The sequence below is a fragment of the Protopterus annectens genome, chromosome 3.part1, assembly GCF_019279795.1.
Source record: "Protopterus annectens isolate FY-2018-M chromosome 3.part1, PAN1.0, whole genome shotgun sequence".
NCBI classification, from domain to species: Eukaryota; Metazoa; Chordata; order Ceratodontiformes; family Protopteridae; genus Protopterus; species Protopterus annectens.
In genome coordinates, this window is record NC_056732.1 from 1,057,300,010 (window position 1) to 1,057,372,098 (window position 72,089).

A 72,089-nucleotide genomic window follows, 5' to 3' on the forward strand; every position below is an offset into this window, starting at 1 on the left:
TGTTGGTGAGGTCAGTCCACACTTCCTTTCTTCAAACTGTATTCCCTGCACGCCAAGGAGTTTCCATCCATGTTATCAGAGAATATCTAGTATGATGTCATTTTCCCTAGGAGAGAAATTGTCACCCCTAGGATGGTTGTCCATCTGAAAGGCATTGATATGCACATTATTATATTCATGTGAGAGCCCAGTTATACATATGATTATGTGGACATCATATGTCACCACAGACACTATGCATTCATGTGCAGTGCAAATGTCTGTAAAACACTGTCTGTGACAAATACTAATGTAACACATAAAAAGTAACAACAATGCTTGCATACAAAAAAGCTGTAAAATCAATATGACTTGTAATATCTCTAGAGGCTGTCTGTTGAATTAGAACCCCTTATAGTCCACATCTGTTGAATGGAAATCCAAAGACAATAGCATCATGCCACCTAAGTCTGCAAGCATTTTACATTAAATCACTACCCAGACTAACAGCTGAAGAACTTAAAGTGTCAGAAAACTTCAGGATCTATAAGCAGACCACAGACAGTACAGCTCTTGTGCATACTGAGCCAGTAGTTGTAAGACTTTTGCTAAGAACCATCAATGATGAAATATCCGTAACAGCAAAAGAACATAGAATTTAGACTTTTGTGAAGAAACAGTTGAACAACTTATGGAAAGGATTAGAAAACCTCAGGATCTGTAGGCAGGCCGCAGACAGTATGGATCCTTTTATAGCCTGAGACAGTAGTTATATAAGACCTTTGTTAAGAAATATCAATGAATCATCAATGAAGAAATATCCATAACAAGAAAAGAACATAATACATACAAATAGTGTGAGAGTACATGGGATTCTGTATGTATACCTCAGAGTATATTGAATTACCAGTAAGTAATATGGATGATCATTAAATCTGTCTTTATGTATTGTTCACATTTGCAATATAAATCTGGCTCTACACCTGCATTTGGGAATGGAAATGGTAAACCTGTAAGCATAAAGGTCAATCAAACATCAGTCCAGTAACTTAAAAAAATTTCTATTAAGGCACACATTTTCAAAAAAATATCTTAAAAAAACATGTACCTTTGAGAATGAGTAGTTTTAACAAATGTAATATTCCCCAAAACAGAAATGATAGCAGGTGCCAATTTACCTCTGATTCAGAATCACTGTGTAAGAGCACCTAATGGGTGTCAAACTTTAAGTACAATTTTCACCATAAATAATTAATGAGGTTCATTAAAATTCTAGGTTTAGGAATCCCATCCGTGCACATCTATGTAAATGGGTTACATGCGGCTTACCACCCAGGTGCACTGTGCAAGTACCTAATAGGTATCAATAAACAGTACCATGTGTGGCACATGCCTCTTTTCTTCCACTGATCTGATATCATGATATAAGTACCACTTTTAAATATTGATTTTGCTACATTTACAAATCAGACAATTGCTACCTGTGAACTAAATGGGATTTGAATGACCATTTTTCAAATTTTGCATTCCTCATACATTTTCCATTGGAAGATCAAGATGGCTACTACCACGAGATGGTGACATCTTTGCACCCAGCTGGTCTGAGGAGGAGACCACCCAGATGCTGACTGTCTACACTTCAGTGGAACATCGGATGACAGCCAGGCCAATGAACTTCATGACTGACATCTGGCACCGTATTGCAAGGGAGCATCAAAGATGTGTGGGGATCTACTGGTCTAGATTGCAGGTTCATCACTGCTATGATGACCTGCATCAGAATGACACACAGAAGCTTCATTGAAGGGTCACTGAGATGCAGAGACAGCCCGTGGGTCCCTGCTGTAAGTGTGACTAATCTACATATACTTGAGCATTCCTACAGAATTTAGATATCTCTGCCCCATATATATCATATAGTTTTTTTTTATAACTATTAAGTAGCCATTGTGACAATTAGCTTATCAAGATAATTATGTAGATATGGTAACTGCTCTGTGTATAAGTATGGGTTTGATTCCCATACTGTTAATTTATTTAATAATTCTTATAATATACATAATTATGATCTTTCTAGATGTACATCTGTTTTCTGATATATAATGACATCTCTTCACATATCCACTGTCTGCGTGCATCACTGATGCCTAGAGTGCCTAGGCCACTGATGACTATGCATTCTGTATTCATCCATTATATAAAAATAAAAAAGAAAGTACCCGAAGCACCTGTAGCACACACACTGTTTATTTCTAATTTAGTGCTTTCGTCCAAGAAGTATATAGACTTCTTCAGAATCTGCCTATTATTTATCCATTATAGTATGCCAGTATTGCCTAATATAGCAATATATGTTTGAATAAAACCTCATACATACCTTCTATAATTCATTCCTTCTAATAAAGTGAACATTCTTACTACAGTCCTGTTTTTTTAAGCCAGAAGTAATGCCTGTCCAGCTGCCTACATGTTTTCAGTTATATGTTAATGACTGTTATTTCTTTAGAGTATAGTGAGCAATAAGTGTTAGAAGTTTCCATATTTATATGCCCTCCATAGGAATATGAATAAACACAAGCAGTACCTGTTTGCTATGACAAAGCACGTGTTTCCTCTTAGCTTGGCCTGTAAGACAACCACCCATCATGGTTATATTCTGGCATGCTGTGGGTTCCAATCCACACAGGGGAAACATAGCATTAAATGGTTCTATTTGTTTGCTTCACCCATAGCAGTTATATAAAGAAGCATATTGCACTTATTGATTTTAGTGTTCATTTTGCGCTTGGTTACAAATAACTCAGTTATTCATTGAATAACTATGAATATGACCATAATCCATAACATGCACCTCTTTAATTGAAGGGTTATTAAAGTAGTACCTGTTTGATAAGAAAACACACATGCTACCTGTAAGTAAACCAGCTAAAATACCTAAATCTTGGTGTGTTGTGGGTTCCAATCCAGATAGGGGAACATGTTATTAAATTGTTCTCTTGGTTTACTTTGCCCATAGTAGTTAAGCATGGAAGCATATTGCACTTACTGATTTTAACGTTTATTTTGTGCATGGTTATGAATAACTCAGTTATTCAACAAATTCCTATGAATATGTGTATAATCCATAATACTCTGTAAATGCAGGGTTAGTAAATCTTGCTACAGACTTACGTTTGACAAATGTTTTCGTCAATATGGCATTATAAAAGTGCTATCAGGTTGTGTTTTATCATTAATAATTACATTCAGTTCAACAGCCACACCATTCTTATTTTTGAGGGAGTGAGGTGTGCAGACTTACATTGGAAATGCAGAACAGGGAAGATGTATGTGTGATGATATGGGATGTGCACTTTGCCAAAGAATATCTTAGTCCTCTGACATAGCTTACTGTGTCCCTCACATATAGCAACTTGTATGGTTCTGTTAACAGAAGCTCTGTGATAATTGACCCTGTCCCACTGTCTGAGGAATGAATGTTTTCCATTAATGTTAATGTTTCTGACCACAGTGCTGACATGAATTAATTTTTGCTAAATATTTACCTACATGCCCAGCACTTGTTGATTCTTTGAAATCTTAAATCAAGGATTCATATTATAGAACAACTTCCATCTAGGTGATGTTGTAACACCAAGTTTCTTCACTACATTCACAACGTCCCTTTTTAGTCAAGGTGGATCAGCTAGACCATGTAGGTATCAATATTAGAGCTGGGATATCCATTATAGCTGCAGGTTTTAATCTCATGTTTAGAGATGTAAACACCTACATGTAACCTTAAAAATGTGTATAGTGATTATCTACTGTTCTTCAGAAGTACATTTTCTAAACTGTTCTGAGAAATGTTTGTTTATCACTGTTATTTGAAGAATACATCATCCATAATTGTTCTTTTCTTTTTTCATGCAGTGAAGGCATAACCAAAAAGCATGCTGTGCATGGAGTGGATGCACAGGCTTGAGGAACAGTGGAGGGAGAGAGGTGTATTGATTACTTTTCCTGTTTTGTAAAATTAAATGCATCTGATCCTTGTTACAGGCCTGTATTTTATTGCTTAGAATGAATGAATATCCATCATGTATCAGAAAGGTAACTGCAATAATCACACTACACCTATGGTTAAAACTGTGATTTAAATACAAAAATGTGGAAATATGTAGAATTAAGCCATTGTTTCAGCACACAGTTTTTGAAATGTATTCCACAACCTAAATGACAGTTGGATTGCTATATCTGTCACACGTAGTTTGGGATTGATGTTTGGTATACAGTTGTTGGTGTTCTGGCTGTTGATTTTAATGCATGGTTTAGTATATTTGCATGAGTTTCACACTGACTGACCTATTATGTATAATCTGCTTATATCCTGTTTCAGTAGGTATCTGCTGTGTCAGTGTTTGCACTGTCATTTTGCAGACTGTGGCAATCCCTTCAGTTCAACAATGTTATTGCATCTACATACAACAGCATGGGTATTTTTGTTACAACACCCTTGTATTTTATGTTTGCTGACAAGTGTGCAGATAGACACTTCTTTGCAACATGTCATACCCAGTAAGCCCTTCATTTCAACATTGGTATTGCATCTACATACAACACCTTGGGTGTTTTATTATAACACACTTGTATCCTAGGTTTACTGGCACTTGTACAGGTAGATATTCCTTTGAAACATTTCATAACCAGCAAGCATCATCAGGATATTTTCATTTTGCAGGCTACTGATTGGTACTAATTGTAGGCAGTTAATACATGCATTTGCGCACATACAATACTGTTAATACAACGGGTCTATATTAGAACATCAAAGTTTCAAAACTTTGGATGTTCTAATATCGACCCCTATTCAGCGAAAGCTGAAAACATCAAACATGCAGAACAGCGAATGTTTTCCTAGGGAAAAAATTTGCTGTTCCAAAACACATACACACAACACAAGCACACCAAACAAACAGCAATCCACACACATACACCTAAATCTTATACCTAACCCTACACTAAACTACATACACCACTAACTATCCACTTACCTTAACCCAAACCCTAACCCTAAGGTCCGTCACTATTGCACACTCACCTCACCCGCACCCAAATCCTAACTCACCTACCCTGCCCTAACCCTCACGTCCACACAATTGCACACTTACCTGACTTGCGCCCTAACCTTAACTCACCTAACCCGCCCTAACCCTCATGTCCACACAGTCGCACACATACCTAACCCGCGCCCTAACCTTCACGTCCACACAATTGCACATATACGTAACCCGCACCCTAACCCTAACTAACCTAACCCATGTTCAATCTCACATTTACCTGAACCCGACCCGTAACTTTCCACCACAGCACTGAAAATACTGAAGCAACAGAAACGGGCAACCAAATTCTTTCCCTAGGAAAAAATTTGGTTTTCTGTAGCTTTGATATTTTTAGCTTTCGCTGAAGAGAGGTCGATATTAGAACATTCGAAGTTTTGAAACTTCGGTGTTCTAATATAGACCCAATACAACGTATATTAGATTTTCATATGCCACAGGCTTTGGTAATTGAACATATAAAATATTTGTCACTGTTGTATTCATTATATTGATGTGTGTTCGGCCAATTGTCATGCTGCCTGATGTTATATGGCTTGGCTAGTTTCCACAATATTCTCAACTCACTTTCTCCACATTTTAACAATGACACTTGGGGGCTGCTTATATGAATCATTACATGCAAACACTACAATTTATAGATTCCTACATTCATAGAATTTTACTACACTAATGATCCAGGTGTGCATTTCTAAGCTTAGCCAAGTTTTCACAAATTAATAATGATGTCCTGTATACAAACAGGGCACTGAGGGGCAGGCATTTATAAGGTTGCCCTGTCCATAATGGACATGGGTGAGACTCCTGGTATAAATTTACAAATCCTCATGCATTGGTGCAGGTTGTGCTTAAATCGTATAATAGGCAAAATCAGCTTAACATGCATTTGAAGCCTGTTCATAGGAAGTGCAGTCTGTGGGAAAATATATCTGTCTCAACAGCAAATTCTTTTTAAGTCACAAGCAAAACTCTGGTCCTTAGACCTTGCATTTCGGTACTGTTTAACTTATGAATATGCAGGAAATTCATAACTGTGGTGTTTGGATGCTTTTTAAGCCAGTCATAAGATCACCCCTCCAAAATATATATCAGGCTGAGTAGAGGGAAAGATCTTTAAGGCCCTTTGCATAAGTCATTTTTTTGTTTTTTTATGCCCTGTATTCTTTGTTTATTTAAAGTCTGAGGTAGCTGTAGTTTCTGCATATGCCTGGTCAGGTACATACTGAAGGGAGCATTGCACTCTATGATTGCTATGATGTGGGCAGACTGCAGTGGGGATAATGACCTCTTTGGACCTAGCTGTCATGCCCTTACTTATAACTTGTGTAACACAAATGGATTTCTTCACCACTGTGGCCATGTGGTGGTGGAAGGTAAGGCTACTGTCTACATGCATACCCAGATTTCTGACCACTAATTTGACTTTTGGGGTCAAATTATCAACATGTTAATTATCTATGATGGTTGACTTTCCAAAGGATACAATTATACAATTCTTCCAATCGATTTTAATGGCATGGCTTTGCTACCATTTTTTAGCCATAGATAGGCCTTTTTGAAGAATGCTTATGTCTGCATGAGAGTCAGTTGTAACCTCTAGCTTGCAATCATCTGCAAAGCTAGCCCTACACCTTCACCATTTGCTTCCACTTCACAGAAACATATACCAACAAGGAGTGACCCCAGAATTAAGCCATTGTGGACTCTGCAACTGACTCAGCTCTTGGTGGAGGTGGACTCACCTATTTTGATCTCCTATGTCCTATAAGTGAGCTATTTGGCTATCCAGCAAGGGATAAAAGGGTTTATACTTAATTTACTGAGATTTTCTATAATGTCTGAGTTAGCTGTTGTATCAAAAGCCTTAACCAGGTCAAGATAAGCTGTGTGCACAGTCTTGCCCACATTCATTGTTTTGGTGACTCTCTCAATGAAGTCCACCAGATTTAATAGGCATAACCTTCCTTTAACAAAGCTGAACTGTGAAGGGTCCAGCATTTACATATTACCTATGCCCTCATTTGTCATGTCCATGATGATTCTTTCCATGACCTTACATATGAGGCTGGTCATACTTAAGGACCTATATTTACCCTAATCAGTAGTTGGACCTCTTTTGTGCAGGGGAATGACTGCAGCTATCTTCCATTATTTGGGCACAAAATCTGACCGTAGGCTGCAGTTGAAAAGTGATTCAAGTCGACCAGAGAGGTCATGTTTCATGTTATTTAGTAATCATCCCAGGAAGTTATTGGGGCCCATGAATGCAGTATATTTTGCCTTAGGAGGTGCATAGAATACCTGTTCCCTAGTCATGTTTGTGTGTAATATGGTATATGGTAATTCTTTTGGATTATCAGGTGGGGAGAGGGGGAGAAATTTCAGCTGAACCACACATTTGCATTCACACACAGACATGATTGCTTAGGGAACACATGCAAGGGAAAAAGAAAGAGAATAATAACCTATTGCCATACACTCAGATGAACAGTTTACTGAAGCAGACAACATTATTAAACAGTGCAGGTCATAATAATAATAATGTTGTGTTGATGTTTACAAGTTTTTTTTTCAAAGTTCATTTATGTTAATGTGACATGAAACAGTGTTGGGCATGCTTCCGTTCAAATGTCACGATGTGTTACATGCTGGCAAGTATTCAAATGATCAGGTGATGTCCTGATTCCCACTGGTAAGCTGTTATGCATGCCATTGCGTGACCTTGAATTTTTTGTGTCTTTCAGCTTTTAGGGGTCGCCACAGCGGAACTCTGGTCCGCTAATGATTGGCAGTAGATTTTTATGTGCCGAGATGCCAGCCCTGATGCACAACCTTCAACGAAGGTACGCCCATTCATGCATGTCTTCACACAGAAGACGCTCTAGCCGAGAATTGAACAGGATAACATCTTACTGTGAGGCGACAACGCTACAGCAGCACCACCACCTCAGTCTATATTGCGTGACCTTGAATAAACTGCTCAAATTGGTGATGGATACATTCTCCCTGACATGTTCGGTTGTTGGTCATGTCTATAACTATAGACGAAGTGACATAAGGAATGTGTTATGTGTATTAGGAGCCATTTACTATCAGCAATTGTGTTGACTATAATTCTACTACTTGCTAATGTTTGCATAATTTAAAATTAAGCTATGTTGTGTACACTAGTACACCTTCAGTCTCATATTTGTATTTTCAGAAGTCACCTTTGGATGGTATGTTAATTAAGTATTTCCACAAACAGGCAAAATAAGTGCTTTTGTCTTGAGCACAAGACTTCATCAGATCTGAAAGTGCTTATTTTGCCTGTTTGTGGAATTATTAAATACTCTTTTCTACACCATGGAAAGATTGGACTTTTTTCTGGTTTGTCTTTGGTCAGAAATATACTTTTGGAATTTTTTGAGTAGATGTTAATTAAGTATATTATATTGCAGATATGCACATCAGTTTTATGTTAAGGTCAGCTATGATCTTCATGGGAATGTGTTAGATGACAGACATTTGTTTTTCATTTATGTTGTGTTTTGCAGTTCATCTTGACAGAGCATGAGACCCATGGATGTTCATCTATCAGATGCAGATGATGAGCACATGCCAGGCCTCTGTCAGAGTTCTCAAGTGATGACAATGATGATGACTACGATGATGAGGAGGAAGCTAGACTTGCACCTGCCCAAGCCATCATGCCTGGGGCGGCAAAGACGATTATCAGGAGGATATCCAGGAGTTTGTGCCTGACATGTTTCAAACACAGCTGAGGAACATGATGAGAACATTTTTCCAGCATATGGCATGGGCTATGCATGATTCATTCAGGAAGCTAGCCCATGAGGTCATCTGTGAGGCTCAGCCCCATCAGCTTGGTCCCTCCTGTCCATAAGCATAGCCTGGGTGCTCCAATTATGTTACACTGCCAATATGCTGATTGCCATATAATTGATTGAACAATGTATGCACTCTAGTGCATGCATACCATGCAGATGACATGCTTATATATTATCATCATGTGGCATTAATTATGTTTAAATGTGTGCATGACAGACATTAACACATTACACTTTCATCCAACATTCAGCTGTCCATTCATTGTGGCACTTAACCTGCAGCTAGTACTGCATCATTTAGCCCATAAACATGTGTTTTACTGAGGGCAACTGACAGGCAACAGATGTTGTTTATAGCCCAGTGCTGCCACTGTGGTATGGTTTGGATTTGTGTATTGCCATATCATTTATGTGCAACGGAAGGACATGTTATTTCCCATGTATTTTGGATGGCAGTTGTCATGCTATCCCACTGGCATGGTGTGGGGCTGTGTGCCATGTTTTGGCAATGCTGATTTCATGTGGAGGTCATATACAGGTATATCACAGCTATGGCCAGTCGTACTTTTCTGACTGTATCAAACATGTATGTACCATTAATGTATACACAATGTTACAGATAAATTATTCTGTAAAAGTACATTAAGCTGTGTTTGCTGTATCTTACATTTCCACGTCTGTTACTTATTTACATACGTTCACACCTTCTGTAAATAGTTCTACACATTAACTGATTGCCCATGTCTCTGTACATAGTCAGATCCCTAGTGGCACACAATTGCACCTTTGACATGTGAGTATTCACTGATTTACAGTCAAAGTGCTGTAATGATGCTCACAGGAGTGTCCTCTGCTCAGTAATGAGCAGGGTGGGTGACATACACCTGTAGTTGTTTATTCAACATTTGCATAACAGTATATGTGTATGTGCTTAGAATTCTTAGCTTGCTTACCTATGCATGTTGGTTACATGATTGTACATTAGTGTGTGTGTGTGTGTGTGTGTGTGTGTGTGTGTGTGTGTGTGTGTGTGTGTGTGTGTGTGTGTGTGTGTGTGTGTGTATGTGATTTATACATGGCCATTTCTGTGGACATCAGAAATCATTCTGGCCATTTGACATACATTGGCAATTCACTTAAATGTATTTTGAGTTGGCTTCTACAGCACCCTGTGTGTTGTACACATGAATTTGCAGTATGTCAACTCACCTTATCCTGCTTCTCCCTGATGTGGGTCAGGTTATCCACCTAACTTCCACTTCCAAATTATAATTTGCATATATGTTTACCTTTGCAGCAAGTATTGACCATTGCCATGTTGTTGACATGGTGAACATATGCCAAATGCATGGCTATTTTACAGATACAGGACATCTGCATACAGGTCGCTGGCTACTGCTTGCATTACATCCTTGTTCTCATTATACGTGTGTGTTAACCAGGGTACATTGTTAAAATCCATTAGCACAACCTGACATGCTTATTAAGCTGTAGTGTTTTACTTTTGTAAATATTCTTACATGTTATTGGTGTGTATATGTGTATCAAGATTGCTTTCATGTATGTTCCAACTAGGCCACTGACAGTCATACATATATGCCTATGCTTGTGTGTTGCCTTTGACATGGCACGTGTGTGACATATATGCATTTCATTACACATTTGAGTTGTGTACATCTACTTGTGTATTTAGTGGCCATTTTGCTGTTTTTCTGCAGTATTGCTGTTTGGCACTGTGCTTGGTTGTTTGCCTTTCACCTGCATGATCATAGGTCCAGTTTTCTCCTCTGCTGGAATTATCTAGCATTGCTAGATCTGCATTTGCTCATCTGTGATGTTGCTTGCAGTGCTGATAGACTACTTGGATAGGAGTTTATTTATCCAAGTTGTACTATGATGCTTATTTATTACCCTATAACACACATCTACCATTGGTCACACACATCCAAGTATGACTGCCACACAGTTTGCGACATGTCATAATCTGATAGTGCATAGGTAGATATGTTTTCTGCATTTCACCATGGCTAGTATACATTTCCACCCTGTCTGATAACTTTCCATTGCAAATGTTGTACAGTCTGCATCTGTGTAACTTACCTGTCCTTACTGGGTTTTTTTTCCCAACCTTTGTCCATAATGTTTTGTGATATTTGATCTATGGGTATACCTGTTGTGATGGCATTCTCCTCTTCTTTACTATCTTTACCTTTCCTTCTATTCTTAAATAATGAGGCCTATTCCCACAAAAAAATAAATAAATAACTGCCCATGTCCCTTTGATTTTCCCTGAGATTTTCCTATGGCAACATCCCTTTACCCTAGGATTGCCCCATACTACAAATGGACAGAAGCAGCTCCTAAATGCTTTACCCCTTCCCTGGGTCCCCTCAAATTATCAATGGTTTGATCCCAGTTATTCTCATTAGAGATAATTTAAATGTATCAACCATGGGACGAGTAAGGCCAATCTCTAACCAAATGGGATTGGTTATTTTGAGCACAAAAAGGGAAACTGGTTTGGCTTAAAATGGCCCACAAGAACAGCTAGCCTAGTACTTACCATGAACCTATTGACCTTTAAGATAGATTATACTGATAATTTTGAAAGACAAACTAGCAACATTTATTATATATATATTCTTTATATTACATAAATATGTTATATAAATAAGATTGGTTTATATAATTTGCCTTTGTAGGCACTTTGACATAGATAGGCAAGATTGTTTAATCTCAAGAAAGGATTAAAAGGAAGGTTTCAGAAGGCTGAATATGAGGAAGTGAATGTGTTCTTTATCTCAGTATTTAAAAGGAAACAAAGAGAACAGGATATTATACTGGAAAGCAGAGCTAGTGATACAGATAAAATCAAATGGACAGGATAATGACAAAAAGCAGAAACAGATAAAATCACAGTGGACTAAATGAAGATAATAGAGAGGGATAGTTGTCTCAATAGTGTTAACATTTTTAGTTCCAATAATTAGAAGTCCTTTAACTAAACTTGCACAATGTTTGGTTTCAAACCCATATGCTGCTACGGGCCTGGGGAATACCAGACATGGATTTGGTAGGTATCTGAGTCTAAGAAGGAAAAGCCAGATGTTGATCTGCTAGTCTAGCCTCCATGCTGAGGAAGTTTATTGGAAAAAAAAATCTGTGAGGCAGGCTTGTAATGTTCTAGAACATTAAATGTCTTACAAACAAGAATTGACATGAGTGGGGGTTGACATGATGGTTAAGGTTTTTACCTTATGGACACAAGGTGCAGAATTTGATTCTCACATGGGTTAATTGGTAGGCTTAAAATCATCCATGAGGGCAGTTAGCCTAATACTAATCTATGAACCTGTTATATATTATTTATTCCAATATTAAGGTGCCTAACCACAGCCAATACACAGAAAAAGCATCAAGCAGATATGTTGATAGCAAAAATAATATTTGGTGGGAAGAACAACAAGAACAAGTTGCACTAGTCATGAGTGTTCAGAATGGAGTCTCTGTGAAGATTCAAAAATGCAAAAATGCTCCAATCCTGACTAATCCTTTCTCCAATTTGTATAGATCTTCTCCCATATGTATCCCCCCCTTATTTACTTTTCTTCCATCTCCTCTTAACTAAAGAAGTTAAGTGCTCAATAGGAGAGTTAGCACACTGGAATCTGTGTTAAATCTTTTGTATACTCTTTATCGTATAATACTTTTACAATCTAATGGTTATTTTTTTTAGTATAATTAACACCTTACTGTATCTCTTCTGTTGCATGAGTGAAATTCTGTTTTTTTTTTCTATTTTTTCTTTGTATGATCTTTATGTATTAATTACTGTCACTGAGGAGCTTTTCTCCCCGGACCTCCACTGAAAATGGACATGTAATCCAGACGGACTATCCCAGTCAACAAATGTAAAATAAATAAATAAAATAAATAAATAAATAAAATAGAATTTAAGTGACCATTGAGGACAGGCCACACTACTGGATACCTGCATCAGTAAAGGTAATTGTTTCCACAGATTAGAGGCAGGCAAGCAATAGAATACTTACAGAAGTCTCTAAAATGGTTCTGGGAACAACTGGCAGCCCTTAATCTGATGATCTGCAGGTCCTTAGGTAGCCTGGGTCTTCAGAGCCCAACTCAGTGTGGTATATTGTGCCTTGCATTGACTGCTTAGGAAAATAACAAGAGGATCGCTTGGAACTTTAGATAGTGTGGGATGAAGGAAACATACTAAGTAAGTGGTCAGAGGACAAGTAAAAGAACTGAACTTTTATTACAGGACCATGGAGCAGGAGAGTAAGAATAATTTACCTACCAGTAACACCAATACCATACCTCTCAACCTTTAAGTGCAAGAAATCTGGACAAAGTTAAAAAATAATTGCTCTTATAAACTTAGAACATAGCTAGAATAACAGTGTCTGCAGTATCATGCATTTTTTGAAGGGTATTATACCTGAAACTCAAATGCATGTCATTACTTAGTCAGTTTAATTCTCAATTATTTGCCAGAAAACTGCATTTTATGTAAGGAACAGACCAAAAATGAAAGGCATAAATCTGAAAGGTATGACCGATATAAATATGTTGGTTGTAAATGCAGATGACAAGTTTCTAGACTCTTTATACTTCCCGTAGCATGGACAGATAACTGATAGTTATAGCTAAATGAAAAGAAAAAAAATGCAAAATATTATGCATACTAGTGGACTAAATGCAGAGAAAGCATAGATATTAGTGGGGATCGCCCAAGAGTTAACAGAGTAAGAAGATGAACTTGTGGTTATTAAAACCATCAATAGGCTGGCTGAAACAGTATGTGAAAAAAGGGCAGTGGCAGGATTCTGCAAGATACTGAAATGTGTAACTAAGAGAATAGAGCTTGGGGATACCATATACCACTTCCTGTTCTATAGGACATTGGTAACATTATTCTTGGTATACTCTGGCTACTTATGATGGTAATACCAAAACAAATAAATTAGACTAGTGTAGTACACAAGAGATGGGTAACAAATAGTGCTGGGAATGGGAGGGACAGATATGTGAGTAAATACAGAGAGTGTTTGGCATGTACATATTGAAAGACAGAAGAAAAATAAATAATATACATGGATACACTCATACTCTCAGCTGTCCAGATTTTCACAGAATGTCCAGGATTTTGCCTTTTATTTTTGGTCTGTTCCTCAATAAATTAGCAGTTCACTGGTAAATCATTGAGGATTAATTTCATTAAATAATAACAGAAATTTGAGTTTCAAAATTCATATCCTTCAAACAAATGCTTTCTAATGTAAAATCTTTGTGTATATCAGTTGTCTATCTTTATAAGAGCAACATTTAAAAAACTGTCCCTAATTTTAGGCCTTTGTCCCCTTGTTATTTTCTTGTGCTTTCAGGTTGAGAGGTATAGAAATATTGCATTGTTAGTATGCACCTCAGTGGGGTGGAATTGAAGAGAAGTGACAAAGAGCGAAGAGGCAAGAAATAGCACCTGAAGGAAGAATGTATTAAGACTTGCTTGTTGAAAAACTGTTTTGGATAGATGTTAGTGAGACTCCATGGTGAACTCTCAGAGGGCTTGATGGAAGAGAATGTATCACAGGGCTTCAAGGAAGCTGATTCAGATGAAAGAATTCATAGGACAAAGGATGGACAGTGGCAGCAACATATGAGCTGGTGACATGATTCGCCAGACATTGTGGCACAATGAGTCATCTGTCAGCATCTTCTATGGGCATAGATTCATATGGTTTGATTTTTGTATGGCAGTTCAATTACCCTCTTCTGATTTTAATTTTGTGATGGAGATTCTGTATATTGTCTTGACATTGATTTTTCCTTCCTAAGGATGAGGTAGATAATTCAGACTCATGCAGGGATTATGCTCGCTTTCTAAAGTGAAAATCCGCAACAAGTACTTCCTAGCCATATAACAACAACTGTACCTCCTCCCTTTCTTTGACACCTTCCAAAAGAATATTGTACTACTAACTGTTAGAATGCTTCTGTTGTATAATGTGAAGGCCCATGCGACTGAAATATGTCAGTGCAATAGGAAACCAGTCTGTTGTTTGATTATATTTTGTGTCAGATTACCTTTTAGTACTGTAGCACTTGGCAATGTCAGTTGTCAGAAGCAAAAATGTACTATATTAGCAATGTAAAGTGAATTAAATAAAGTACATGTTGCAGAAACTTTTCACCTTGACACTGTTGTAGCTTGGAGAAAACAGCAATTAGGTTTTTACATGCATTTCCAACAAAATGCAGCACTGGTACATTAAAGAGATTTGTTTGCCCAAGTCTGCAAATTTTCCTGAAGGCAAACCACATGATGAAAGAAAATTTATTTTGAATTAATGCAATAAATCAGTACTTTCTTAAATAAAACTAGAAATGTCAGCAGTTCTATTATGAATTACCTCTTTCAGAGGGCATATCAGAAGTTCAGGAGGTAAATACAGTTATTAAATAAACTGAAAAGGTGAGGAATGCATCAATGCCTTTGAAGTAAGAATGGAAATGTAATACCATCTAACATTTTATTTGCAGGTCTAATTTTTTCTTACACCAAAAGGAATATTTTTTATGGCAGGAAGGGCATTGTACCATGACTGAAATGGCTTCTACCTTTCAAAAAGTGCTGTACATTGGAATGTGATAAAAGGGGATTCAAATCAGCATAAAGAGTTTAGAAATCTGAGCTTAAGTAATTATATAGCTATATCCATAAAACCAAATGTTTTAGAAATTTGAGATTCAGCAATTACAGTTATACCTAAACACATATTCGCGCAGAAACACATACACACATGCACACACTCATGCATGTTCACACACACACACACACACACACACACACACACACACACACACACACACACACACACACACATGCACACAAGCCTACCTTTCTAATGAAATATAGTACCTATGTAAGCCAAAAGCTAAAATATATATAGAGTACAGCTTACCTGAAACATGAATTCTGCACTGGTAAGTTATAGAGCCTAAAACAGAAAGTGAAGAAGAAGCACAAGGAATGCAATATAATGTTTTACTTTCTTTAAAGGTTGTTACCTTTTTAATCTAGCCAACATTTTTAACAAAAGAATCAAAATTAATAGCTTTCATGTCATACTTGTCCTTCTAAGAGATTACCTCAATATTTTTTATTAAAAAGAGACACAATAAATAGTGTTAAGCTGCGGTGGTGCAGTGGTTAGTGTTGCCGCTTCACAGCAAGAGGTTCTCTGGTTTGATCCTTGGCTAGGGTGCTTTCTGTGTGGAGTCTGTATGTCCTCCCTGTGGTCGTGTGGGTTTGCTCCAGTTTCCTCCCAAAGACCTGCTGTAGGTGGATTGGATACTCTAAATTGGCCCTAGGCATGAGTGCATATGTATGTGTGCCTTCTGTGGAAGGTTGGGCACTGGTCTTGCAATGCAACACTGTAGAATTCCACTGCCAGTCATGAGCAGACAAGTGATCCACTGTGGCAACCCCTAACTGGAAGAAAAAGACTGTCATATTCTTCCCCTAACAGAACTATAGCGTAAATTAGCACCCTTGGATGAATTGGACAATCATAAAAGCACTGTCAGCAGGCTAATAAAAGTAAATGATTACTAAAACAACTCTGAAACAGCCAGGGACACTAGTGGATCTGAAGTGAGTGTTTAATTAGTTTGGGTCATTTGGGTGACAGACAACGATGGTGTGTAACATGCTGTCTTTGACACTAAGACAAGAACATGCCAGTTAATTGACTTCTTCAATACGGGAGGCATTTACATGAAAAGCCCTAATTTCAGCTGCCTATTTAAAGATGCTGGTAGCTTTTAAACTTATTTTTCATTTTCTGAATGTATTTGTTTTCAGTGTCACTATCTACAATATATGTGCAATATTGTGGATCCCCTGAGTGGGGAAGTATTTTCTTTTTTTTTTTTTTGCTTTCTTTAATTTGCCCGATGACACATCACTATAAGTACTTTAATCTGCAGCTGTAATCCAACTTTTTTATTAGATAGATTCGTATGTACTCACCAGGCTATTGATATATGAAAATTTTAAGAAGGTAAGCCTTGTCTTTCTCTAGTAGTTTTTAACCCTTATATTTTGCATACTGATAACTCAGAGATAGGCTGAACAAGGATATATTATAAGGCATTTACATATATCTTTGAGCAAGAAAGGTGCTACACTGAGGATGAATTTGAAGCACTTTGCTTTATGTGGAGTGGAAGCCAGTTCCATACAAGCAATATTCTCTGCGATACAGACCTATCCTTCCAATATGTTCTATTTATTTTGCAAAAAGATTGAGATCCCTTGAACAGTTGTTTATGATACCATTGAACTTGTGAATGGGTAATAGGTCTGACAGAATAGGGGCTGTTGAAAATCTATATGCAAGATAGCGGTCGCCTCTCAGTAGTCAGTATGATACTGAGAAAAGACATAAGGCTTTCAGATAGTCTGCAAAGTGTTTGCAATTTAGGTCCTGATTATTTTAGTGAGAAAGCATTGTGGTCATTCCAAATGTGGCAAGTGTTTTTGGACAGGGCCATACTGAAAGGGGCATTATACTTAATGATTGGCCTAATGAGTGCTGAGTGCTAAGTACAGTAGAACAATTATATCCGGGGATCTGGCTGCAATATCTTTAGATATAAACTGTACAATGAAAAAGGACTTCCTGGCAACAGCAGATACATGGTGATCAAAAGACAGTTCATTGCCAACATAGATTTCTAGATCTCTTACTATGCAATTAATTTTCAGGGATGTGTTGTCAAAGTGGTTGTTACAAGGGTAGTTATACTAGTCAAAGGTTATGATTATACACTTCTTGGCATTTAGTTTTAGTTTATGGTTTTGACTCCAGCTATTTATTTGGAACAGGCCATCTCAGTGGATCTTGGTGTCCTCTGTAGAGTTTATAAGGGTATTAAGTTTGCAGTTATCTGCAAACTTGTTTATCCACAAATCATTAATATTAGCTTTGATCTCTGATAAGTAAACCTCAAAGAGGAGTGGCCCCAGGGCTGAACCCTGGGGTACACCGCTACTAAAACATCTTTTGCCTTAACTTTTGGATTGCATTTGTGAGTCAGTTTTTTATCCAACAAGTTACATATTGATTGACATTAAGATGGGAGAGTTTCTGTATGATACCTGAGGGTTGGGATGGTGTCAAACATCTTTTAAAGGTCTGGATATGTGATTTACACTGTTTGCCCTCATCTATTATTTCAGTAACCTTTTCAAAGAACTTGACAGGGTTAAGTATGCAGGGCCTGCCCTTGATGAATATTCATTGGGTTGTGCTGACAGACTGTACTTTACTTATATCCTTATATGTTAATTTCATAATGATGCTTTCCATAGCCTTGCAGATGAACTGGTCAGGCATATGGGTCTGTAATTACTAATGTCCATTGAACAGACATCTTTGTACAAGGGAATGGCCATTGCTGTCCTCCATTCATCTGGCATGAAGTCTATTTGAGGCTTGACATTAAATAGTTTCTGTACAGTATCAGTTGTCATGTTTCAGGCAAACCAGTAAACAGCCTGGCATGTTATCTGGACAGATGTATTGTTTTTGGCCTTCACAAGCACCTTGAGAACTTCCTCTTGAGTGATTTGAGTGGGGGTGTATGTATGGATATGTAACCTGAGAATATTGTAGGGAAGAGGGGGATGAAGTTTGATTTAAATTTTTATGATAGTGGATTGGTTATCTCCTCAGGGTCTGAGAATATGATATTGTTTGCTCTTGGGTCTGCACAGGACTGGGCATTGTTTATGACATTTTTAACATAATTAAAGAAGGTGTTGTGGTTACCCTTTGCCTGAGTGGCTATTTTTACCTCATATGTGGCTTTGCTTAATTTGATCAGGCCCAGAGTTCATTGTTCAGGATAGCAAAACCATTTTTGCCATCTTGAAAATTAGATTTACTATTGTGTGCAATACATGTTTTTACTTTTATCACAGAGCCTGTTTATATTCAGGTTCCACCACAGGGGTTTATTTTTGACTTTGGTATTGTATTAATTTATTTCTGAAGGGATCAGATGGATTTATGCAGATATTTACAGGTGCATAAAATCTGTAAGTGAAAAATTCTGCCAGCTTTACTGTTACCAAAATGTTGCTTGCAAGATACAGGAAGCACCCCTCATTCCAGTACACAAGATTGTCCCTCTGTAAATATTTTTGTTTGTTTGTTTTCTTTTCTGTAGCATAGTATTTGTATATTAACAATGTTCTCTCTTTCAGTTTTAGTTTTCATGATGTTGATGCTATAAGTATACTAACATAAATCCAGCCAAACTGCTTTGTAAAGGCCATGGTGTGATGTTGTAGCCACAGTGCACAACTGATGTCCCACCTGACTACAGAAAATATTGAGCAAAAGATTCCCTTATGCATTCCTTTCGCAATGATCCTTATGAACAAAAACAATGACTGAGAAGGTCACTGAAAAACCAATCACTAAAAACTCCAGCAAAGCTAAAACTTCCACTGAGTGACCTCCCAAACCTCTTGTATCAGAGGCACGTGGGATATATGCGAATGATCCTTATGAACATCAGGTGTTTCAGCTAATTGGCGATTCTGAATGCCCATGACTTGTTTCGTCATTTTAATGGACAATTTCAGGCCCTTAAAGCCAAATCCCACTAGCTGTGGATATGCATATTTTGGCCTTGTTATGACCTCATCAGCACAACACAAGTAGAGTATTTGACTAAGTATTAGAAACACAGGGCTGTTATACCCAGCTGATGTCCATTATCATTAGGGTCACTGCAAAAATATCCCGAACAATAAACTAGTGAGGTTTAACACTAGTGGGGTAAAACACTCTGCTTGTGCTGTGCTGATGAGGCCATAACTACGCCAAAATATGCATAGCCACACCTAGTGGGGATTTGCTCTATTGGCCTGAAATTGTCCATTAAAATGATGAAACAAGTCATGGGCATTCAGAATCGCCAAAAAGCTGAACACCTGATGTTCATAAGGATCATTTGCATATATCCCACATGCCTCTGATACAATAGGTTTGGGAGGACACTCAGTGGAAGTTCTAGCTTTGCTGGAGTTTTCATTTTGTTTTTACTGATTGGTTTTTCAGTGACCTTCTCACTCATTGTTTTAGTTTGTTGCTTGGGATATTTTTACAGTGACCCTAATGATAATGGCATGTTGCTCTGATCGTAGTGCACAGCATCTTGGGTTCAAACCTTGGCAGTGAAATGCATGGTAGTAACACAGCATTTTGTTCTAGCAACTTTCCAGGATTATGCAAGCAATGTTTAAAATGTGTCCCTAGTTTTTGGCTTTTGTCCCCCCCCCCCCAATAAATTTTGGCTTTTTCCAGATTTCTTGTGCTTCAAAGTTGAGAGATACAGCTGAGTGTTAAGTGCATTTTATAAGGAGCTGAGAGCTTGAAGAGAATTGTAGTGCTGCTTATGCTGCATCTGCTTTTGTTGTTAATAGCGCAACAGATAGTGTACTTGTTTTTGATGCAGAAGACTGTGGGTTCTACTCCCACAGTATGTAAATGCATTACTGATACTGTACTGTGTTGTACTTTTAAAGGGGGTGGATGCTGCAGTCCTGAGTAAGCCCAGTAAGGAAACCTCCATAAAAAACTTCTCCAAAGCCAACTTCATGCTACTCAAGTCAGAAGTGACAAACGTCATGACACATATGCAGACAGGAACTGAAAGTTCAACTGCTGAATCCTACACTAAAGCACTGTATGAGCACATCCACTCATGCATGAATCGTGCCATCCCAAATAAAACCAAGATGCACTACTCCAAAAAAGGAAGCCAGTCTGGTGGTCCCCTGCCATAAACAAACTTTACAACAAAAGGAAGAAATTGTTGCAGAAAAGAGGAAAATCCCAGGATGCAAAAAACTCCCTTACCAGTCTCAGTAAGAAGCTGAGATCCCTCATAAAATCCTCCAAAGCTAGTTATGAAAATAAAATTGCCAAAGATTCCAAAGACAACCATAAGGCATTCTATAACTATGTCAAGAATCTAAATGGCAATGCTCAGATCTGCTCTGAGCTACAACAGAACGGCATTACATATACTGATCCCAAGGATATTTCCAATATCCTGGCAGATCAATTCAGTGCCAACTTTACCCCCTCTCCCCCCCTAAATGGCCCATCTCAATACTGGAAGACTGCCAAATTCTGATAATAACGGCCACACAGGTAAAAAATGCACTTTCCAAAGTTAAGAATATAGCATTCATGGGACCAGATGACATCCTGGGCTGTGTATTACATGAACTACAAAATTAACTGGCACCTCACCTAAGTGTCATGTTTAATCATAGCCTCACCTCAGGCTTTGTGCCCACTGAGCTAAAGTTATCCCACTCCACAAGGAGGGATCCACCTTGGATCCCAAGAACTATCACCCCATCAGTCTGACCAGCCTGATCTGCAAGGCCATGGAACGTATTATCATGGAACTTATAAACAAAGACATTGGCAACCTTCAAACACTGGACCCACACAGTTTGGGTTCATGAAGGGCCGATCTTGTCTCCTGAACCTGATTGACTTCTTTGAATCGGTCTCCAGAGCCATGGACAAAGGTAAAGCAGTCCACACAGCCTATAAGGACCTCACCAAGGCCTTTGACACCATCCCCCATAATCATAGCTAGACTTACTAAGCTGGGCATTAATCCCTACGTCACTTGATGTGTTTTACTTGCATTCTGCTTTAACAGTATATTAAAACTTGAAAAGAGACCACAGCTCTGTCTCTTCTGAGTCAGGCAGAAATTAGAACTGAGTCAGGCAGAAATTAGAACTAACCAATTAAGGACTCATTCATAAGATAGAAGAGGTCACTTAAGGTTAATCATTTGTGAACTGAGGGAGAGGAGCTAGGAACTAAACCTCCTATTTAAGGGGTAAAATAAAACATTTCAGAGCTTTACCAGAAAGGCTCATTCAGACTCTGCTACACTTTGCTGTGAAGGAAAGGTTAGTTTGCTTTTATTTTTTGTATTTTGTATTACTTTATTGCCTTTTTATATTTTGAATACTGTGGTTTGTTTTCTTTACCTTGTGTTTTACTTGCATTCTGCTTTAACAGCATATTAAAACTTCAAAAGAGACCACAGCTCTGTCTCTTCTTAGGCAGAAATTAGAACTGAGTCAGGCAGAAATTAGAACTGATCAATTAAGGACTCATTCATAAGATAAAAGGCAATAAAGTAATACAAAATACAAAAAATAAAAGCAAGCTTAATCATTTGTGAACTGAGGGGGTGGAGCTATGAACTAAACCTTCTATTTAAGAGGTAAAATAAAACATTTCAGAGCTTTACCAGAAAGGCTCATCCAGACTCTGCTACACTTTGTTGTGAAGAAAAGGTTTGTTTGCTTTTATTTTTTGTATTTTTAATTACTTTATAGACTTTTTATATTTTGAATACTGTGGTTTGTTTTCTTTACCTTGTGTTTTACTTGCATTCTGCTTTAACAGCATATTAAAACTTCAAAAGAGACCACAGCTCTGTCTCTTCTGAGTCAGGCAGAAATTAGAACTGAGTCAGTCAAAAATTAGAACTGATCAATTAAGGACTCATTCATAAGATAGAAGAGGTCACATAAGGTTAATCATTTGTGAACTGAGGTGGTGGAGCTAGGAACTAAACCTTCTATTTAAGGGGTAAAAATAAACATTTCAGAGCTTTACCAGAAAGGCTCATCCAGACTTTGCTACACTTTGCTGTGAAGGAAAGGTTAGTTTGCTTTTATTTTTTTGTATTTTGTATTACTTTATTGCCTTTTTTATATTTTGAATCCTGTGGTTTGTTTTCTTTACCTTGTGTTTTACTTGCATTCTGCTTTAACAGCATATTAAAACTTGAAACGTGACCACAGCTCTGTCTCTTCTTAGTCAGGCAGAATTATTTTCCCGCCGTCCCACCCAGTTACAGTTGTCTTGTTAAATACCAATGTCTTTCTAGTTGCCTGCCTCTTATGTTAATCTGACCATATATCTCATTTCCTCTCTACTTTCACTGGCTTGTGTGAGTAATCACAAAATCATTTTTAAAATCCCCCCCCCCTTCAACTATTTAAATTTATTGGCCATCATACTGTATTCCATAGTACCAGAATACAAAAGTGACCACCCCTTTCAATCCATCTTGCTGTTTTAAAAATAGTAACTCTCCACTAAACCTTAAATTTTTAAACAGGTAAAACTTAAGTTACCTACTTTCACATCTAACTTCTCTAGTGCACACTGCAGTGTGCATTTTTTTTAATCTTACCTTTAAGCATCCCTGTGACTAGCACTTGCTCTAATACCTGCTGGAAAACACTAGAAAGCCTTAAACTGATACAAGCACTCAACTCTCCTTGTTAATAAGGAGAAATTAATAGTAGGCACTAAACAATCTATAATTGCAAAGTACCTTGCTAAGGTAAGGGAAAACAGCTCCTGTACTTTACAAAAAAAAAAGAAAAGCACCAAACCAGGCATGTCCAGGGGTCAGCTTCTGGTGATTTCTCCTGTCCACCTGGTGAATCTGGTCATACTGGGGCAATGCAGCAATTGCCTCATGTACACAGACAACCCTCTCCTCCTACCAGCCAACACTACAACCTGTGAGAGATGCACTTATATAGCCAAAATGGAAGCAAAGCTCTCTCCACCCAAGATTGCGCTAGACAGTCAAGAGGAGAAGATTAACACCCACACTACACCTCAAGTAACACATAGCCCTTCTAAGCCCACACCACCAGCACCCACATATAGCAACACTAAATCCACATATGCAGAGGCCCTTAACAGTAACCTGCCCAAGCAACAAGGACCTCTGAAGCTGAAACACAAACACCAATCACAACCAAAATGTCACATAGTTCACAACACCAGTGTGCCACCCAGCAACAGCCCCTAAGGCAAGACAACATACCTAACACTTTAGTCATAGGTGACTCTATAGTCGGCACACTGATGTCCCACTCACCAGGTTGAACAAGGAGAAAATTACAGTCAGCTGCCTGTCGGGTGCCAGGATCTGCCACATAACGCATGCACTCAAGTCATTCCACAGCAAGTACAAATATGACTCTGTCATTGTCCATGTTGGAGTGAATGACTTGAGACGTACCTTCCTGGACTACAAGAAAAGAGACATGGAAGAGCTCTCGGATCATGTGGCTCAGACAGGTATGACCCTAGCTCTAAGTAGCATCCTGCCTTCGCCCAGAATGATACCACAATATAAGGACCAAATGATTGACTTCAACATTTGGCTAAGCTTCTGGTGTCATTCAAAGGGGATCCAGTATATGTCTGCTTGGGACGACATGATCGACTGACCATGATGCTTTGCCAGAGATGGTCTGCACCTGTCGCCCCTGGGATTCAGGTTACTGGTGAAGGCTCTTGCCACCCCTATAGTGCCTTTTTTAGGCAAAGTTCAAAGGACAAAACCACCACCGTAACAGGTACAAGCATGCAAAATCTGAAGGTAATGCTACTCAATGCTAGAAGTTTAAACCTCAAAATGCACTCTCTTGAGGCACTCCTAAAAATGGAGAACATCAGTATCTGTGCAGTAACGGAGACCTGGTTCAAGGCTCCTCCAGAGACCACCCCTGCAATACCAAACTACAACTCTTACCACACTTTTTAGCCACCAAACCAGGACCGAAACACTAAAGGTGGAGGAGTGTCAATATTCACCAAGGATATTCACACCACCAGGCTAGTTGCCCAACACAATGCGTCTGAAATTCTTCAGGTGCAACTAACACTAGGTAATACTGCAATCCAAATTGTAGCTTGCTACAGATCCCCCACCATGCCCCAAGATTCTCACTACACCTTTCTAAACATACTGGAAAATATTACAATAGAACAAAACACCCTAATACTGGATGATTTTAACTACCCTGCCATTAACTGGGGAAACTACTCATGTACCAACACCTTTGCCCAACGGCTCTTGGAAATCATAAATTCCAATGCCCTGGATCAACTAATCCATAGTCCCACCAGGGGCTCTGATATCCTAGACCTGGTCATTACCCACATGGGAAATTGATGCTCCACACCTATGGTCACCCCCTCATTAGTCAGATCTGACCATAAGCTAATCACCCTTAACATCCACATCCCACCCCCACCCCTGAGTAAGGAAACCTCCATAAAAAACTTCTCCAAAGCAAACTTCATGCTACTCAAGTCAGAAGTGACAAACTTCATGACACCCATGCAGACGGGAACTGAAAGTTCAACTGCTGAGTCATACACTAAGGCACTGTAAGAGCACATCCACTCATTCATGAATTGTGCCATCCCAAACAGAACCAAGATGCTCTCATCCAAAAAAAGGAAGCCAATCTGGTGGTTCCCTGCCATAAACAAACTTTACAACAAAAGGAAGAAACTGTTGCAGTAAAGAGGAAAATCCCAGGATGCAAAAAACTCCCTTACCAGCCTCAGTAAGAAACTGAGATCCCTCATAAAATCCTCCAAAGCTAGTTACGAAAATAAAATTGCCAAAGTTTCCAAAGACAACCACAAGGCATTCTATAACTATGTCAAGAATCTAAATGGCAATGCTCAGATCTGCTCTGAGCTAAAACAGAATGGCATTAAATATACTGATCCGAAGGATATTGCCAATATCCTGGCAGATCGATTTAGTGCCAGCTTCACCTCCCTCTCACCCCCTAAAGGGCCCATCTCAATACCAAAAGATTGCCAAATTCTGGTAATCACGGCCACACAGGCAGAAACTGCACTCTCCAAAGCTAAGAATACAGCATCCATGGGACCAGATGACATCCTGAGCTGTGCAAGACCATGGAGTGTATTATCATGGGACTTATAAACAAAGACACTGGCAACCTTCAAACACTGGACCCCACCCAGTTTGGGTTCGTGAAGGGCCGATCTTGTCTCCTGAACCTGATTGACGTCTTCAAATCAGTCTCCAGAGCCATGGACAAGAGTAAGGTGGTCCACACAGCCTATCTAGACCTTGCCAATGTCTTTGACACCATCCCCCACTCTAGAATCATAGATAAACTTACTAAGCTGGGCATTAATCCCTATGTCACCCAATGGGTTGCTAACTGGCTTACTGATAGAACTCACACTGTAAAAGTAGCCGACTCCAAATCCAGCTCCAGGCCAGTGACAAGTGGAGTACCTCAGGGTTCAGTCCTGGGACCGCTCTTGTTTGGCATCTACTTCTCTGAAGGACAGGCCAACACTAAGGGACTCTGGCTAAGAAAGTTCGCAGATGACTGCAAACTGGGAGCCATTATTGAATCCCCAGATGATGTGGATGTTCTACAAAAGGGCCTTATAGAAACAGATGCTTGGTGCCAGAGCTATGGGCTCAAGCTCAATGCCAAGAAATGTATAGTTATCCCCTTTGGGAAAAAAACATGTACCCGTGAATTACCATATAGGTGGCAGTACACTAAACATCAAAAGTGTGATAAGAGACTTAGGGACATAGGTGGACAGTGGTCTCACCTTCGATAACCACATTGCCACAACAGTCAGGAAATCCTTCTATGTGGCACACCTCATTAGTAAGGGTTTTTCATCCAGAAAAAAGGAGGTCATTGTCCCACTGTACTCATCCCTCATTAGACCCATTATAGAATACAATGCCCCATTTGGTATGTACCTCTCAAGACATCTGCAACAACTGGAAAGGCCACAGAAATACCTCACTAAAAGAATCACAGGCCTAAAGCAGATACCCTATGCTGACCGCCTTAAAAAACTCCAGCTATACTCTGTCGCATATCATCTACTCAGAGGCAATCTCTGCTTAACATACAAGGCCATGTCAAACTCAGAGCTGTTGGACATGCTACACTTAAAGAAATCCCAATCCCTCAGAGCCACACACTCCAGGGATCTAAACCTTGTCATCACAATGAACAAAACATGCTGGAGGGATAGGGTCCTGACCCATAGACTCCCCAGACTCTGGAATAGATTGCCCATACATGTCAAGCAGAGTGCTTCTTTGGCCTTCTTCAAAAAGAATCTTGACGATTGGATGGGAGAAAGGAAATTCACCCCGGGGATCACATCAGTCTCCCTGCTGGACAGGGGTCCAGGGAATTAAAAAGTGTGAGAAGAAATAGCCAGGGAATTGTTATGGCTAGGCTTGTATAGGCCCTAGGGCTGATAGCCTAGTACCAACCTATGAACCTATCGGTTGCCAAATGGCTTACTGACAGAACCCACACTGTAAATGTAGCAGACTCCAAATCCAGTTCCAAACATGTGGCAAGTGGAGTACCTCAGGGTTCAGTCCTTGGACCTCTCTTGTTTGGCATCAACTTCTCTGAAGTACAGGCCAACACTAAGGGACTCTGGCTAAGAAAGTTTGCAGATGACTGTAAACTGGGAGCCATTATTGAATCCCCAAATGATGTGGATACTCTACAAAAGGGCCTTACAGAAACAGATGCTTGGTGCCAGAGGCATGGGCTCAAGCTCAATGCAAAGAAATGTATAATTATCCCCTTTGGGAAAAAACATGTACTTGTGAATTACCACATAGGTGGCAGTACACTAAATACCGAAAGTGTGATAAGAGATTTAGGGACACAGATGGACAGTGGACAAGGCCATGTCAAACCCAGAGCTGTTGGATATGCTACACTTAAAGAAATCCCAATCCCTCAGAGCCACACGCTCCAGGGATCTAAACCTTGTCATCACAATAAACAAAACATGCTGGAGGGATAAGTTCCTGACCAGAGACTCCCCAGACTCTGGAATAGATTGCCCATACATGTCAAGCAGAGTGCCTCTTTGGCCCTCTCAAAAGGAACCTTGACAATTGGATGGGAGAAAGGAAATTCACCCCGGGGATCATGTTAGTCACCCTCCTAGACAGGTGTCTAGGGAAGTAAATAGTATGGGAATAAATAGCCATGGAACTGTTATGGCTAGGCTTGTATAGGTCCTAGGGCTGATAGCCTAGTACCAACCTATGAGCCTGAGAATGTCCTCTTTGTCAGAGATACCTAGTAATGATTAACCTGTTATCAGTTTGCCATACATTCCCTTTTGCAATATTACTAGCTTATCATTTTTTTTTAATGTAGCATAGGCAATTTATTCCTCAAGAGCAACAGGCACTTTATTTGTAGATGAAACAATGAAATATAAAGTTGTGTGCTAGCAGCAACCTCTTCATTAGTTACATATCTGTTTAATGTGGAATTATTTAGATGACTTTTACTTCTGCAGAAATTGTGCATATTTACTGATACTGGTGGATTGTAGATGTTTGAGTAGACTTTTATGATGGAAATGTTCTGAATTGGGCAGTTTTGTCAATATTGGTGCATGCATTTTGTTTCATTGTTTACTGGAAAAATGTTCAAAACAATAAATTTAAAATGCTCTCTAACAACTGTACTGTATTATACAAGGAATATAATTTAATACACTCAGGAAGGTGTATCAAAGAACACAAGTATGTTTCTTGTGCAAGGGGCCTATGATTTGAAAACAGCCCAAAGTTAATATTTATCTGCCACTAGCCAGATGTATTTTCTTTGAATGTCAGTTTTGATGCTGTTTCAATGAATGTGAGTTTCAAGGGCAGAGAGGTTTTAATGCTAAATCTGTTTTCATTGTGAAACTGCATTGCTTTGTTTAGCAGATGTCTACTAGTGTTTGTGCTGTAAAATGTAAAATAAAACATTTAAATGAAATCCAAATCATCATAGAAGTAAAACAGTATGTACATTATAGTGTTTATGGTAAATGGGGCGAAATAGCCAATTGGGACATTGGAATAGCTGCAGTGGGGAAACCCCATTTGACCATAACTTTGTGAGGGGGAAGGGCAGAAAACTCATCCCCGGCTGAACTATACCTCTTAACTGTCCAGATTTTTGCAGAATGAATAGATTTTTGCTTCTTATTTTTGGTTTGTTTCTCATAACATTTGTGGTTTTCTTGCAAATTATTTAGTAATGAAGTCACTAAATACTGACAGACATTGAGTTTCAGACTTCATACCCTTCAGAAAAATGCATGCTAAAGCAAGACCTGTTATTCTGTCAACTGTCTAAGTTTATACAAGAGCAATTTTTAGTACTGTTTGTGTGTCCCCCCAATATATTTGGCCTTGTCCAGATTTCCTGCATTAAGAGGTTGAGAGGTATGAGCAAATAAATCACTTTATAGAATTAGGTATATCCAAACCTCTCAACTGTCCCTGATTTTAGCTCAAAATGTTGCTCTCCTCCTAATAATCCCTCCACACAATGACAAATTTGGAAGAAAATGTGGAGGGTTTACAATTAAAAAATAACTGCAATGATCAGAGTAATAGTTTACTTTTAGTTTCAGAAATTCATGCAGATTCTCTAATTTTGTCAGCTGCTCAAGTTAACAGTACTAATATTTAAAAAATGTCCCTTCTTTGACAGGTTCCCAGTTGTATTGTGTGGCTGTTTTATATTTTTGCATCACATTTTTGGTCTGTTTTCATAAAATTGTGCTTTTTTGGAAAATTAGTGGCAAATCATTAAAGATTGAAGTTAGAAAATAATGACAGACATTTGAGTTTCAGATTTCATACCCTTCAGAAAATTCATACTAATGCAAGACCTACTGCTCTATTATCTTGCTAAGTTTATAAGACCAATATTTAAAAATTGTCCTTATTTTTGTGCCTTTGTCCCACTTCTATTTATGGCTTTGTCCGGATTTCTTGCTCTGAGGTTGAGAGGCATGAAAAATGTGTCAGGGCCATCGCTGTCAGCCAGAGACATTTCAAATTGTGACATACTTGTTGCACCCCACTCTCCCACATAGTGAATCTGGATGTGTCCAAGCAAGGCAAGAAGCAGTTATGCAGTGTAAGTGTGCAGAGTATCCTCCCACCAAGGTAGACACAAGTACTACAGTGGCTTTTCATTTGTCCTTGATTTTGCAGAATGTTCTGGTTTTCTGTCATATTTTTATACTGTTGATTTATACTTTTTATTCAGAAAATGCATGTTGTTGCAGAGCCTGTTGCTCTGTGTTTAAGTAGCAGTGCTTTAATGACCATCAGGTAAGCTTGTCTGAGATTATAAGATGCAAGTAAGCTTTAATAAGCCTATTGTTAAAGAATTACCAACACTGAAAGCCTTTTTGTTGTGGCCATGCAGAGAATATTTACATAACTAAATTGCATATAAGCCTTAGGTATTGAAATGCATATGACAGTATTTGTAATAAAGCACAGGATTACAGTATTTGCAGAAGCTCATTATATTTGCTGGAGACTTGCAGTCATCTTTGCAGGCTTTACCCATAAACTAAACCGAATGCCAGTTTATCATGTGTGGTCCATAACCTGTGCAGTAATCCTTTAAGCAATTTATCTTGAGCTTGTTTCTTCTTTGCAGTTCATTTTTTACTTTGACCATGTTTTTCCCATGAAACAAGACTAAGAAAATCTTTTACAAGTGGGGGTATCACAGAGATTGCTACTTTCATCATATTACTTGATACTTTCATAAAGCTGAATATACATTATAATTAGAACTGCAGTGCAAGGAGAAGTGATTTGAGTTGAGTGCTGCTTGTTTTTTTTTTTTCTATTTGATTTTTACTGGCTCTCCAGTAATGTATTTAAAAAGTAATTTCTTTTTTCATGCCTCACAACCTTCTGGTTTCCATCTAGATATTAGGTGAGCTGTCATTTAGCCAATGCATTGAAATATTTTTTTCTTCTACACTTCATTTTGTCTTGATTGTACTCTCATAATGATGGTTTGGCAACCAGGGCAGTGTATTTAATTGAAGTCCTAGTTTTTGCTGTTTTTAGCATAGGCCCACCCCTTTCTAGCTGGCCTCACCCCTTCCTGTTGGCCCCACCCATTCAGCTGTTTCCTGCAGTCCCTTTGATTTGAAGCCACCAGCTGACACTGGATATATCTGCAAGATAGCTGTAATAATCATTGATTTCATGTGAATAACATTACTGAGGTATTAGCAGAGTACATTTGAGAAAACAATTAAATTGTTTTTAAGTACAACCTAAATGACAGACATATCTGTGTAACTGTCATAGTGTTTTTACCTGGAATGTTGTACTTATAAGTTATTGCATTGTTATCTTTTTTGAAAAGCAGGTGATGGCAAACTTGTATGTCCAGCAGTGATGTTAACTGACTGTTATGATGTGCATAGCCTATCTATTCTATTATGAATGAGTGTCTGCTGTTTCAACGTTCATTATGAGGTTGTCAGATGATTTCTTGCATGTACTCCAGTTGAACATGTCATGCACTTTTGTAGTAAACAACTGTGATGGATTGTTTAACACAACATTGGCAACCTTTTTCTACAACTGTTGTGCCCAAACACAGTCCTATTATTATTTTGTATATGCTTTCACTGATCAGCATTACAGCATTTCAGTTGATCAGATATACAGATAAGAATAACTACAAGGTTATTCTGAGGTGTTGTACTCCATTCTAATTCTCTAATGTTATGATGTCAGCCATTAACCATGTTACATTGTTCATCTCTTTTGCATGCACATATTGATATTCTCACTGCATGTTCTTCTTCCTATATACAAAATTACACCTAAGTTGCACATAAAACCTCAGTTTTACCTGAGCTTAACTCTGCTATGGGCACCTCAACTCGATTGTGTCAGGTACACATACAAATAACGGACCACAAAAAGTGTGTTTTTTTCTGAAAGACTGTCTTAAGGCATATGTCAGGGTTTTAGATTATGGAGCCCATTCAAAATGTTATGCCATGGGTGTCACCATCAGCTTACAGTGTAGCAACTGTTTTTGAATATGGACACATCATCATTACATGACACTCTGTCATGCCATGCTTATCTTGATGTGTCATGATATATATATATGTGTTCTACTTTTATACCTGTTTGTTTTTTCAGGCTTACTAATGACTGTTTCATATTTGCACAAGTAATAACAGCATTTTGCCCCAGCCCCCTTTAAATAAATCACCCCAACACCAAAAGACATTTGACGACCTTTATTAATATTGCATAACCATAAACTTTATTTACATAGAACAAATAACAGTCAACTTCACAATTCTCGGTAGATCTCAGGGCAGCAAACCTACTCACTCTGGCAGAGTCATATATCAGGCAGCATACCCACTCACCCTGTTCAATCATCCATCAGGGCACTACTCACCCAAACAAACTTAAATGGGCAGCGTAACTGCTCACCCTTTCACATTAACCATCGTCCATTTCATTACTCTTATTGTCAAGCAGTGTCCATCAACTCATGTGATTCCCTAGCATAAAGCCATAACACCTTTACCTAGAGGGGAAAAGAAGAGGACTATCCTGTCCCTCTTCTCCACCCTCAAACTAACAATAACAGAAGGAAATGTTTATGGGGAGGGAGGGTCACCAACTCACGCCTGAATGTGACATCACTTCCTCTGTTCCCAAACATATCAGCTAATCTAAGTCCCTCCATAACCTACCTCACTTCCCCTAACCTGTCAAACAACTTAACTCCTTATTGTCCAGAAGCCTAGACCCTGTAACCTGCTTTAATCATACCAAAATTCCCCTTTTCATCCTAAAATACCTCCCCTTTCTCAGCCACTAAAGAGGGTCCTAGACAAATTAGTTTGTCCCAAACCTCATTTGTCCCAGCCCCCTTTAAATAACTCCCATCAACACAAAAAGACATTTGACAACCTTTATTAATATTACATAACTATAAACTTTATTTCATAGAACAAATAACAGTCAACTTCACAATTCTCAGAAGATCTCAGGGCAGTGTCCTACTCACCCTGGCCAAGTCAAACATCAGGGCAGCTTACCTACTCACCCTGTTCAATCATCCAACAGGGCAGTGTACCTCCTCACTCAAACAAATTCAAACTGGCAGCATATCTACTCACCCTTTCACATCAACCATCATCCAGTTCGTTACCCTTATTGTCAAGTAGCGTCCATCAACTCATTTGATCCCCAACATAAAGCCATGACCACCTTTACCTTGAGGAGGAACAGAAGAGGACAATCCTGTCCTTCTTCTCCACCCACCAGCCTGCACTCAGGCAGTTTCCTCCTCTCATCCCATAGTCTTCACAATACCCTCTAAAAACAGCTTCAACTGAACGTTAAACAAATCCAAACCCACATCATTTAAATGCACCCCATCTGATCGATACCAAACTACATCACCATCCAAAAAGTCCCTATGTTCAATGGTATGCATACCTAAAACCCCCAATTGCCTAGCCAACTTCTGATTAACAAACCTCCTAACCCTCTCAATAGCCCGATAACTAAAGGCATTCCTCCAAACCAAACATGGAACTAACTCTGACCATGCTGTGCAGATAGCAGGGAACAAAGTCTTCAACTTCAACAAATCCTGTAGAATGATGTCTACCAATTGCTTCTTTGAAAGGATTCCCAAATCATTACCTCCCAAATGAACCACTAATATTCAGGGATACCCGACCCTCAACATTACCTGCTCAAACTCGTGCATCAATCTATTCCATCTAAGCCCTCTAACTCCATGCCAAGTCACTGTTCAACCCAAGTGAGACAAACTCAAGTTTTTACCATCTGCCCAAACTGCTACCTATTTTTCTGTCGAGTGGATATAAGGGTGACCCATAATGACAATCTGCTTTCCTAAAAGAAAGAAAAGAAAAATTAACAACATAGACAAGTCAAAACATTATCTAATATATGATAGAAATGCATTAGAAGACCACCACCCAAGCCTTTTAATCACCTCAATTGAAGTGACGTCCCTAGCCAAATCTGAATCCCTACCAATGTGAAAGGAATGAGATGCAAACCTCTCCACTGGAAAACCCATACAACGAAAAACACTCCTAATAAGATGTATGAAATGATACTTGTCACACCCTTCCCATCAACTGATAAAAAAAAACAGATTATACGGACCCCCCACCTGAATCTGTCTTAACTCCATGGCCCACTGTACGGGGCAAAGCCCAACATTCCGATCTGCCCTGAGAATGACAAATGAACCTTTCCCCAACTGACCTGTCTTAGACTTTTGCAACCCAATAATAACTGACCCAGAGCCTATCATCCATTTCTCCATAGTAATGATCCTAACAACTCACACACTCAAAACTCACCAAAATATAACCATGCACACAACATAGCCCATAATCTGAAGATTTACCTTCCAACAACACTAAACCTTTCGGCAAAACTCAACAACAGTCTCATCTGTAGCCATCTCATATTAGTGCATTCCCCAACCACTTTCCCCCATCCTTCAACATAGGCCCTACTGTCCATGACTTTGTAAAGTCATGTAACCCAGCTGCTTCTGCAAATATTCTAATCAGAGCCAATTCCACAATAACCATTTGTAAGGCTTTACCTAAACCCCAAGTTCAAGCTGCATAATGAAGCAGTAACTCCTCAGACCACACCCCTTCATCTTCTGGTAATTGTAATACAAACTGATCAAATTCATAAAGCGCCCTAACATAAGCCTTCCTTGTAGACAAACCCCAAGAATGATGCAACAACCACCTGGTTACCTCTATCCAAGGTTCCACACCTCCTCTGGCAAGTATACTGGCACTTCCTCTGCCCCTGGAGCCAACTACCGAAACCTGGAAAACTAAAATTGGGACAAGTTATCAGCAATGTCATTCCTCACCTCATGCACATGCACCCCTGTAAATGAAAAATTTATTAACAAACTCTGTAAAACCAACTTACATAGAATCAACAGTAACAACTCTGACCTAGCTATTTTCTTTTGCAAAACTTGCACCACTGCCATGCTATCCGAATGGAAAATAACCTGCTTCCCCCATAACCGATCCTTCCAAGCTACCGAAGCTACCCAAATCAGCATCATCTCTAAAAACGCAACAGCTCTTTTCAGTTCCTTCATCCAATGCAGAGGCCATTTAACTGCAAACCACTGTCCCCCAAACCATGCCTCCATGCCTATGTCCCCTCCTATGTCCATAAATAACTGAAGTTCCGCTTGCCCCACCCAATCTGTCTGCCAAAAGGAAATCCCATTGAACTAATCCAAAAAACCTGACCACAGCAGCAAATCCTCCCGAACCAACTTCTTCACCCTAACCCAGTGGTGTTTACTCTTGCCCCCTTTTAACAAGAATGCCACTGACCTACAAAAGGTACACTCTGGGTGTACTGCCCGAAATGCAAAATTCAAAAGCACTAACAGCTCCATAATTATCTGGATCCTCACGTTATCCTTAGCCACAACTCACCTTATCATAGCCTTCAGTCTGTCTATCTTATACATAGGCAAACAAAACAAACCCCGTTCTGCATCTACCATTAATCCCAAAAATTATATTGCTGTTGCTGGACCCTCTAGTTTATGCTGAGCCAAAGGTACCCCCAGGTCCTCACACATGCTCATGAATTCCCACAACCCTTCCTGTGCACCTACTTGTCCTTCCCCTACTAACAAGAAATCATCCAAGTAAGGCACTGCCTTCTGTGTACCCACCCTCTACATCCACACCCACTGCAATACTGTACTAAATTTCTCAAATGTTGCTAATGCAACTGAATGGCCCATTGGCATAGCTTTGTCAAAATAATATTTGTTACCCACAAGCATACCCAGTAATGGCCAATCCTCCTGCCTGATTGGCAGTAAATGAAAGGCTGACTCAATGTCCACCTTTACTAACCATGACTCCTTAAAATCCCTAATCACCCTGACCGCATCATCTAAGGATGTATAACTAACCTAGCATCCTCATCCACAATGTAATCATTAACAGAACCCCCTTCAGGATATGACAAATGCTGAATCAACCTGAAATCCCCAGTAATTTCATTGGTATTAACACCAATGGTGAAACTTTAAAATTAACAAAAGGCGGACTATCAAATGGACCCAGTAACTGACCAGCCTGGCACTCCTTCTTCACCAGTCCCTGCAATATATCCTCCCTGCCCTGCACTGAGTACAGATTCTTACAATCTCTCCCATCTTGCACCACCCTAGATTTGCTAGGAAACCTTTGCTGAAACTCATCTAATATCTCATCCTTAAGAGGAGGGTCGGGAAAGCCTTGGATCATGCATCGTAAAACCTCCACATTAATGGGAAAAAGCAGCCCTTCCCCTAGTCCCCCAAAAGAAAATCCACTTCCCAGTGATCCATAAAAATTACCTCTATCCATGACTGCCTGAGACCCCAGAATGGAGGGAAAGTCACCCTACCCTGGCATGAAGTTCACATTCATAGCATTGATGTCATGGTGCCACATTGAATGGCCAGATGATTCCCCCCACACTTTGGGCAAGAGTGCAAGAATTTGCAAACCACCCATGAACAACTCCCACTAAAAAAAGGTCCAACACACACCAACTCCTTCTCCTCCTTTCCCCCCTCTATTAATCACCCCATAACTATCCATCATGGTAGTTAACCAAATGTCAGGATGACGCACCTCCCAGCAAAGGGAAAGATCCACAGCTTTCCACTTCTGGAACCTCTGGTCATACCATAACCATGCATTCCCCGGCTGTAACCATTGTGCCTCTTGAACCATGAGAAAATAACCCAACAGGGGCAAAGCCAAAGACCCATCCTTTTCAAGCTGCCCTGTTATGTAGTAAACAAAACCCACTATCCAATTATGCCAAGTCCTAGGGCGAATTCTACCTACTCTTTTCCTACCCAAAGCCACCAGTGCTGCCAACAAATCCTTACTATTGGCCGTCTCTGCCTGTACCAGTTGCTGCACTCCTTCCACATCAGTTAAGTCAAAAACATCCACATATTCCCCTTTCCAAATTTTTTCCTTTACTGAAGATGAAATGTGCAGTGTCAAAAAGACTACCCACTGACCCATGACCCAAGGCCTGTGTGGTTAACCAATCCTCTGGACAAAGCCCAAATTCAGAACCTAGCTCAGACCCCAATCATGTACTATCTCCTGACCCTGCATTACCCCGTCCAATTGCTTTTCTCCCACTGGTCCCAGAAATCTCTGTGACTTCCAACACTGTACACACTACTGTACTCCATTCTCCTCCAAATTCCCTACCCCTAGGTTCTCTCTACTCCCTGCTAACCTCCACATCCTCATTGCCTACCTCACCTGCCAAAACTGTTGATGCCAAATCATTACCTCAACCTACATCTGGAGTCCCACCTGGAACTGATTGGCCTGCTGTAACCACCTCCTTCACCATTCACTGCCTCTTCTCCCGAGCTGTGGTTCTTGAAGTGGAACGACACCTTTTCTGGCCAGGTTCCTGGTCATGCTCTGCAAAAGCCTCAGTCACGGACACCTCTTGAAAAAGCTGTTCAGCCTGTGCCACTATGGCCTCCCAATGCTGCCTCAGTCCCTGCAAATTAGCCATCTGCAGAGAGAGAAAAAAACACATATTAATACCAACAGCAATGACCATGTACATCATCCTCTTCTTCCTAACCACTCAGTAGCACCAACTATGCCTCACCCTTACCTTATGTCCCAGCGCCAGGATCACAAACCCCTTGACTGTCTGCCTCATGCATTCCAATCAGTGCAGCCCCCCAGCACCAACAAGCCAGCCGAACCAGTGTTACATTACCCACAGCAACTCAGAACTAAGCAAAGCTACAACAACCAGCAACAAATCCATAAAAGTTTATTGCCCTTTATTGCCTTGCCCAAACAGCTTTCAATAAGTAACATACATTCTATACATCTCCCCTAGTTATACACCCCTCAATCAACCAATTAAGCAATCAACATAAAGCAAGGCAATAAATTAAGTTAATTTTTTTTTAAAGGCATCACTTCCAAGTCTTGAACCCAGGACCCTGTGCACTACAATACTACAATCACAGAAATGTATATCTACATCATCTGAACCATCCAAGCCATCCAAGCTATAGGTGCCGCGATGGTATCTCTCCCTCCATTATTCCATCCAAGGACTAACTTCCGTGCATCATGTGTTTTTTTTTAAATATCCAATAGGGGTATCTAAACATACCTCCCTTCTGTCCCCTGTCTAAGCATAGCCATCTGCTTAGAGCTCCATACTGGCAACATGTTCATTGTATTTTTATTTTTAATGAAACAGAAACCGGTCCAGAACCTTTAGCATGACACAGCTCCGTCTGAGCTGCCCCCTAGAGCTCAGAAGCTAACCAATGAGCTCTCAATTCGCACTAACGGCTGTTGGCCTCACTGCACATGCACGAGAGCCTCAGCCATGTGGTCGGCTGTCCTTTAGGCCAGAAAACGGAAGAAAAAGGACTACAAATGCAATGGACCCACCTGGGGCACCATGGTACCGACAACAAGACAAGATGCAGCCCAACAAACACACCAATTTACCCCACCAACCAACCAAAGCCACAAGATTACCACAGAACAACCAGCAAACAGGACGAACACCACTGCGACCACCAACGATGAAAACAAAGTAATGGCAACTCCCCAACAACTTCACGGAACTGATGCCTGAGATCACCAATGCACCCCGAAGCCATCAAGAAAGTAAGAAAACCACCGCAATCTCCTCACACCAAGGTAAGCCATGCACCACCATCATTTAACAGCATGCACCATTCACTCCCAACCCCACAACTGCACCTCACTCAAACACCATGTGGTCCTCATTCACTCCTCAGTCTCCACTCCATTCACACAGCCATCGCCATACCTTCATGCTCCCACAATGTAAGCATCCCCTGTATAATATCCAGGTTTCTAACAGCCCCAAGGAAGAGAGAGAAGAAAAAAACACACATGTGATCCATCCTGAAACCTTCTTGCAGCATACAGCAAACACAATCCAAGGCCAACCTGCCACTGAAGTACCTATAAGATCATCTGGACGTGGGTTAGCTTCAACCAGCTCATATGCCTGAATGCAACACCACTTCCTCTGTTTCCAAATATATCAACTGAGCTAAGTCTCTCCCTAACCTACCTCACTTCCCCTAACCTCTCAAACCACTTAACTTCTTATTGTCCAGAAGCCTAGACCCTGTAACCTGCCTTAACCATACCAAAATCCCCCTTTTCATCCTAAAATACCTCCCCTTTCTCAGCCACTAAAGAGGGTCCTGGACAAATTAGTTTGCCTCAAACCTCATTTCTCAGATAGACTATATATTGCATGACACGTAATGCACTGGAGTAAAGTAAGAGCATTCTATGATAGACATAATGTCCCACATATCACCTTCTATTGATATCATCCATACACATTAATAATAGGATATTGGGAATGTTGCATGATCCTGACTCCAATCCTGCTACCCTCAGTTATTTATATTATACAAAGTATACAGGCACATTATGAGCCATATTGTCTGATAAATATGTTTAAATGACAGCTGTATTGTATTATGATAAACATTCAGCAAACTTGTCACAGTTACTATAATTTGTTGTGTGATTTTAATAGCATAACATGTCTTTCACAGTATTCAGGTGGCCATCTTATAGTGTTTTATGACAGAGATGTATTGCACATGAATGTATGATTGACAACATTTTTACATTGTTATGTATTGAAATGCCTTTCCTCAAATGTGTTGTCACAGTTACATACGGTCATATATTACTGTTATGTGACATAATGAACCATTTCCACAAATAGGTCATATAATTGTTATGTAGTCCTAAATGTAGATGCACATAGATTCTCCCTCTCTCTCTCTTTCTCTGTATATATATATATATATATATATATATATATATATATATATATATATATATATATATATATATATATATATATATATATATATATATATTTGGTTTAACTTTGACAGAGCATGGGATGCATGGCAGCTTGCCAAATGGATGACAAAAGAAACAACATGCCAGATCCCTGCCAGGCAACTCAAGACAGAAAAACAGTAAGATGATGGAATGGACAATGACAGACCTGGACCTGCATGTGCCTTCATTCTTGCTGCTTGGTGACAGAGATGTCAGCCTCCATGAAAGGGAGATGATTTACAGGACCAGATCAGGGAGGTGACGACAGACATCTTTATATGCAGATGAGGGACCTGATGGAGAAATTCTTTCAGGACATGGCACAGGCCATCTACAACTCCTTCCAAGAGATTGCTAGGGAGATCATCCATGATGTTCAACTCCAAACGTGTGTGGGATCTCAGGACTATAAGTAATGTTCGTATGATCCAGTTATGTAATGCTACCATCATAGTGTTTGCACTTTTACAAAATGTAATTTACAGGTACACTTGTGCAGTCATAGCATATTGCTGTCATCCATAGCTGATATATATTTTACTGTACACCATGGATATCATGTCATAGGTGGCATTAGGTTACATGAGATGTATGACACACATTAATGCAGTACACATGCATTAAGCAATTACATTTACATGATGTGCTGTACTTAATGCATACATTCCTCCATAATGACAGGGGTGCTACACCTTAACTGTGTGTGTATGTGTGTACTCCTATGCATGTAGTGCAGCATAGTATTATGTCCAATACTCTGTGGCCTCTATATGTGGCAGGTCTGCCTGTTGCAGTTACCATGATGCAAGTAAGATACAATTGTATTGTTTGCTTGTATTGTCCCACTGTATGCATGTGTTGTATGACAGCAAATCAACAAATGTATGATTCACATATTTCTCACATAACATAGTGGGATGGGTCCATTTCCTTTATTTAAAAATGTTATTCATGTGTATGCATTGCACCCATTTCACACTAGTTGTTGCTGTCTTATGTCTGTTCAATGACATGACTAGTCCTTGCTCATGTGATTAATGTTACATTGTGTTGTCATTCTGATATAATGGCACAATAACATTGTGTGTGGCATAAACTGGCACATATTGTGCCATGTTGTATCACATTCCTATGAATGTGCTTCATGAACATTTATCCTCCACATAATGCATAGACAGTTATTTTTCCATTACTGTATGTACAGTTGATGCTGCATTTAACATAATTCTGGCATGCATTATTTCTCAGTCTAAGTTATATTACACCATACACTATCATATCAGCATAGATGCCTATATTTTATGAAGTACACCCATATATATAAACAGATATATGTATTAAAGAGTGTTTGTTGTGCCTGTTGTATCATGTTGTCATGACAGTATATATGTGTATGGGATAAGGAATGTTATGTTGTGTACCTATGCATTTTGCTGTTTACCTGTTGCACATTACTGTGTTTGTGTAATATGCACATAGACTTTTTTAGAGGCATCAGCTATGCTTTCTACCCATGTCATACACATTAGCCACTCGTTTCAATGTAGTTTGGGTAGACTTCCACACCACTCTATGTGGTGAACATATGTATGTACAATGTGCATCTTTATATATAGTTGTCCAGCTTTATTATGTGCCTATTTCATTTGTTTGCATTTCTGTATTGATGTGAACCCCTGTTGTGCACCATGGCATAAGTTTAATGTCCTCTTCATTAGCATCATTGTCATGTAGGTTCACTGTTAAAATAATGCCTTGCACACAATTTTGCCAATATGCACTACTAAGACATATGCAGGCAAGGTTATTTTTCGTGTCATACTTGCATTTTGAGTACTAAACAAGACATTTTACTTCATTTCTAGGCACAAGCTGGCATTCCTTATCTAGCATTATGTACATCTTAATTACCAATTATTATTCCGTGCAATTGTTGTGTGTATGTGTACTGATTTTGCTTTCCAGTTAGATTGTGTTCATCCAGTGCAGGTCATACATATATGACAATACATTTGTGCTGCCTCTGACATGGCATATGTCTTTCACATCTCTTTCACATATGCACTTCATTTCACCCATGTTTAGGTTGTGTACATACTTGATTTGCTGCAGTATTTCTGTTTGGCATTGTGCTTGTTTGTTTGTTTGCTTTTCATATGGTTGGATGTTCTAGTCTATCCTCCACTTGTCTTTTCCTGTATTTCCCTGGCTGGATTTGTTCAACCATGTTGTAGCTTGGTTATACTTGACCTGATGACAGACTTTATTAGATTCAATATCCACTGTATTCTGCAATAATTTCATTACATCCCACTACTACTGACAGTCATACTGCTTCACATAATTCACAATATCTGGGACACTGCATAATGCTTACATACATTTGTATTCTGTTTTGTACCATGGTGGGTATTTATCCAGCCCTGTTTGTCAGTTTTCCTTCTCCCATCTTGTGCAGTGTGCTTTCTGTGTAATTTACCTCACCTTAATGTTTTTTTCAACCTTTGTCTGTCATGTATCATGATAATTGTTGTACATTTAACCTGCTTTCCCACCTCCTCCTCCTTCCCTGTCTTTTCCATTCCTTGTGTTCTCCAAAAAGCTAAAAAGTGATCTACTCCCACCAAAAAAAAGCTACCCATGCCCCTCTGACTATCCTCAAATGTATGTGTCCTGAATGTACACAATCCCAATGTACATCTACATTCTATTTCCCTATTTCCCTGGGTGTGTGCATTACTTGTGCTCCCCATACAAGCTCCATGCTTATTGTTAGCTACTGTTAGTCATGGAAAATTGGGCCGTGATTGCCCTTCGTCTTAATTATTTTTTATGTAGAAATTTGCAGATTCCTTTGGATTCCTCACTGTAGATTTATACATATGTATAAGCATTATGACAAAATCTGTAATTGTTTTGGAATATTATTCACTTGAATATTATTGTATGACATTTGTAGGTGCTTATAAATACTTTTCATCTGGTGGATGGATTGCTGCAGATTTGTCATCCTTTATTGATTTTGTATTATTACTTTGAGGTTGTATTGTTTTATTTGATGGACCTTGATATCACAAAGCTTACTTTATGAAGCACTTGTCTGGACATATACAGACTTGCAGTGCATGCTTGTGAGTGTGCCTACATTGTTGGTTATATCTGTTTTGCACTGAGTTATTCCATATACACTTACGCATATTAGCATATTACTTGTTTATTTGCAACTTTTGCATGAAACTCAGTGAAATGTGCCAGATTCTGAGAACTTTATGGAATCCAGATCAATGCACCACAAAGCCAACCATAACCACAGCATCCCTCATATGCACACACACACACACACACACACACACACACACACACACACACACACACCAATATAAATGAATAATTGAACAATACCAGAAGAAAACAAACTCATATAAAACATTGCACATCCATACAACACACATACATGCAATACCACAATGTACAAACCACAACATTAAACAAAAATGGTAAGTACATGAAAACCCATTCAATCTGTCCCTTAGCAAAATCTGCATTTTTTTTCCTGTACAGATATATATATATATATATATATATATATATATATATATATATATATATATATATATATATATTTATTTATTTATTTATTTATATATATATATATATATATATATATATATATATATATATATATTGTTGTATCTTTCGGCTTTTCCCGGTTAGGGGTCGCCACAGCAGAACTCCGGTCTGCTAATGATTGGCAGTAGATTTTTTTACGTACCAAGTTGCCAGCCCTGATGCACAACCTTCAACGAAGGTACGCCCATTCACGCATGTCTCCACACAGAAGAAGCTTTAGCTGAGAATCGAATAGGACCACCTCTTACTGTGAGGCAACCGCAGCACCACCCCCGCAGTCATATATCTATATATATATATATATATATATATATATATATATATATATATATATATATATATATATATATATATATAGGTCGATGTCAGAAGATCAAAAGTTCAAAAAGACTGAAAAATCGGAATGTCTAAAATTCAAAATATCCAAAACAATTTTAATGTAGTGGGCAAGCCCCCTGCACACCCCACATGAGGTGCTGCACCCCCCCACTCCCCCTGCTAATTATGTATACCAACTCCAAGATTGCCCAACAGTTGAGAAGGGGTAAATTCCATTCTGAATATTTTAAGTTTTAGATATTTTGATTTTCAATCTTTTAAACTTTCAATCTTCTGAAGGGGACCCATATATACATACACACACACACACACACACACACACACGTGTCTAAATATAAAAATGTAAAATAAATGAATTAATTAATATCTAATAAAAGTATTATCTGTCCAATCACTGTCCTACTAAACCCTAAACCCTCCAGATAAAACTACCAGATTAACCAAACAAAACCTCCACAATACAAATATATAGACAAATTTACCTTTTGAAAAGCCATGAAAATTGCATCAAAATAGATAAATATGTATTTATATCCAAAAATAATAATAATATATCTAGATAGATAGATAGATAGATATACATATCTATCTATCTATCTATCTATCTATCTATCTATCTATCTATCTATCTATCTATCTATTTCATAGATAATGTTACCAGGAAGGCACTAATCATTATTTCACCTCTGTATTTACTTGGATTTTGTAAAAAAATTGGAAAGCACACATGTACTCTCTTTCTCCTTAATGTTGAAAGACTTACTAATCTTTATAGTCCCATATACAGTATCTTTGTGCTTTGCTTTTTGTCACCTAGTTAGTCATGTAGGTAGTATTTTCTATAATTATAGAAAGGTTTGAAACAGAAGTAAAAACAATTAGACAAGTGAAAAATGAAAATATCTTTAGGGTAATATGATTGTAAGTCACTAAATGACAGTCACCAGTCATCCAAACAGCACACATTTTGGTCCAATAATTGTCAAGAATTGCACATTTGGTGCTTTCTTCTATACTTAGCTTAATGCTACCTTATGACAGAACAATTTTGTACACAACCAGAGAAACACCTCTTATTGGTCACAGAATGGACTTGCTTTATTTCACACATTAGAAAGTGCCTAAATGAACCAGCATTTTTCCTGTAAGCGTCCTTTGCTATTCTAGAAGACAGCTATCTTACAAAATTGTGCACCAACTGATGCATACTGAGGTGAAACATACTAGTTGAAACACGGCAGGATTAGTGTTATTGGAAATTGATCAATGTGGATTTAATGCAAAATCATGGCATGACCCATCCTTGAACTAGAAATCTACATGAAGAGTGCACAGTGCTAGCAAAAGAGTTTTTCAAACTCTCAGAACTGTCCTTTTACAGAAATGAAAAAGGACAATAAACCGTCATATAAGAAGACTTTAACATACATTTGCAACATTATAACATAAAAAGGTAGGATAAAGAGCAAAAGGGATAGAATGTGGTGTGAAGAAATTAGAAACTGTTATCTGTGCTAGCATGTCTGTCTGAAGTTTTGTGCATGATTTCAGATTAACCTGTCTATTATATGCCAGCATGACTAGCTATGATATTGTAAATAAATTCCTACATGCTGATTTACAAACTGTTTGTACAGAATGTTTTAAAGACTTGAACAGTGTTCCTTTACATTTCTAACTGTGCATATGTGTGAATATTCTAAATGCAGACTGTCTCAAAATTAGCTGATCTGCAGATGATGTCATCAGAATGTTGACAGTTGCTATGTGTTGCTATCAGAGGCTGAAAGACAGGAAGGAACTTTAATAAACAGCTGTTGGTTGATTTTCAAAATATGAAATGACTATTAGAACTAGAACAATTGGAACAGCTAAGCTAGTCTATAAACGAGCCTGCTGAAGACAGCTGAAGTCAGTTGTTGTCAGTTAACAGCCAGTTATAGTTGCCAGTTGTAGTTGTCAGTTGTTCACAGTTGTACTGTGCAATGGCTACCCAAAAGGGCTCACTAAGGACTGTAAGTCTGCCTTTGCTCTGTTGTAATAATTTAGTTTAGATCAGAGGCAGTATTCTTTAGTCAGATAGGAAAATTATAACTAGTCAGTTACAGTTTTTCCTAAATGCTGGATTTCTATCCTTCAGTATTGATTTCATTTTCCTGATGATTGAGTTCTGTACATGCCAACCTGACTAAGGAAACAATGATTTCTGCATTAGTTGTAGCTTCAGCTCAGACCAGCCATCTGAAGGATATTCAGTTTGGTATTGGGGATGTGCAGCCTGCTGAGACAGGACAGATCACCTTTTCTTCAGAGGACTTGAGAATCCTTCTGTAGTTAGAGAGACTGTGCTTGGAGGCCAAACGTCTTGAACTGGAATCAACAGAGAGACTACGTCTGGAAGCCCAATGACTGGAGGCTGAGGAAAGGGAGAAGCAGTGCCGATATGAACTAGAGGCACAGGAGAGAATGCAATGTCTTGAACTGGAATCAGCAGACACACTGAGACGTTTAGAAGCTGAGGAAAATGAGAGACAGCACTGGCATGAAGTGTAGCTTTTTACCCTTCGAGAGGGTCATGGAGGCAATGGGGAAGGGAATAACTGGACTTCAGAAGCTGTAAAGGTCATAAACCTTTTCCTCAATACAGGGAGGAGAGGGTATATAGACAGTATGACGTTGGACTCCCTTACTCCATGGTAAAGCTGTTCAGGCCATGTCAAAATTGTTTGATGTCAATTGTTTGAATTATGATAAAGTTAAGAACTGTCTTCTTGATTGTTTTAAACTAACACCTGAAGCTTATAGAAAAATGTTTCATGAACACAGACGCAAGGCAGATGAAAGTGCACATGATTATATCGCTTATTTAAGAATTTACTTTCACAGATGCATGAGTGGATGTCAGGTTACCACTTTTGAGGGACTGGCAGACCTTCTGGTGAGGAAATGAGCCCTCAGTATTTTGCCTGATGACATGAGAATCTGGTTAGCAGACAGAGAGTGTAACTCTGCGTAGGATATTGAGAGAAAAAGGGATCTCTACTTAGCAAGCAGAGAAACAATGCATAAGAAAGGGGTATCCAGTGCTACACATGGACATAAGGGAACCCATGGGTTAAGTCTAAACCACTCCAACAGAGTACACCAGTAACAGGGGAAACTACTAGTCTACATACAAGGTTAGGGATTATATCTTTCAAATGTAACCAGAGGGGCCACATAGCAGTCAAATGTCCATTGTGGCAAGGTTAGAAACAAAACATGAAGAAGTCAGCAAGTGGAAATGACAATCTGCCAGGGATAAGCTGTTTGGAGACAGCAGGGGTGTCAATCACCAACATTTATATCCTATCTTAGTAGATGGTAAACAGACTCCTGCTAAGAGAGAGAGAGTGATATAACCATTGTGAGGTCTGCAGTGTTTAAAGAAGAGCAGTACTTACTTGGACAGTCCACACCAGTCAGAGCTTTGGGAGGGACCCCATTCCAAATACCTTTGCATAGGGTTCATCTTGACTGAGAGGGTGGAAGAGGTGGCAAGCAGGTAGGTGTGTTTGAGGATATTCCTGCAGATGTCCTTATAGGGAATGACTTTGATGATGCAGTACCTTGTGTGCATGCAGTGACACATAGGCTTAGAGAAAGGCACATCAGTCTGGTAGCCTGTGGGACACCCAGACAACTCTCATACCTGAAGTTGAGATTGATGTGGTGGCTGTTTCAAAGAAGGAGCTATCCTGTAGCAGTTAAGTCTGAAAGTGAGCCACAGCTGCTGGTAGGTACTGATGCTCCCTTGGACATGGTGACTGCAAGGACAGAGGTGAGTGATAGTATCCAGACTGACAGTGAGGTACAGCTGTCAGACGTTACTGGCTTCCTGTGGAAGAGGAGCTTGGAAGGGTCACAAATGTAGAGTTGAGACAGGCTCAACATACAGATCCTACATTACAAAGCTTTTACGAGATGGCTAAGGAAGGATGTACAGCTCAAGGAAGAGGGGAGTCTGTATAAGGGAACAAAGATTTGTTGTATAAAGAATGGACTCCTAAGGAATGAGTACAGCAGTTGGTAGAACCTAGAGCCTACCATCTGCCACTTCTAGTTATAGTCCCTAATATTCCTTATACAGATGATACTGAGACAAAGAAGAAAGGTTTACTGTACAAAAAGTGGACTCCTAATGGAGAGCTGGAAGGTGAGATAGTACAGCAGTTGGTAGAGCCAAGAGCCTACCATCTGTCACTTCTAGTTATAGTCCCTAATATTCCTTGTACAGGTGATATTGAGGCAGAGAAGAAAGGTTTGCTGTATAAAGAGTGGACTCCTAAGGGAGGTCTGGAAGGTGAGGTAGTATGGCAATTGGCAGTGCCTAGACCCTACAGTCTGCCACTTCTAACTATAGTTCCTAATATTCCTTTTGCAGGTGATATTGATGTAGAAAAGGTGGCAAGTGCTTTGCTAGAAATTTTCAGCAGGGTATGTTTTCCAAGGGAGGTACTGACTGACCAAGGTGTTAACTTCATGTCAGACCTGCTGACTTGTTTGTGGAAGTGTTGTGGGGTGACACATCTAGAGACCACCCCTACTATCCCCAGACTAATAGCCTTGTGGAGAGGTTAAACTCTATATTAAAGACTGTGCTAAGGGCATTTGCAGACCAGTTTAAAAGGGCAAAATTAACAATTAAACCCCAGTAAGTGTCAGATGGGTAAGGCAGAAGTCACTTACTTAGGACACAGAGTGGGGAGTGATAAGATTAGGCCAGAATCTGTCAAAGTGGAAGCTATTCAAGCATGGCCAGTTCCGTTTGCTAAAAATCAAGTGAGAGCATTTCTAGGGACAGCGGGGTAGTGTGGAAAATGTTTGCTCAGTTGGGGTGCAGTGGCTGCACCCCTTACTGATCTAAGTAAGAAAAATAAACTAGATAAGATAGAGTGGACCACAGATTGTGAGCAGGCATTCCAAAAGCTTAAAGAGATTTTGGGAGGACTCCATGTGTTTGCTAGCCCAGATTATGGCAAATAATTTGTTGTGCAGGTGGATGTTTTGGATTGTGGGGTGAGGGCCTGTGATCTGCCAAGTTTCCTCAAAAGGAGAAGTATGCTGTAGTGGGGTTAATAATGCCAATGCAAATGGATTGTCCAGGAGAGGAGTGGGTTGATATTCCCAGACAGACCAGTTTTTCTGAAGTGCCGTTTTTCAAGGGTTACTTGAAAACTTTGCTTGAGTCACGGGGGCAGAAATGTGAAGAAATTAGACACTGTCACCTGTGCTAGCATGTCTTGCTGAAGTTTTGTGCATCATTTCAGATTAATCTGTGTATTATATGCCAGCACGACTAGCTATGATATTGTAAATAAGTTCTTATATGTTGATTTATAATATGTTTGTACAGAAAGTTTTAAAGACTTGAACAGTGTTCCTTTACATTTCTAACTGTGCATGTTTTGTGAAGAAGATTCTAAATGAAGACTGTCTAAGAATCAGCTGATCTACAGACTGTCTGAGAATCAGCTGATCTGCAGATGGTGTCATCACAACTTATAAAAAAGGCATGGCATCTAAGTCCAAGGAAGTCATTTTTCCACTGTATTCAGCATTCATTAGATCTATCATTGAGTACAATGTCCCCTTTGGTAAGTACCGAATCAGGCATATCCAACAACTGGAACATCCACAGAGGTTCCTCACTAAAAGAATACAGAGCATAAGTAAAATGTCCTATGCAGACTGCCTCAAGGCCCTTTCCCTATACTCTGTCTCCTACAGGCTTTTGAGGGGAGATCTATGCCTGGCGTACAGGGCATTGTCAGACCCCACTCCAATGGACCTCCTGCATATCCAAAAAACAAACAGCACCAGAGTACCCATTCTAAAGGCTTGAACCTTGCCTATGATAGAAATAGGACCTGTTGGAGATAGGTATATATCCCAGAGACTACCCGTCTATAGAGCAGGCTCCCCATCCATGTGAAGCACAGTTCGTCCCTAACCCAATTCAAGTGCAACTTGGATAACTGGATGGACACAGGTAACCTGTAAATGGTTCATCTCCCAGGCCTATGCTTACACTTATCAAGGGTATCAGAACTTTTCAGAGATTTGGGATGCATGGCTAGGCGTAAAAAGGCCCTTGTTGTCATTACCCTAGTAAACACCTATGAACCTATGTTGACACTTGCTATGTGTTACTGTCAGAGGCTGAAAGACAGGAAGGAACTTTAGTAAACAGCTGTTGGTTGATTTTCAAAATATGAAGTGAAAATTAGAAATGGAACAATTGTGACAGTTGTGTGTCTATAAAAGAGCGTGCTGCAGACAGTTGAAGTCAGTTGTGGTAAGTTAGCAGCCAATTATAGTTGCCAGTTGCAGTGGTCAGATGTTCACAGTTGTATTGTGCAGTGGATCTCCAAAGGACTCACCACAAACTGTAAGCCTGCCTTTGCTTTGATGTAATAATTTAGTTTAGACTAGGGACAGTGTTCTTTAGTCAGACAGGAAAATTGTAACTAGTCAGTTACAGTTTTTCTAAATGTTGGATTTCTATCCTTCAGTATTGATTTCATTTTCCTGGTGATTGAGTTTTGTTTGTCTATTGGAAATTATTGTTTTATATTTTTAATCATTTTGCTCAGTATTAAACATTTTTATTAACTTACAGTATGGCTGGTCAATTGGTGTTTTCTTTACTGATTTGAGAGTGCTTTACCTGCTTTGATAACTTCCCAGGCCACTCCAAAAGCCTGGCTGCTTTAGGTAATTTGCTACTATTTGTTTTAATATCTGATTTTCATAATTAGACACCCCTTTAAAAGGGCATGTAGGCTCTTTGATTGGTGGCAGTGTGTTACTGTATTATTTTGGGGAAGAGGTACAGCTGGAAATCTGTGTCAGGCTTTCCCAGAATTGTTTGGATATGTGAGATTTAATTTATTTAAGTGTGAATGTAACTGTTATAATGTGACATTTTTTATGTAGTTATTATGTACTTTCCAAGTTTCACTTGCTAGAATGCCAGCACATGAAAAGTAGTTATTTTTCCTGACACAGAAGCAAACATATGACATATGACATGTCACATGTATCATATGAAATATGTTTCTGTCATGTTTTTTATAATACAAAGAATATTGTAAGCCTATTTCCATAAATGCTAACAAAGATAACAACGACACAGGCTTCAGTGGGAAAGCTTACCCAGTGCCTCCAAAATCCCACCGCCAACATTTTGCTAAAGAATTAGGTGATTGTATCATCATGCAATGATATTAGACAATGCGTTAACAAGAAACTTATTATTGTATATAGGAAGGGCCCTTGCCTTAAGAATATCTTAGAAGCCCAGGGTAGAGAGTACCAGACAGGTGGCATGAAGAAATGTGGCATATGTAATTATTGTGCCCATATAATGGAGGGGTCATCTTTTGAGATTAATGTGGTTTCAATACGACTTGACAGCAGGTGTATGTGTCAGACAAAGAGAGTTGTGTACTGCTCCTTATGTGCGGCATGTCCTGCTTTTTATGTAGGAAAAACTGGAAAAAAGTTAAAATGCTGTATTTACAAGCACTTAAGAGATATTAAACTCAGTAAGGACACTAATGCTTTGGCAAAACACTGTAACACTTCTTTGGGACACACATTTAAGTTTGTTATTATTGAGGTCTTACACTTGAATCAGAGGGCTTAATCCCTAGCCACTACAATTAGAGAAGCAGGGGGCTTTATGGCAATTGAGGACTAATGCCATGCAATGGCCAGGTATTAATGATTCCTTCTCTATTGCATGTTTCTTGAAATTGAAGGCACTGGAGAGATAAGTGTTATAGAATGTAAAATGTTTATATGATGTTTTTATATGGATATTTTATATACATATATATATATATATATATATATATATATATATAAAACTATATGTATATAAATATATATTTGTTTTCTATTATTATGGGTTTAGGGGTTGGTATGACAAGTTATAAAGCTGATGAACATCGATATGCTTCCCTTCTCTACTTGGTTATAAGAGGGGTTCACCGCAATTTTATGGTTTGTATATGTACATATATTTTTAAATTGATTGGTTGTAAGGGTTGGAGGTGGTAACACCTTATCGCTATTTAAATGTTGTTTTTACCTGTTTTGAGTGTCTTGATAAAGTCTCTGATTTGCCAGAGATGAAACCACTTGTTTCAAAGGCTTTTTTGAATAAATATTTGCAAAATTCAACAGTATGGAGTCTCTGCTTGGATTCAGATTTGTTGGTTAATACAATGAAATGTAAAAAGTCTACTCAGTGAGCCTTCTGTCTTAGAATGAGATAGTGTATCATTTTCATTTATATGAAGTTTTGTTTCTCCTTAAACTAGCATTTGTATTAATTGAAAGTCACACAATATACTATTGTTGCTAGTGAGTAGCCTTGTATGTACTATTACCTGTTTTGTAAGTTATTACACTTTTACTGAAACTGTATATGTTCTTCAAAAAACAGATAATACTAAGGGCAGGATTCACGAAGACTTGCACGGAGTGTAAGAGACGTGCAACACTCCATGAAAGCCTCGCGATCCAGGAACAGCCCTAAACTCCATGTAAGAGACCAGCTAAAACGTCTCTTACACGGACTGGGCATGGACATGCTAAATACCTCACTTGCAGCTGAAAGGTATGCAAATGAGGTATATTAGCGATCCACGAAGCAGAAACCAGTCCATGTAAGAGACGTTTTAGCTGCAGAAATGTACTCAGTTGACAACTGAGTACGTTTCTGCAAATTCCACAACGGAGCCATGTCAGCTCCAACAAAAAGGGTGCATATGTCTCAGGCAGCATGCCAATGGCAAAAATCTTAAAAATATAAATTTTTTTTTTGCCGATGTTTAAACCCAGCGCAGCCCCGCGCAAACGGGCTGCGCTATATAAAACCATAAAAAGAAGGTTATAAACCCATAAATGTGGGTTTCATGCAATACATGGAATGACAATGCAGGGACCAGCAGACCAAAAATAACATGGCCACCGTGTAGTGGTTGCTAAGGGGGGAAGCTGAGTCTAAGACACGTAACTAAGCATTAGTAGGCAATCTCATGTAAATGAGGGTTAGGATACTGAATCTCACAGTCACATAGCAAATGAGCACAGTCTGAGTAGTGTAAGAGATACATAAGGGGGAGGAATAGAGTAGGAGATAGGTGACATCACAGGGGGGAATGGTAGAAAGAAATGCAGTTCATTGGAGGTCAGTGTAACATGGCAGATGACAGACACAGATCATGGAAAGAGGTGTGCCACTAGATAAGTCAGAGAAAGTCAAGAAATGGAAGGTGTACACTGTTACTTACACCAAAGTTTCTTGCTGGGCATGCATGCGCACCTGTGCGCACCATGAAGCGCGAGTAGGACAGTGTGCGCGCGTGTAAGGCAGACTGAGCATGTGGGAGCGTGATGGGAGATGTTTAACACTGTTTGCGCTGGTGTGCGTGCATGTAGGGCAGGCTGAGTATGTTGGAGGCTGTTGGCAGATGTGTAACAGTGTTTGCATGGGTGTACACGCGTTTTAACTCGAATAAGTAGATTCTGAACCGTGTAAGCACGTTTGCGTGCATGTAAGCCACTGTGAGCGTGTTTCTGATGGTATGCACGTTCCTCCCCCCTGAGGAAACAGAAAGGAAAAAGGAAGCAACAGAATTAATAGGAAGCTAGCAGGGATAACTGCTGAAGCTAGCAGGTAAAAACAATTAGAAGCAGGCAATTACACAGGCAGAATAGTAGCCCAGCCCAGCACTTAAAACTCTGCAAACAGTAGTGCAGGATGTTTCTTCTAAGAGACACTGCAAGACAGGAGTAAGCTAATAGAAGTGAAAACTGAAAAAGCTTCACTCAGAGCAGAAATGTTAGGGGCTGCCATAGCTGTCATAATGAGACACAGGCAACTTGCTGAGGGTGGTGACAATGCAGATGGTGCCAGACAACCCACAGTGAGGAGACGGAGAAGAGTGTACAGGCCCAGGGTCACCTACCACGGGTTACATGAGCTGGAGATAGTAGAGCACTATAGAGTGGACAGAGAGCTCCTGCAGCAAATTGTTGAGCTGTGCAGGCCACGCCTCACACACAGAACCAACAGAGGGGAACCCATCCCAGTGGAAACCAAGGTATGTGTTGGCCTAAGAATACTAGCAACAGGTACCTTCCAGAGACCAACTGGCGCTATGATGGGGATATCAGAGGCATCAGCCTCCAGGGTACTGCACCAGTTCCTGGATGCCATGTCAGCACATGTCGGTGATCATGTATATTTCCCCAATGCCCGTGAGGTATTGGCCAGCAATATGCATCTCTTCCAGCAAATAGCGGAATACCCTGAGGTAGTGGGTGCAATAGACTGCATGCACATGCGCATCAAAGCACCAGCCGGTGAGCAGGGTAGGGCCTACATTAACCGCAAGGGCTTACTCTCCATCAACTGCCAGGTCATGTGTGATGCCCAGGGCATAATAATGAATGTGTGTGCTGGCTGCCCTGGGAGTTACCACGATTCCCACATTTGGCATTTGATGCAGCTGTACCAGACATTTGCCAATGGGTACATCCCACACGGACACTTAGTGGGGGATGCAGGTTATGCACTGGAGCCGTGGCTGATGACACCCATCAGAAACGCCCACACACCTAAACAGGAATGCCATAATGAGGCACACGCACAAACACGTAATGTAATAGAGCGTGTGTTTGGGCTGCTCAAGTCACAGTTCCGGTGTCTGGACACATCTGGTGGAGCCTTGCAGTACACACCAACTACATGTACCCAAATTGTCATGGTATGTGCTATGCTACATAATATGATCTTTTAAAAACAGCTGCAGCAGGACCAGCATAGGGCTGGGCCAAACAGCCCCCCACCATTGCCAAGGCCATCACAGGCAGAGCGTGACTCGGAGGAGGAACAACCTGAGCCTGCCCCAGTAGGCAGAAGGAGGCATGCCCAGTATGCCCTGGCCTTGGCAAAGAGGCAATGCATAGCACATACACTGGCTCAGTAGGAACCCTGGGAATGATACCCCCTCTGACTCACTCAAATAATAACACAGATGCCTAAAATGACATGACCTGCTCACAAACATGTACAGGGAAGTGTAATATGCGCATCCGACAGAGGCAGCCCTGCAGCACCACCTGAGGCATGAATGCCATGTGTTAAGTAATGTAACACCATGTACTATATGCACACCTGAGCACCCTGACTAACATCCACCCTCACCAAGCATGAAGCCACAAAATGACGATGGGATGATCAAGTGCAATAACTGGCTGAATAATGCAGTTAGTCAAAGGGGAGCCAATGTGTTTCAGGCTGGTAAGACATGCAGAGCATGACATGATGCACCACCTGCTAGGGGTGGCGTGCACCTATCATGCCATGCCCCATGGATACTGGCAAAGGCTGTCAGTACCCACAGCATGCCCTGAATAGGTAAGTCTCAAAACACAATCCAACCTTCATAGGTTCCACAAGGGATAGGAACCTAGATGTAATGCTACCCAATGCCAGAAGTCTAAACAGCAAGATGTGTGCAGTGTAAATGCACACAGTATGGAGAATGTAGATACCAGTCCTGTAACAGAGAACTGGGTCAAGGCTCACATCAGCACCCTAACACTACCAGGTCACACCTCATACTGTGCTGTACAGCCACAAAACATGGAACAAGCTACAAAAGGAGGGTGACTAGCAATAAATCTCAAGGATAACCACACCCCCATGTTGGTACCACAACAAGAAGCAGCATGGATTAGCCATGGTCAAATACCAATGGCTAAAACCGCCTCCCAGTATATAGCCTGCTGCAGACTACTGTCCTAATACCAGGAACTGCACCTGGCCTATGTTGGAATACATGAATATATCAAGCCCCCCAAACCACATTATACTGCTTGACTGAAAATACCCAGACATACACCGGGAACATTATACTAGCACCAACACAGTCGGAGAAAAGTTCCCAGAATCCATAAACCAAAATGCCCAGGAACAATGTACCACTCCCACAAGAGGGGTAAGCATACTGGATGTGATAATCAGCAACATGTGTACTGGATGGCAAGATGAGAAGTGTACCCCTCACAGGTAAGACCAGACCATAGAGTAATCACACTGGATATACACATCCTGACCCCAGTCCCTGGCCAGAATACCACAGTGAAAAACATGTGTAAAGCATAGGTTGCAGCCCTCCATACTGATGTTGAATCCATGAAAGGCCCTGTGCAAGTGCAGAATATGGGACACACCACAGAACATGTTATACAGGCATTCCATGAACACAGCCAGGAATGCTTGGAGTATGCAATCACAAATAACAACAACACACAATGCCATACACTCAGGCATCTGGCATGCTGGACTCCAGCCATTACCAAACCATGCAAGAGAATGAGGAAGCTACCACATGATAGAGCAAACATAAAAAGGGAAGTAATCACTGACCAGTAGTATGGCAATAACATATGTCCACACATACAATCCACTAGGTCCAGCTACAACAAGTAGAATCTGTGAATCCAGAGGCAATGTGACACCAGTCCCAAGTACACAGACAACCACAACACCCCCCAATAAATACAAATATATGCGATAGATGCAACCATGTATCCAAACCAGAGGTTGAGCTCCACCAACTCAGTACTGTCAAAACTAGTCAGGAGGAGAAGTTAACCACATACACCACAAACCCAGTCCCACATAGACCTACCACAACTGTAAACCAAACACATAAACACAGACAAATATACCCAGAGTCCTTAATTACAAACACACCACACCAACAGAAGCCTCCAAAGCAGATCACAAGCAACCACAACCTTCAAACATAGCACATGCAACGAATAGTACGCAAAGCTGGTGTGCCAAACAGTCACAGGCCAGAAGGAGAAACAACATGCCTGATACAGTTGTAATAGGTGTCTGTATAGGCAGACACACTGCTGTCCCACTCACTAGACTGAACAAGGGAAAGGGTAGAGTAAGCTGCCTGTAGGCTGCCACAAAATGCCACATAACACATGTATGCAGGTCACCCCAAAGCAAGCAGAAATATGATGCACTCAATGTCCATGCTGGTGTGAATTACCTGAGATGTACTTCCCTGGTCAACATGAAAAGAGACATGGATGATCCCTCTGAGTATGTACCCCAGGCCGGTATGTCACTGGCTGTGTGCAGCATCCAACCCTCACCAAGAATTATGCCACAGTACAAACACAGAATGCTCATGTTTAACAGCTGGCACAGTTATAGCTGTCAGTCCAAGAGGGTCTAATGTCTGTCTGCTTGAGATGTCAAGTATGACAAGCCATGCTGCTGTTCCAGGGATGGTTTGCACCTGTTACCCCTGTGCATCTGGATACTGGATAAGGCCTTTGCCGCCTCCATAGAGCCGTATGTAGGCAAGGCCAAAAAGACTACCCACCACCCTAGAAAACAAAAGTGGTAGGAAACATAAGGGTAATGCTGACCAATGCCAGATGTGTAAATTGCAATATGCATACTCCTGAGGCACTTCCCATTATGGAGAACATCGATGTCTGTGCAGTGACAAATGCCTGCTGCAAGCCTAGTGATAGCACAACAGCACTACTAGGTTATACCAGATATCATCTGTTATGGCCCCAACACCTGCACCAAAACATCAAAGGAGGGGGAGTATCCATATGCAGCACAGACACCCATATGGCCAGGTAACTGACAATGCACAAAGCAGCGGAGACCACCCATGTGCACCTAAGTGTAGTCCAAACTGCTGTACAGTCTGTAGCATGCGACAGACCACACTCTCACACACAAGAACTCCACCCAGACATCCTGAAGACACTGGACAGTATGAATGTCCCACCAAATACCAGACAAGGTACACACAAATTACCACATAGGTGGCAAACCATTATGTATGCAAGGGGTAATCAGGGACCTAGGGACACAGGTCGACAGTAATCTGTCATGTGACACTCACAATGCCAATGTGGCTAGGAAGATTGTCGATATTGGACACCGTATCATGAAAGGATTCACATCTACATCAACAGAGGTCACTGTGCCACTGTACTGTTCCCTTATCAGACCCATAATCTAGTACAATGACTCATATGGGATGTACCGTATGTGACACCTGCAGCGGTTCGGAAGACCTCATAGTTACCCCACCAACAGGATAAAGGGTGTGAAATATATGTCATATGCTGCCTGCCTGTAGACACCCCAGCTGAATGCAGTCACAGGCTGCCTACACAAAGGCATTGTATGTCTGTTGTACAAGGCCATGCCCAACACAGGAGTAATGGACATGCTCCACCACAGGAAATCAAAGCCATTGGAGCTGTGAGAGTGACAGATGTCAGCCTCAACACATAATGAAATAAGATGTGCTGGAGGGACAGATACATAACCCAGAGGCTCCCCACACCCAGAAACAGGATTCCAATCCATGTGAGGCAGAGCCCCTCACTGACACCCCTCAACAGGAATATTGCCAAGTGGATGGATGATCGTACATGTATACTGGGGGTCCTCACTGTGTCACGACCAGACAGAGGCACAGTGAAGAAATTCATAAATGGCCATAATAGATCATAGCAAGGGGTGGTGAAAGACACACACACTCTGGCTAGGCTTACTAATGGCCTAGGGTGTATAGCCTAGTATGAACCCATGAACCTATGAAGATACAAAACGTACAGGACACTAAGGATAATCACAAGGCTTACCCAACTGATAGTAGGAACCATGTTGGGCATCCACAGATATGCTCCAAACCACACAGATATTACAAACAACATACCAAACACACACACATATTGCTAACATACAACCTGGCAGGTGCAGTGCAACCCCCCCCCCCCCGCAGAGTGCAAAATACCTATCCCAGCAGACTGATGGTCCCCTGACATTGCAGATGCTGAGGTAACAGCCATCATCTGCAAAGCAGAACACACAGCAGCAAAGGTGTGTGATGGTGTCCTGGGCTGAGGCCAACATGGACTCCAAGAATAATGGAATGCCAAATCACACTACTGCCCAATGTCAGCCTTATCACAGGATATGTACCCAAAGAGCAGTGTACAACAACAGTGGTCCATCACAACAAAGGTGTTGCCTGAATGGATACTGCAAACTACCACCCCAGGATCCTGACAAGCTTGTTCTGCACAGCTATGGAAAGGATCAGTATGTACCGCAGACAGAAGGCTATTGTGGACCTACTGATACTGGACCCTACACAGTGTGGCTGTCGTAACTGCAGATCCTGCCCTTAAACATGTTTGACCCATTTGAAGCAGTAATTAAGGTCATTGATGAGGGCAATGTGGTCCACACAGCATAGCTGGACCGTGCACATGCTTCTAGACAATACCGTACAAGTTCGGTATGGATATGTTCATCAGCTTAAATATATACCCCTATGTCAGTAGAGGGGTTGCAAACCAGACCAAGTACAGAACTGACATGGTCAGACATGCCGCATCCATGTCAGATTACAAAGCAGATATGAGTGGCATCCCACAAGGCCTGGTCTTGCCCCCCCCGTTCTGTATATATGTCCCATAGGTATAGGCCAACATGGAAGGACTGTGACTGAACATGTATGCAGAGGAGTACAAACAGCCCACCATATCCGACCCCCAGCTGACACAAGCAACCCACAAAAGGGCCACCTACAAACAGACAACTGGAGCCATAGCCATGTCAGCAAGCTAATTGCAGAACTCTGTATAGACAACCACCGTGGATATACAGTAAGTGCCCACAAATTATCACACATGTGTTAACCCATGATGTACCTAACATGTAATGTGAGACCTGGGTACAAAAGGTGATAGATATCCTGCACTGGACAAACATGTGGCTGTAGTGTTCGCAGAAAGATATACTATATGCCCACCCAAACATGAAGGTTGGCAGATGTAGATAAGGGGAACTCATTGTGGCTCTGCAGTCATCCTCCATCACCTTCACAATTGACTACAATAGCCCCTGTGGGATATACCGCAGCAGACACCCCATCAACTGTAAAGTCCACAACAGTACCCCACCAGGAGTAGCAAATAGCATGAACAGATGCCATGTGTTGCTTGAGTAAACAAACTGCAGCCCCACACACCACCATACTGCCCAGCTACAGCTGTGCCTGATATATGAAGCCATGTCCAACCTGGAATCAATGAACATGCTGCACCTTGTACAATCTGAATGGCAGTGAGCTATGCACATGAGAGACCTGAACCCCAGCACTGACATACATAGGACAAGCTGTACAGAATGATCCATAACACAGAAGGCACCCCCACTCTTCAGTAAACTCCCGGTACAGGTTAGCCAGAGAGTCACATATCGACACCCCTCAAGAGGAATCCTGATGAGTGGATGGGAGATGGTAGGCTAACCCTGGGTATCACTGTTATGTCAGAGGTAGACGGAGGCACAGTATACTAACCATGACATATGTCATGGCAAACTCCAGTTACAATGTGTGTCAAAGGACAAACACACCCTGTGACTAGCATCAGAAATGGCCTAGGGAACATCGCTAGTGTTTGCCAATGTCCACCCTTGTTGTGGAATACACTAGCAATGTTGGACGAGCCTGGTGTAGGTAGTCCATATCTGAACATAATGCAACATGGTCATATGTGCACAACTGGCCACTACACAGTCTGTTGTGCTCACTATGAAGATGTCAAGCAGTCATAGGACTAAAGCCCAGGATACTGTCCACCACAGTGAAAGTACTGAACCAGTACACTATACGGTACTACAGTGTTAGGTCATTATGAAAGTATGTTGAGAACTGTCTGCAAAGTATCCCATGCAATCCCTGCAGGCACAGTATAATCCCTGTTGTGGCAGACACGAAGCAGTTGGCCAGTTAGTACACAACATGACACCCAACACACAACCATAAACGTGAGATATTGTTGAAATTCACACACACCCAAATATGTGGTGGACTTCAGAGTGCAACATATGGAAAGCTCACTCTGGGCATGCTCGCACACTTTGATAAATGAGGCATATGTCAGACAACATGCCATGGAAAGGCTGAACTGGGCATGCTCATACACTTAGGCCATATCTCCGTTTAGCAGTCAGCCACACATATCTGGTATTTGTACGTGTCAGTCCAGGAACCAACCACAACAGAGCAATCTGCCCAGTGCACCCAGTAAATAACTACAGAGACATAAGTGATATAGTGGATCGCTGTCATATGCAAACATCTTCCACAGATACACAAGTTGGTCATAGGAACAGGGAATGCTATGGCAATAAAGACCTGCAAACAGTAGAACAGCACAACAAATATTGTGCATCCGACAATTGAACATATGGGTGTAGAGGTCAATACTTGGCTTGTTGCCCTAGGGAATGACAGCTCAGCCAGAGTGTGCTTGGCATCTGCATCCCCATGACAGTAGGCTACTGTGCCACTGTAAAGTAAGTCACAGAAGGCAACATGTGAGGCTAGTGAGCTGTGCCTCTGTCAAGCAGGGGCACCGTGGAGGTCCCAGGGATTGAATGTGCTAAGCCACAGCCATGTTGTCGGTGTGTGCTGGGAGAGAGTTGCTGAGGATCTCTGACAGTAGGTGTCTGTCAATAACAGACTGAGGGGAGCCCTATCTGCATTCTCTGGACGATTCCACTGTCAACACTGTGTTGTAATGATTATGTGTGAATGAAATGCTGTACCGGAACTGTTCACAGATGTCCTCCCTCTGTGGGCTACAGCTCTGCAATGTATTAGCTCACTCTGTCTGTTGTACGGCGCATATATGGCTGGTGTACAGCTGACAGGTGTCTTGTTGTGGAGCAGTCATGGGTATATGTGGGATAGCATGATAAATGCAAACCGTACACATGCTCATAGAATGCAATTGTCAAGGATTATGCTGAGTGGCCAGTATAGTCCCCCAGCATGGGTCCTCTGAAGTCGTCCACCCCAGTCTTCACAAGTGTAGAGTCTGCTTGTGCTAAATACAGTTTGTGTGCAGTGACAACCTTGCCTGGGGGTGGAGATGGGATATGGATGTCCAGGGAAAGGTGGGTATGGTCAGATATCAACAATGGTGGGCTACCTCTGGTGTGGAACAGTGAGTACCCACGTTGCAGATGGACAGGTGCAATATGTATTCCCCCATGTGGCTGAGGTGTGTGGTTCTGCCATAGCACATGGACCCACAAATTGTAGTGGCTGTAGGGTAAAGTGGTAGAGGCCTGAGTAGTTCTCACACACAATATGCCTGTACCTGATGTTAACAACTGGAATGGTGTATGTGAACACCTGCATATCCCGGCACTGTTCCCAGGGAAGCTAAGTGTGTGTCCTGGATGTGGGTGTGGTGTTCTGGACTGGTTGTGTTGTGTGTTACAGGTCCTGTGGTCACAAAGCATGGTATAGAACATAACCTGCCAGTGCAATGTGCATATCTGACCCTGACGCAGGTGGCCGCAAATGCATATATATGCTATCCCCCACCTGACAGGTAGTACTACATGTGCATACCTTTGTAGAAATAAAGATGTCGGCACCCTATAAATACTGCAGGTGCAGAACAGATGCCCCGTAATTCGGATAGTGCGCTCTGCTAATGTGTCTCACTCAAGTATCATAATATAGTTAGGTAGAGGTTTGAATCCTGCAAATGCTCAGTGTGTGTGAGTGGGGTGTGAGTGTGTGTGTGTGTGAAAGGCTGTGAGAGGGAAATGTCCCTTTTGTCAACTGGGAAAACACACTACAGGATGCACATTCCCCTTTCTAAACACTGATGATGTCAGCACCCTATAAGTACAGCAGGAGAAGAAAAACCTCCCAGTAATGCGATTAGCGCGCTCTGCTAATGCATCCGTCTCGAGTGTCATAACAGAAGTAGATAGGGGTTTGAATCCTGTAAATGGTCAGTGTGTATGGAGGGGGTTAGTGTGTGTTCAAGACTGTATAAAAGAAATATCCCTTTTGCCAACTAGGAGAACACACTACAGGATGCACATTCCCCTTTCTAAACACTGATGATGTCAGCACCCTATAAGTGCAGCAGGAGAAGGAATGCCTCCCAGTAATGCGAATAGCGTGCTCTGCTAATGCATCTGTCACGAGTGTCATAACATAGGTAGGTAGGTAGGGGTTTGAATCCTGTACATGCTCAGTGTGTGTAGAAGAGGTTAGTGTGTGTTCAAGACTGTATGAAAGAAGTATCCCTTTTGCCAACTAGGAGAACACACTACAGGATGCACATTCCCCTTTCTAAACACTGATGATGTCAGCACCCTATACATACAGCAGGAGAAGGAAAGCCTCCTAGTAATGCAAATAGCATACTCTGCTAATGTGTCTGACTCAAGTATCATAACATAATTAGGTAGTGGTTTGAATCCTGCAAATAGCATGTGTGTGTGTTTGAATGAGGGGGGTTAGTGTGTGTGCAATTTTGTGTGAGGGAAATGTCCCTTTTGGCAACTGGGAGAACACACTACAGGATGCACATTCCCCTTTCTAAACACAGATGATGTCAGCACCCTATAAGTACAGCAGGAGAAGGGAAGCCTCTCCGTAATGCGAATAGCGCACTGTGCTATTGCGTCCGACTCGAGTGTCATAACCTAGTTAGATAGTGGTTTGAATCCTGCAAGTGTGTGTGTTTGGATGAGGGTGGTTAGTGTGTGTACAATTTTGTGAAGGAAATGTCCCTTTTGGCAACTGGGAGAACACACTACAGGATGCACATTCCCCTTTCTAAACACAGATGATGTCAGCACCCTATAAGTACAGCAGGAGAAGAAAAGCCTGCCATTAATGCGAATAGCGCACTCTGCTAATGCGTCTGTCTCGAGTGTCAGAACATAGCTAGATAGGGGTTTGAATCCTGTAAATGCTCAGTGTGTGTGGCGAGAGCTAGTGTGTGTGCAAGTTTGTATGAAGGAAATATCCCTTTTGGCAACTAGGAGAACACACGACAGGATGCACATTCCCCTTTCTAAACACTGATGATGTCAGCACCCTATAAGTACAGCAGGAGAAGGGAAACCTCTCAGTAATTCGAATGGCGCATTCTGCTAATATGTCTCTCCCGAGTGTCATAATAGAGTGAGGTAGGAGTTTGAAACCTATAAATGGCATGTGTGTGTGTTTGGAAGTGGGGACTCTGTGTGCGTGCAATTGTATATAAGCAACATGTCCTTTTTTGAAATCAGGGGATCACACTACATGATGCACATTACCCTTTCCAAACAGTGATGATGACAACACCCTATACATACAGCTGGAGAAAAGACATCTGCCAATACTCAGAATAGCACAACCTGCTACAGCGTCACTCTTAAGTATCATAACATATTTAGGTAGGGGTTTGAAACCTGCAAGTGTGTGTGTGTTTGGATGTGGGGAGTTTGTGTGTGTGCATTTCTGTATGAAAAACATGATAGTTTTAGCAATGAGGAGATCACACTACCTGATGCACATTACCCTTTCAAAATACTGATGATGTCAGCTCCCTATAAGTACAGCCAGAGAAGAGGAACTATCTAGTAATCCGAATAGTGCGCTTTGCTAATGCGTCTCTCTCACGTGTCGTGACTTAGTTAGGTAGGAGTATAAATCCTGCAAATGGCAAGTGTGTGTGTGTGGGGGTAGTAGGGTGTGTGTAAATGCAAGTGTGAGAGAACAGATCCTTTTGGCAAATACTACAATACACCAGATGCTGCATATTCCCCCAGTAAACACAGGGGATGTCACCACACTATCAGCACAGCCAAACAGGGCTAGTTGGCTAGTAATGCCAATAGTGCGCTCTGCTACTGTGTCTATTACCATTGTCAGAGTACAGATAGGTATGTTTTGGTAACCCACAACTGCCACGTGTGGTTGTGTCACACATTATGACCTTGTGTGGGTCTTTGTACATAACAATGCATGCCATTGCCTAAACCAGCAATGGCATTGCACACATGATGTATGTGTGTGACACATACACATAAATACCTGTGACCTGCAGTAGTTACCATGTCTGACACATGCCTCGAGTGGATAAATGGTATTTGCAATGTATACCAATATGACTGTATCTTACTGTGCAGGGGCCGCACGTGCTATGTGTCTATACAGTGTGGGTGTATATGGTAAAATACCTACAGCAGGGGATACACATCTGGTCTGGGCCATATAGTGTACATGTAGTCAATGTACAGGTGCTGCATGTTCCCACCTGTTGTGGTAGTGGTAATATGTCATTCCACTGCAATTCAGTGACCACATGCTGTGAACCCTTCAACTAGTGTGTTGCTACAGTAATGCTCACGCACAATGTTTGGCTGGATGCAGTCCAGCCATATAAAGACAGTTCTTGAGACTGTCATATTGCCAGTGTTGTTATGGAGGATAGGTGGTCTTCCTGTGTATGGGAGGGTTGAGTGTGCCAGGCTATGAACCAGATGGCAGTCCAACACACTGTTAGCTGCACATGATTAGGCCCTGATGCTTTGTGCTGTGCCAACAACCTGGAGGTGTGTGCATCTGTGGTGCCTTGGGATACCACCCCCCTGTCCATGTGTGTTACATGTGTAGGGGACGACAGGCATGGTATGGGGCATAACCTGTCAGTGATGGGTAACACCTGTGAGTCATGAATCAGGACTCTGGTACTGCACAGACATTGCAGTTCACCGTGCTGAGGACAGTGTCCAGTGCATGCATCTTGCAGTGTACACTGCTGTTGTTGTGTAGCAGCACTGTTAGTGTCCTAACCTGTGTGATACCTGCGGAGGTGGCTATGTAAACTGTGTCCTGCAGCATAAGGCAGTATGTGTGTATCAAGCAGCTTTGCCAATATACATCGGGCCATGGGTGTCACGTGCAAGATGACCCTTGCACATTATTGTGGCTTCCCTAGCATGTAAGCACACGTTGACAGACAGCGGATACCCTATGAATGACATTGGAGACTGAGCATAATGTAGACATACAACACCCTTCCCACATATAGTGGTAGCATACCTGGTGAGGGTATGTTGGCAACCAAGATCAGGCTCATACTGGCCTGTGCCACATGCTGAGAGATCCATTCTATGTTCCCTATCATGTAGTCCAGGGAGGTATGTCTCAGGTCAGCCATAGTAGCATGGTCAATGAGTGAGTCATATGTGTCCATGCCTCTGACTGACCTGTATGCATGTGTTCTGTGGTGGACCATAGTGCCCCTGAGGCATATCACTGTGATATTCACCAGATACAGCCTGTTGAGCGGGACCCCAGTGCAGCACCCAAGACAGGTATCTGACACGTCTGTAGCAGGTGTGTTGTGTAGCCCTACAGGCTGTGAGTGTGTGGCACACGGGATGTCTGTGCCATGTGTGGCATGTGCTCTGTTCCGACGGAACATATGCCTGTGTGCCAGCTGCAGAGGGGTGTGATGCTCAGGCAGGATGCTATTCTGAGTCCCCACGTATGCCCCAGTGTGTTCAGCATGCTGTCAGTGCGTGTCAATGTCTGACTTGTATTGTAGTCACTGTAATATTTTTTATTTATTTATTTATTTATCTTACATTTGTTGACCGGGATAGTCCGACTGGATGCATGTCCATTTTCAGCGGAGGCCCAGGGAGAAAAGCTCCAAGGGTAAGCAGGTACAGCATTACATAATACCAGCATTACATATTACAAACAGATTATTTACAGAGATTACATAAGTAAGCAAGTTAAACATGTTCCACAGGTTAAAGTTAGTCCTGAGCATAAGTCAGGATTAAATTAAATTACACAGTAAACTGGTTAACAGATTTTACACATTCGAGTCAGCCAGGCTTGATACATTGACATAGCCAGTTAAGTGACAAATGTTGTTTGAGTCTAGTGTTAAACTGACCTAGGGTAGAAAGTAAGGTAATATCAGCTGGAAGTGAGTTCCAGGATCTACTTACAGAGTTTGCAAAGAGAGAATCACCGGCTGTGTTATAAATTTTGCTAGTCTGAATTAGTAGTTTGTTAGAGGATCGAAGCGGTCTAGGATTGTTATAGGGGGTGATAATATTTTAAGAGGATTTTATAGGCCATAATCAGTTGGTTATACTGTATTAGGCTAGGTAGTTCAAGCCAACCAAGCTGATTTAGATTGATGGAATGATGTGTCCTAAAAGGCAGCCCAGTGGCAAACCTGGCAATGTGGTTGTAGCAAATTAAGTGTTTTTTAAGGACAGTCTTGTTCATATTCGAGAGTAGAGGGGATGCATACAGAAGGGTTAAAAGAAGGTGTGAGCGAGCTATGGCAATTTTAGCTGGAGGGGTTAGGAAGGCTTTTATTCTGTAAAGTGACCCTAGTTTTTTATTGATGGTTTTGATAGTTTGGTTAACATGTAGGTCACATTTGAGATTATTGTCTATGATGACACCTAATAGTTTAGTAGATGGGTCAGGGGAGATTATTGTGCCATCATTTGATTTTATGGTAAAGGTGAAAGTGGTAGACCTACGTGTTGGTGAAATAACAGCAGTTTAGTTTTTTTGGGGATTTAGGATCAGATGATGTTCAGAAAGCCAGTTTTCTATTGTATTAAAGGTGGTCTGGGTAGCTGACTATAAAAAGAAAAATGTTACACCCACCAGGGCAGATTCAATAAAAGAACTTCAGAATCACCACAAAGTCCAGCAGCTGTATCACCAAGGTAAATTCACCACAGGATTTTATTGAACAGGCAGACAGGTACAGACTAAGCACAATAACTCTACTGGAGATGTGGCTGAGCAAATCAGAGTAGAGACATCAGCATATTGGATACAGCTGACTTTTGGGATGACAGTATAAAGGTAGTTAATGAAGATGGAGAACAGCAAGGGCCCTAGTATAGAGCCTTGTGGTACTCTGAGGGTGTTAGGTAGAAGGTTAGAGAGTTTGTTTTGCCAGAGGCCAGCCTGCTGTCGACCATGCAGGTAGGATTGAAACCATTGGAAGGCTCCAGTATCTAGACAGAATGTTTGCAGGGTGTGGATTACAAGTTGGTGATCAACCATATCGTATGCCTTGGAAAGATCCAAAAAGAGGGCTGAGGATATATATTTATTGTTGCAAGTATGGTTTATGGTGTTAGTAAAGGCTAGGAGGCCTGAAGTAGTGCTGTGATGAGGACGGAAGCCATGCTGAGTGTCTGCCATAAGGCGATTTTGGATTAGGTGGTGCATGAATTGTCTATGAATAAATTTTCCATAATCTTTGCAAGTGGAGAGAGTATAGCTATTGGCCTATAATTGGAGAATTCAGTAGAGCTGCCTCCTTTGTGAGGTGGGATTACATAGGATATTTTCCAGATGGTGGGAAATTTTGCTTCTACCATGGTTCGTTTGATTAGTTTTGAGATGGGGTAAGCAATAGCATCAGCTGATTTTTGTAGGCACTCGGCAGGGAGTTGATCAGCAGAAAGTGTAGTGGGTTTTACTTTTCCAATCAAGGTATGGATAAGTGAAGTGGCGACTGGTTGGAAGCTGAACGCAAGTAGGTTTCTAGGGGTGCTACTTTCAGGACCAGGGGAGCTAGGAGGTAGTTGGCTAGCTAGGGCTTGAAATGTCTCAGTAAAGAATTGGTCAAAACTATTAGAAACATCTTCAGGGGTTTTATCAATTGTAGCAGCAGGGATTGGGGTTGAAGTTTGTCCAGGATGTAGTATATATGACATGCCACCTGACAGGGTATGGCATTACTGGGTTCAGAGAGCTCAGTCCCCAGATTGGCTATGTGGTGGCATCCCACACATGTGTTGTACATTCCTGGCCAAGGGTGATGGCTGACTGCATACATGTGGCAGCTGTGACATTGCCACATGACTCACATAAACCACAACTGGACCATAGAGGTGATTCACAGGTTACCTTTGCACATGCTAACCTAGTAGTGTGATTGCCATGGTGAGTACCAACACATAGGGCCAATGGGGAACAACATACTGAAGGTGTGTATGTGTGGATGTACTGCTACTGTTTCATAGCACTTGCATATATGACTGCACACGTGGGTAAATGCCAGGTAAGACATGTGCAATGTGTCACAGGCAACGTACATGCGTACAGGACAGACAGTGACGTTCTGTCATGTGTAAACTTGACATACGTATCGTACGCTATGCAGATGTCACTAGGAGTCTACAGAAGCACTGTAACTGTGCATTGCAGGTGTAAGCAGTGTTCCAGGGAACCCCAAGCGAACATGCATGCAAACAAAGCTACAGTAAGCAGAGCTGGAAGTAGTGCATTGTACAACAAAAAAGGGGTAATAATAACAGTAAGTAACAATGCAAATATGTAGGCACTATCAACATGTACCCAGGAATACACAGCGCAGATGCCCATGGTAGAACTGATATTATGTCATAGTTAATTGTGATTTGGATTACATTGGTACTGCACACATATCTACATGCGCCAACATCCACATTGCATAGTCGTTGTGGGCAACTTGACACCATTACTGTACATGTCCACCATTGCATATCACTACTTGCGTTAGCTTCCCCCTGTGCTACCCATGTATGCGGCTATCTGTTGACATCCTTACCACCGGCATGCAATTATGTGCAGCTGTTACACTTTGGTATGTACTATGGGTGCAGATAACAATTCAGGACATCCATACAGTTACTGCATCAGGCATGCTGGGATATACACACAGTCATAGTAGCAGACTGTACTGTTAACAACATGATGCTACTAATACACTTCTATGTAGTCACACTGTGCATCAGCAATGTGTTTACCTGTTCCCACAATGATGTTGGAGATTGCAGGAGGTGGCACAGTGTCATCATATGCATAGGGTGTGAATTAGGTATGCCTGAGTCAGCCACTGATACCACCAATTGACATGTGTGTGTATGTGTGTTGGTGAGGGGCAGCAGTACAGGGTGGGGCAGTGTTGGTGCAGTGTGCACGTGTATGTGGTCGCCCTAGGTGCTAACATTTCGCATGTGTGTATGCACGCACACAGTTCCACCTCATGGCTGCCATATACAGGGGTTTGTGGACAGCCACAGACTGCACCTGGCAGGTCATACAGATCAGTGTCTGTGGGCATGGACACGGTACCTGTGCCTGGCAGGGGTGCTATGGACCGTATCCAGTACTAAGCCAGTCTGGGTACTGTCATCAGAAGCGGGAGTGTGTTGACTGGACACAGGTCCCTGTTGGGACTGTCCAGAGCCACATGCACGTGGTCTCCTGGGGCATTCCGATGACAGCACAGACCCAGCATTGCTGGGGCTGCTGCTGGCACTATGGGGGCGTGCGCGGGCCTGTTGTCGTCCACGCCGACTGCCAGCTGCTGCTGTTGCTGGCATACAGCCACATCGACGCCGCAAACGCCCACCATTGCCCTGGCTCATGGACATTTGGTTGTGGAACTGCTGTAATATGTCCCCACAATGTCTGTCTATGACATTGGTGAAATTACAGATAGCATCCGCGATGTCACGCATACTGTCAGTCATGGCTGTGCGACATGCTCTCAGCTCTGTCAGACCCTGTCTGGTGTACCTTTCCATACACGACTGTGCCTGCATGACAGCCCGAAACATAGCTGAGGTTGACAGACCTCTTTGGGCACGTCTGCCAGAGGCAGTACGCCCATGGATGCTCCCATGAGAACCCAGGGGCAACTGTCTGTGTGGTACCATCGCAGGACCCTGCCCATGGCTGCTGTGTGGGGACGCATGTGCTACAGGTACCACATTATCCTGGTCAATGCCCACTGTATCCTGTCCATCACCTAGGGACAATGGTGACAAAGGATGTACTGGCAGGATGACTGTGCGCAATGATGGGGTTGACAGCTGTGTACTGTCAATTGGCTGACCAATGGCAGACCCTGACACACCTTCCTGTACCATTACACAAATATCATCATTACCAGTACCTGTGGCACCAGATTCAGGTTCCCTGCTGCAGGACACCAGAGCAGCACCAGAACCTGTGGGAGGAAGACAGGAAACACAGTTTACAGTCTCCAGACATTGTTACCAGTGATGCACTTATGCACACATGCACACAGGCACACATGGACACATGCACACATGCACACATGGACACAGGCACACATGCACACATGGACAGAGGCACACATGCAGACATGCACACGTGGACACATGCACACAGGCACACATGTACACATGCACACATGCACACAGGCACACATGCACACATGCACACATGCAGACATGCACACATGGACACATGCACACGTGGACACATGCACACATGCACATATGCACACGTGGACACATGCACACATGGACACATGCACACATGCACACGTGGCCACATGCACACATGGACACATGCACACATGCGCACGTGGTCATGTGTACACATGTACACATGCACACATGCACACATGCACATGTGGACACAGGCACACATGCACACATGCACACATGCACACGTGCACACGTGGGCACAGGCACACATGCACACATGGACACTGGCACACCTGCACACATGCACACATGCACACATGGGCACAGGCACACCTGCACACATGCACACATGCACACCCCGCAGTATACACACAGAGCACTACTGAGTTACACTAGTGTTACTAGCACTATCAGGACTATTATAGGTATTGTTAAACACACTCACCAGCATGGATGGCCTGCCTTGCTGTAACCCCGGAGGGACCTGCAGAAATGATGAGATTAATGTCAGTGGGCACAACTGTGCCATTGATATTGCATATGATACAGTGCAGTAGTACACCAGTTGCCTTTCACACGTCAGCTGCTGATATTGCCAGTATCACACATGCACAAGTACAATCTATGATGACAGATACATACCACAGACACACCTTACGCATGCATAAACTAACAGTGTACAGAACAGTCAAGTGTACATATGGCATATTACCTGCACGCTCCATGTTGTGCTGCTGTGTGGATCCAGCCTCCATCATGATGCAGGTGTACTGCTGTTGCTGTTCCGGGGCTGGAGCCACAACACTTAGGAGTAGCCCCTCCAGTCTGGTGAGGTGGGGATGTGTGGCCACCCCACCTCCTGTGGCAACCTGTTGCCTGTGGATATCTGATGCACGCTGATGGACACTTCTGATTAAATCACTGCAGTGATGTCGTACCTGCTCATATGTCTTATTATGCATGCCAATATCATTTACCCTACGGACAAGGTCTTGCCACAGTGCAGCCCTCTCCTGCTGATTCTGACTGGTGTGGGAAAACAGGGTGTCATACTCCCGCACCAGGCTCTGGTGTATCTCCTCATCTTCCGCTGCAGAGTAGGCGGGATTACGCTGATGCGCCATCTCCCTGGAAGAGAACACAAACAGGATATCAGCAGACTATG